Raw genomic sequence first — 72,089 nt, 5'->3', positions numbered from 1 at the left:
ATAATTAGTTTTTTTTTTATAAAAATAAACTTAAATATTGAAAAAACTAAGAAAATTAAGTGGGTTTTTTTCGGAAAAAAAAAGTTCGTTTTTTATATATCATCATGGATCTCTTTGGAAAAATGACGAAAATCGTGAACAACGGTATATTCGGGTTTTTTTTCGATAAAAAACTTGGCGTAAAAAAATTTTAAATGAAAAAAAGGAAGTGAGTTTTGTTATAATCCGATACATGTGCGTCTATTATAAAATTTTACAACCCTTCCTTTTGTCGTTGATCGCTTTAAATTCCGACGCTTTTGATTGGTTCCTTGATTCTTTGATTAATAATGGACTAATGGTTTTCTATTGAACTTTTCTATATATATATATATATATATATATATATATATATATATATATATATATATATATATATATATATATATATATATATATATATATGACCGTTGCTTTTTACTTAATATGGAAAAAAATGACTTAATACAGTCATTGTATCCTTACCTAGACTGCTTTAAGGACTTTAGCATGGGAAACAGATGAAGGAGATCCAGAAAGAAATGAATTTTGATAAGTTGAAACACTGAGAGCTCTATTATCCCATTGACTTGATTGTGTGTCACCATTTCTGAAAGTATACATACAATAACCTTTTCTTCTTCCTTGATGTCAGGAACCTTCATATCTATGTCCATTTCCAAATCTGTACACATCAAAACCATGCATCTTGCCTGCAAAATATTCTCCAGCCTATGTGTCCCCATTTCTATATCATCATATCATCACATAACCTCAATCACATTGTAAATAGTGTCAATGGATAAATTATTAGTGAATTGTATATCTAAGAACATAAATGAATACAAATTTCGTGACATGGAGGGTATGATAATTGACTGATACGACCCTTAAGATATCAATGTATCAATTTGTTAATCAATTAAAAAAAATATTGATGTTAATATTATTAGCAAAACTATCGTTATTGTATCCCAAATGAATTAAATTAGAAGTGAGTTTAAAGAATAGTTAATCAACAGAGAAGGCACATAGATGCTAGTGAGATTCAAGATTGTGAGTTGCTATTAAGATTCAAGAAGTTACGTTGAAAAACTTTACTTGAAATGGTAGTGGCGCAACCCGTGTTTGATACCTCCTTTGAATTATCCATTATAATTGCTTCCATCTTCATAAGTATTAACTCTACACCCATGACATCGTCCCTTCAACCACTCTCTTGCGTACAAATCTCCAATGTAGAATCTATAAATTCCATTGCCATGTATCATTCCTTGCCAACACTGTCCTCTATATCGTCTTCCTTTTGTTGAAGTTTCAACACCATATCCATCGTACTTTTGGTTCAAATACAAAATTTACCCAGATAATTGAGTTTCAGGAGGATAAACGACAGAGAACAATTTTGTTGATTTCGATTCCAAATCGGATCTAATTTCTATCCCATTCCTTCCATGTCATCTGCATTCACCAAATATAATATCGACACTAAAGGCGATTTGATTAATTCGATCCAGGGACATCAACTTCCTTGTTTCTCTTAATTTCTTCAAACTCTGTTGAATGGCGTTGGATGAAACCCTAATCACCCTCATGAGCAACCAGAATCAGGAAGGAGACTGAGTAGCGATGCGGTAGAAAAGGACGCCAATGAAGCCGATAAGAATAGATGAAGCTGAACATAATTGATTTTTGGGTATGTTTACTACTGCATCAGGATATCATAAGGAAAAGGTAATACACATGGCAACGACTGTCTTTTATTTAACAAGGGGAGAAGAGAATGAATGAAAAAGCAACGGGAAGACAATTAGACTGTGAGTGTAAACCTACTTGGGTGTGTGAACCTGCCATGAGTAGCTGTATTACCTTCTTTAGTTGACAAATGAATCCCTCCTTTGTTGACAATAAGAACTCAAATGGCAACTTCGTATGTTCACATAATGAACACAATAAATGGTAGCAGTAGTAATTGTAGGCTTGTTTAAGTATAAATAGAGGCTCTAACCTCAGTTGTAAGACACCACAAACAGAGAGTGTAGTGTGTAATACTTAGAGTGAGTATTAGAGGGTTGTTTCTTTTTCTTGTAATATTGAGCATGTAAGCTCTTCTCTTTTGTTCTAGTTCTGAATAAAAGTGTGTTTCAACCCCAACAAGTGGTATCAGAGCTTGGTTAAGCTCCGGGGGAAGCATTCTTTGTTTTTTGGTCGAAATTTTTTTGTCTCAAAAACAATTTCGGAGTACACCGTTGGAAAGGTCTCGTTCTGAGGATTCCGAAAATATATTTTTTTGAATTTTTTTGACCACCGGAAGGCCTCCAAATCACCGGTCAAAGTTGGTCAAATCTGCCGGAAAAGTCGCTGGAAAAACCAGGGTTCGCCGGAGAAGACGACACTGTAGCAGGTGCTGTAGCAGCACTGTAGCAGTGACCTCAGCAGTGACGTCAGCAGCTGACCAAAGTTCTGGAAATTGCAGTTTAGCCCCTGTTTTTCCGGAAAGTTCAATTTAGCCCCTGTTTTACTTCTGTAAAAGTTCTGTTTGCCCCCTGAACTTCTGAAAAGTTCATATTGGTCCCCGTACTTCAAAAAAAAAAATATTCTTACTCGTGTATGCCCAAGTATATGCCAAGAATGACTACACCAACCTCGTCATCTTCTCAAGCCGGAGTTGAAAGTTTTCAAAGGACCGGGAAAGACGGTAACGTTACGTTACACTATCCAATGCTCATGAAGATGAACTACGCGGTGTGGGCCATAAAAATGCGAGTGAATTTACAAGCACAAGGAGTATGGGATGTAATTAAAAATGCAGAAACGGACGAACGTAAAGATCGGATGGCTCTTGCGGCTATTTATCAAGCAATTCCAGAGGACGTACTTCTGATGTTAGCTGAGAAGGACACAGCTAAAGAAGCATGGGAAACGCTCAAGATGATGCACATGGGAGCCGATCGGGTCAAGGAGGCTAAAGCTCAAACCTTGAGAAGTGACTTCGAGGTGATCCAGATGAAAGACAGTGAATCGGTAGATGATTTTTCCATGAGATTGAATACTATCGTAACCGGTATTCGATCTCTAGGTGAAAAGATTGAAGAAATTACGGCTGTGAAGAAGTTTTTGCGAGCCGTACCGATACGATTTATACAAATCGTAACATCGATCGAGCAATTCGGAGATTTGAAGAATATGACGGTGGAAGAAGTTGTGGGTCGTCTTAAGACCCATGAAGAGAGACTTCGAAGCTATGGAGAAAAAGAAGAAGGACCTTCTCTATTGCTTACACATGCCGAGTGGGCATCTCGTTCGAAGCAAACTGGCGAGAGAAACTCGTCAAACACTTCAAGAGGACGAGGAGGACATGGTAACCGAGGCCGGGGACGAGGCCGAGGTCGTGGACGTGGCCAAGGAGGTGGTCGCGAGTACAATACAAATCGGAATGACCATAATCCTTCTCGAAAGGATAAAAGTAAAATCAAATGCTTTACTTGTGAACAATTTGGTCATTATGCTTCGGAGTGTCCAAACAAGAATCGAGGTGAGGAGGCAAACCTCACTCAAGACAACGAAGAAGAGCCTATTTTAATGATGGCAACCTCACAAGAATATGCACACAAAAAAGTGTCTCTAAGAGAGAAGATTTGTGTTAATCTTCTTGCATGGGGAGAAAGTCGAGTCGAGTCTGAGGTATGGTATCTCGACAACGGTGCTAGCAATCACATGACTGGAGACCGCTCAAAGTTTCGCGAACTAGATGAGCACGTTACAGGCCATGTGAAATTTGGGGATGGTTCTACCGTCGCTATTTTGGGAAAAGGGTCGATTTTATTCGATAGCAAAAATGGCGACCAAAGACTCCTTAATGAGGTATATTTCATTCCAAGTCTAAAAAACAATATTATTAGTTTTGGACAAATGACGGAGGAAGGGAGTCGGGTCATAATGGATGGGTCGGATCTGACATTGTTTGACAGAAACAAAACTCTACTTTTGAGAGTTAAACGATCCCCAAACCGGTTATATAAAACTCCTTTAAGGACCGGTAGACCGACTTGTCTTTTAGCAACAAAAGACGAACCAGCTTGGATATGGCATTCTAGACTCGGTCATGTTAACTTTCTCGCCTTAAAGAAGTTGTCCGAAAAGAATATGGCAATCGGAGTCCCAAAGATTGAGCACCCAAACCAAGTATGTGAAGGGTGCGTTCTTTCCAAACAAACCCGAATTCCTTTCCCGGATCATGCAGTTTTTCGGGCTCAAAAACCTCTACAACTTGTTCATGCGGACTTATGTGGTCCGATCACACCTACGTCTGTTGGAGGGAGTAAATATTTTCTCCTTTTAGTAGACGATTTTAGCCGGTGGATGTGGGTTTACATGCTATCGGAGAAGTCTCAAGCCTTGAGCGCTTTCAAACGGTTCAAGTTGATGGTTGAAAAGAATTCGGGTTATAAAATAAAGACAGTTCGAACGGACCGAGGGGGAGAGTTCACTTCAAAAGAATTCTCATTATTTTGTGAAGAAAATGGTATTCAAAGACATCTTACGACACCATATTCGCCTCAACAGAACGGAGTTGTAGAAAGGCGAAATCGGACTGTTATGGACATGGCAAGAAGTCTGCTCAAAGGTAGACATGTTCTGGGAGAGTTTTGGGGAGAAGCGGTTAGACATGCAGTTTATCTTCTCAACCGCCTGCCAACAAAAGTACTTCCCGACAAGACGCCTTATGAAACGTGGTTTGGCAAAAAGCCCAACCTTGAACATCTAAAAGTTTTTGGTTGTGTTGCTTTTGCTAAACTTGTAGGTGGTCACTTGAAGAAGCTTGATGATCGAAGTAAGAAGATGGTGTATTTAGGTGTGGAAGATGGAACTAAAGGCAACCGTTTGTTTGATCCGCAAGACCGAAAGTTGCGAGTTAGTCGCGATGTTGTTTTTGACGAAAAAGAAGAATGGAATTGGTACAAAAACAAAGAAGAAGAGATGGCGACTCCTAAGACCTTTACCATAATTGAACCACAACCCCAAATACACCTCGAAACACCTCAAAATGACCCCGAAATCAATCCGGAACAACCAAACAACCCAGGAATCGATGCTATCCAAGTTGGACAACCATATGCTGAATTTGACGAGCCTGAACCAGCTCCACATACTCCTGTCTCAGCCCCGTTTTCTTCAACCTCGCCCCATATGGAAAGCCCTTCTAGTGAGATTGGGCCAAAGGGATTGCGTCCGTTAACCGATATTTATTCTGAAACCGAAAATGTGTTCCTTGAACCCGGAGAATTGTTGATGATTGCAGCGGATCAACCCTTGAATTTTAAAGAGGCGGTAACCTCTAAGGCATGGCAGGAGGCTATGCAAACAGAGTTGGATGCAATCGAGAAGAACAAGACATGGCAACTTACCGATTTGCCACCCGAACACAAAGCAATCGGTTTGAAATGGGTGCTTAAAGTGAAGAAAGACAACTTGGGAAAAGTGGTGAAGCATAAAGCTCGACTTGTAGCAAAAGGATTTGTACAAAAGGAAGGAGTCGACTTTGATGAAGTTTTTGCACCGGTAGCACGACTTGACACCGTAAGGCTCATTCTTGCCTTAGCAGCTCAACATGGGTGGGTTGTCTACCATCTCGATGTCAAATCGGCTTTTCTCAATGGAGATCTCAAAGAGGAGGTTTATGTCACCCAACCAGAAGGATATGTTGATAAAGCAAACAGTCACAAGGTGTTCAAGCTTTATAAAGCTCTTTATGGTCTACGACAAGCTCCTCGAGCTTGGAACATTCGTTTGGATAAAAGCTTAAAAAGGCTTGGTTTTACAAAAAGTTCACAAGACCCAGCTGTTTACAAAAGGAACTCAAAAGACAAAATTCTTATTGTTGGTGTCTATGTTGATGACTTGATCATTACCGGGTCGAACACTAATAATGTTGTCGAATTCAAAGAACAAATGAAGAAAGAATTCGAAATGAGTTACTTGGGATTACTTTCTTACTACCTTGGAATCGAAGTAACGCAAAAGAAGTGGGGAATATCTTTGCGACAAACGACTTATGCAAAGAAGATTTTAGAGCAATTTGGGTTGCTAGATTGCAATCCGACAACGTCACCAATGGAACCTAAGTTGAAGGTCAAGAAGGATGAAGATGGTGAAAAAGTTGATCCAACTGAATATAGGCGAGTGGTAGGTTGTTTAAGGTACTTGACTCACACTCAACCAGACCTGTCATTTTCGGTTGGAATTGCAAGTCGTTTCATGGAGGAACCAACCACTTTGCATTTCCAAGTTGTGAAACACATCTTGCGATACGTAAAAGGAACTGTTGATTATGGAATCAACTATGGAAGAGGTCGTGAAATTGAAGATTTGGTTGGTTTTACCGATAGTGATCTTGGAGGTGACCCTGTTGATAGCAAGAGCACAAGTGGAATGATTTTCTATCTTGGAAGGAATGCGATAACTTGGCAATCCCAAAAGCAAAAGACTGTTGCTTTGTCCACGTGTGAAGCCGAGTTCATGGCAGCTACAACAGCAGCATGTCAAGCCATTTGGCTTGCTAATCTCGTGAAGGAGCTCACGGGACATCATATTATGCCTATCACCTTATATGTCGATAACAAGTCAGCAATCGCATTGATAAAAAATCATGTGTTTCATGGTCGAAGCAAACACATTGACATTCGTTATCACTTCATACGAGAATGTGTTGAACGTGGGCAAATTATAGTGGAATATGTCAACTCGAAGGATCAACGGGCGGACATCTTTACAAAGGCTTTAGCATACGTGAAACATGGTGAAATGCGAAACATGATCGGAGTGACGAATCTCGAACCAAGTTAGGTTTAAGGGGGAGAATGTGAGTGTAAACCTACTTGGGTGTGAACCTGCCATGAGTAGCTGTACCACCCTCTTTAGTTGACAAATGAATCCCTCCTTTGTTGACAATAAGAACTCAAATGGCAACTTCGTATGTTCACATAATGAACACAATAAATGGTAGCAGTAGTAATTGTAGGCTTGTTTAAGTATAAATAGAGGCTCTAACCTCAGTTGTAAGACACCACAAACAGAGAGTGTAGTGTGTAATACTTAGAGTGAGTATTAGAGGGTTGTTTCTTTTTCTTGTAATATTGAGCGTGTAAGCTCTTCTCTTTTGTTCTAGTTCTGAATAAAAGTGTGTTTCAACCCCAACATTAGACAACATGTATCTAAGACACCGACCCAAGTATCAACCACCGACTTCCAACTAACCAAAATTGGGAACTCCTTAATTTAGAGGGACTAAAAGTGACAAACCCTTACAATTATATGGCCATTGTCTAAAACAAACAAACATAATTGTTCATAACTTATTCAAACTTTGTTGCATAACCGTTATCGCATCATAAGGTAACTGATTCTTGGTTAACGTCACATAGTTTGGTCCGATAATAAAACATGGCAATATATTTTGTCCAAAAAACGTTTTTTATTGTATAAATTTGTAAATAAATGAAATTAAATTGTCTTCTATATTTTATGTCTATAAATATTCTTATCCAATAAAATTATAACAAGTGTCATCATTCCAACATTTTATTTAATTATCTCATTAAAGGTATATCAGAGATATCAAATAAAATTAAATTGGATAGTGAAATGATAATACTTGTCATAATTTTAATGGATAGAAATATTTGGAAGCATAAAAATGAAGAGACAATTTAATTTCTCTAAATCAAACTTATATACAATTGAATATGAAATGATGAATTAATTAGACAATGTCATATCAGTTTACTAATTCAAAATAAAAAACAAACCAAACTAAATTTAATGTATTTATAAACTAGATTCGCGATTAACATATAAACATTTTCCTGCAAGGACAAATGACAAGTCATTTTTACGATTATTGTCTTAATTATCTGATAAGATAATATGAAACAAAAAAAAATCATATGGGGATATACGTATGTGTATATATATATATATATATATATATATATATATATATATATATATATATATATATATATATATATATATATATATATATATATATAATAAACAGAAAAGATAATAGGAAGGATGATATGAGAGATTTGTTTACTTTGTACAAGGAAGAGAGTGAGTAATCATAGGGATCGGGATATAGCAAGGAATTCCAAAGGGGTGACCCATAAAAATGTATATTGGGCCTTTATAATGGAAGGTATGAATGACTCCAATTTTTGTCCTTTTTCTGTCCTTTACCACCCTATACTTTGTACTAATACTATTCTTCAATAAATTCAGTGCTACCAATGCTGGTCGATATTTTCAATTCAAGCAATTTAATTATTCAATTTTGTTTAACTTTTTAATATCACCATAAACAAGATTGTCTAGACGGTTATAGGTTTTCAATAACAATATCTTATATGCAATTGTTTTTTGCTTTAAAGACGATAAGATTGAATTAGGATCGAAAAAATCTATCATAATGGCTAATTCTTTTTATATTAGTTATAATTTACATCAAACATTAATTATTAATCAAATTCATCAAAATATATTTGAAATTTCAAAGAATCATAGGCCCAAGTTTCCAGTATACATAAATAAAAATAAGCAACACAAAAAGTAATATCAATCTTATAAGAGATTATTCCGCAAATGACCAAAATGTAGGGTGAGTTTGAAGAAAATAACCACAAAAGTGAAGATTTCAGAAAATGACCACAGGTTCCGCAGAGAGGGTTCTGTGGAACCATAAACACCTCTGCGGAATGTGGACACCTCTGTGGATCTTGGTTTTTTTCATTTTTCTTTTGTTTTTTTGTTTTTTTTGTTTTCGTTTATTAATATTATTTTTTTTAATCACATAAGGTATTATGTGATTATTATGTAAAAAAAATAATTGTTTTCGTTTTTCGTTTTTCTTATTTAATTACCCGTTTATAAAAGTTGTGTGTTTAATAAAAATTATACAAATATTCTATGTTTTTTATAAAATTACACACACCAGTATTCTGAATAATAACATACTTTAAATAGGTTACAAAACATACTTTAGAAAACATAAACATACAACCTTCATAATAAACATACTTTGAAATAATCTTCATTAAAGTCTCTGCGAATCCTCTACAGCTCTGCAGAATCTTTGTTTTTTGATTTTTTTAATTTTTTTTTTTCGTTTTTTCATTTTTTTCGCGCTCATTTTCGTTTATTAATATTATATTTTTTTAAATACACTAATACCTTATGTGATTATTATGTAAAAAATTTGACAAAAAAAAAGTTAAAAATAATGAAATGTTTTAGGGTAAATTACACGGATGGTCCCTGTGGTTTAGGGTAATCTGCGTGCTTGGTCCCTAACAATTTTTTTTAACTCGGAATGTCCCTATTTTATATTTTTGTTGCACGTCTGGTCCTATCATATATAAAAAGACTACTTTGCCCTCATCTATTTTTTTAATTAATTTGTTATTTATTTAAACAGTGAAATATATTAAAATGAAAATATTCCATGTTTCGTAAATAACCTAATACAAACTAAATACATATAAATAACGTAATACAAACTGGTGCATATAAATAACCTAATTAAAATTATACAAATATTCCATGTTTTTTATAGGTTACAAAACATACTTTAGAAAACATAAACATACAACCTCCATGACATACCCTAACTTCGTTAAATACAAATGCACCATCTTCTTTGATTTAGACATTACATGTCTCAATTGAAATACATCAGTTTCATCTCCAAGCTCCATGACATACCCTAACTCCGGGTGCTTAAAAGACAAACATATATGACTATTTAGCACACCTGGCTTACTCCTAACTATTTGTAATAACATTTCATGGTTAATGTTAGGAGGTAGATTTAAACCATAGTTTTTCACATTATTTCTAACGTAAACCTCATCTCCATTAACTAACTGCCAAGACCCTCGTACACAAAATAATAAAACTCATTTTACACATCACTCTCCACAAACACAATGAAAAAAAAACTTCTACTGGTAATTGAAACTCACAAACTCACAAAAAACCCACTAAAATACGTCTATAACTTCTATAACTGATCCGTAGAGGTGTACACAGATCCGCAGAGGTGTACACTAATCCGCTGATAACAGTTCTGTGGATTCCTAAACAGTTATGTGGACTGATATTAAACATAAGTTCATTATTTTTGACCTTTTTTTGTCAAAATTTTTACATAAAACATAAGGTATTAGTGTATTAAAAAAAACTAATATTAATAAATGAAAACGAAAAAATAAAAATTAATAAACTCAAGATCCGCAGAGGTGTTTCGGTTCCTCAGAGACAAACGTATTACATAAAACATTTCATTATTTTTAAGTTTTTTTTGTAGATTTTTTTACATAATAATCACATAAGGTATTAGTGTATTTAAAAAAAATTATATTAATAAACGAAAATGAACGCAAAAAAACGAAAAAAAGAAAAAAAATTAAAAAAAAAACAAAAAACAAAGATTTCGCAGAGCTGTAGAGGATCCGCAGAGCCTTCAATGAAGTTTATTTCAAAGTATGTTTATTATGAAGGTTGTATGTTTATGTTTTCTAAAGTATGTTTTGTAACCTACTTAAAGTATGTTTATTATTTAGAATACCGGTGTGTGTAATTTTATAAAAAACATAGAATATTTGTATAATTTTTATTAAACACACAACTTTTATAAACGGGTAATTAAATAAGAAAAAGGAAAAACGAAAACAATTTTTTTACATAATAATCACATAATACCTTATGTGATTAAAAAAATATATTAATAAATGAAAAAAAACGAAAAAACGAAAAAAAATGAAAAAACCAAGATCCGGAGAACCCCCTCTGCGGAACCTGTTGTCATTTTCTGAAATCTTCATTTTTGTGGTCATTTTATTCAAAATCACCCTACATTTTGGTCATTTGCCGAATATATATATATATATATATATATATATATATATATATATATATATATATATATATATATATATATTCTCACATATATGAAAATAAAAATAAAACAAAGTTGATGAGTTAAGAACTAAAATTGTAAATCTTGTTATCTAATCTAACATGATGAATATAAGAGGACCCACCTAAGAAACCTAGTTAGAACAATAAAAGAATGGACTCTAACTGAATATGGAAAACCGAGTACCGACCAACAAAAGCTGACACACACGCACATTACGACAACGTTGATAAGTCGAGTAAAAACCTAATCGGCAGAAAATCCCAACAAAGCTAATCAAATCCCACAAATCTAGCACAAATGACTAAAGACAAAATTATTTAATAAAAACTCACAACATTAGGGTAAGCTCCGCCTATAAAAAAATATTAGCAATGGTACCATATATCTCACTCCATGCAAGCTCTTTAACCTATAAAAAGGAAAATAACACAAAGGCAAGAAACGCATTCTAATTCACTCACATAGTAATATCACGAGCTACTTTTTCTAACTTAGGTATCAAAGAGTATTATCGGGAACACTGATAGTAACGATCTTGGCCTTTCTTGTCTCACCGTTTCAGGAAGCTGTCAGCTCTTCACCAAACGTTCTGTAAAACTCATTTTCCAGAGTGGATCAGTTGAAGACTTAATGTGGTCAAAGATATATTTTTTCGGAAAATCATATGTCACGACGTGGTAAATGGATGACCACGATGTGACATGAGGCATATTGGGCGTGTGAACTGAGCGACACCTAGAGATGGAAAGGAGGATGCCATGACGTGGTGGATGTTGCAGCCCAAGCCCGTTATCTTTATGGTTTCTCCCATATTAAGCACCTTAGTTCTTGGATTAGGTCTTCTCCATCTCCCTATTTTGAAACCCTAGCCTCAATGTATGAATGAGAGCATGTTTGCTTGATTAAAGAGATTGTTTTTGGATTTTGGTGAAGCTTGAGGAAAAAGGAAGTCCATATTGGTGCAAGCAAGCAAAGGGCCAGCCTAGATCCATCAACTTCTTCAAGTTTATGAGGTTTTGAAAGTATAAAGCTTGCACCTTGACCTCATTCTTTTAAGATTCATGGTTTGATCCTTATTGGTTGGGTTTGGTCCCAGTCTTTGGTTTGATCCTTATTGGTTGGGTTTGATCCCATTCCTAGATGCTCTTGGACTTTGAGGAACTCTAAAGCTTGATATGACATTCTTATGGTCTTGGAGTTCTGTTAATTTAGAAAAAGGTCTTGGTTTGAATTTTCTTGAGTCCATGAGCAAGTTTTGGACATAATAAGGATTTTATGGACTTAGGGTTTTAGATATTGTGTTCGAGGAGGAGGGATTTTGGAGAATGCTGAAAGCAGTGGGGATAGGAATAACACCAACTGTTGTGTGGTCATCTTCAAACATGACCTCATCAGAGAGATCATCGTCAGGAGGAGGCTTGGGAGCTTCTTCATTTGTGCACTTCGGAGGAGGATCATCCGAAACATATGTAGAGTTAGGAACATATCATGTAGAAGTAGTCTTCTGAGCTTCGTCGGAAGGATTAAAAGCCTGATCAGTTTCTTCATCTGAAGGAAAAGTGAAAGGAAGACGACTTCGGAGAGGACGTTGATTCATAGAAATAAGCGTATAGTCAACTTGTTCTTTGGTGAGCTCCACATGTCTTGTATGAGCTCTGTCGAAAAAATCAGACCAGTTGTTGTCAAAAATACCCGATCGTCCTTTACCTGAAGAGGGTATCAGACCGGTTGTGGCTTTGAAAGTAGGAGGGACTACTCCAGCTTCGGAAAGCTTAGAATCAGAGAAAAGGGCCCCTGATTGTGCTTGAGTAGAACCGATAGGGATTTCCAAAATGACTCATGAGTGTGTCCCAGGGGGCTTCAAGGACTTTGTTCAATACATGCACCATCTTTTTGAAAAGATAGGGGTAGATTATGTGCAAAATCTCCGTAAGTGTGTGCATGTGATATTGAAACTCCGAAAGTGTACTTGGGGAAGAGTGGATGGGAGGGGTAGGGTGAGACCCAGATTCAGGTCGAACGTTGTCGTTTGAATCCTTTTGAGAGGATTCACCAACGTTGGTTCTCTTTTTGGTTCGGACTTTTGAGGGTGATTGCTTTCTTTTGGCCACCTTCTTCTTACGTCCTCCTGAAGAGGTTGATTTGTTCACATCCGAGGTTGGATCATCCGAGATTGGGGTAGATTTTGTTGGGTTGAACATAACCAAAATCTAAAGATGATGTTCAAGATATGGTGAGTCGGATGGAACTGTGGCTAACATGTGTACTTGCGAAAGTCTGATAGGTCCGAAAGCGGATTGGTTCGGTAACCTATAAGTATTTATAGCTTTAAAAGAGCAATATACCTTATTGATGTTCTAGTTGAGAGGAATGACTTCAAATCTCTCAAAGTACAGTTGTTGTAGCGTAGAGCCCAGAATCTCAGACTGGAAATTTCATTGGACTTCCTCTTGACAGCGAATTTTCGAAAGTCTTGCCATAGCACCTCGATCAAGTCAGCCGCGTTATCTCTTCCGAAGAAGATGTTGTACAGAAAATAGAGCCAGTCTTTGCTCATGATGTCTGTACCACCATGTTTGCCAGACAATCTTCGAAGGATTAAGTGCATCAGTACGGTCCATAGGCCGGGAGCAAAAGACTTCTTGAACTCCTTAGCTTTGAATTCTCCATTGTATCTAACTTGATTCATAAACGATTGAAACTCTTCAGTCGTTGGTTCTTGAACGCGAAAACCTTTGTGGTTTTCTGCAATGGCGATCGCTTTGAGGAAGGAATTCTTGTGGACTGGAACAATCTTATCATCAACAATCTTCACTTTCAGCTCATCACCCTCAATTTTTATGCGTTCAAATGCTTTGTGAAGAATAGGAAGAGGAAGTTTAGGCTTAGGGATTTCGGTTGTTCAAATGCTTTGCGATACGGTGGCGGGAGATGAATTTGATCATGATGTGGATGGATTCATCATAATCCATGGGATCGAGAGAAAACAACTAGGTTGTTTCTATGAGGATGAACTCTGTGGATGAAGATGAGGCAGATCCCTTTGAGGACTTCTTCTTCGATGAAGGTTTGGAAGTTTTAGGAGGAGATTGAGAAGACGCTATTGTTGAAGGTTTAAAAGCTTGAAGAACAGAGTACAGAGAGAAGGCTCTAGGAAGAAGATAGCAAAAGTGAAAAGTAGGAACAGTTAGGATTCAAATATCTGTTATAGGTTGGATATTTCGGTTCAGATCGAAGAATGGAATGATGACACCCGAAAATGAAATGGGTCACATTAAATGCATTGCCTAAAAATTAAATGACTGTTTCGAACGAAAGATGGGACGTTTGGTTGTTCAAAAGAGAAAACTTTCGATTCAGTTCAGTTATCACTCATTGCTTTATTGGAACCTGTGACAAAGCACGTTTATTGAGAATTAAGAGGATAATCATAAAGAAAAATTACCGTTAATATATTAATGAAAAATATTTCGGAATAAAAACTTTAATGATAACCTAAAAATTCTTTTATTGTTGAGGATCTCTGAATCACCAGATTCCGAGATGAGATGTCATAAGATACTTCGGAAAGAAGATGAGCACACCATTAGTATGTAATATAGAATTTAAAATGGCATAGTCTCAAACTGAATATCATAGGTAAAAATGCATGAAGATCTTAGAGGACCAGTTTCAAAAGATTTGAGGTTTCGAGAGCTAAAGTAACAAAGCTCGGAGGAAGATAAGTGATGAACTTATATTACCGTTTCGGATTTCAATTCTGAGGTGAACTTTATAACATATGCTTGTTTTAGACAAATACTCCGAGATGGAAATTTCTCAAGTAATCCGATGTAACTATATCGGTCAAAACTTCAAGTGATGAGGAAAGTTGAAAAACTTAAAACTAGAACTAAAGGTTAGACAAAAAGATACATATAATGATCCTATATTTTCCAAGAGGAAATAATTCCGAGGAGAAGAGGATTTGACTTCGGATTTATTTTACTTTCTAATGTTTACATCAGAGAGCAAAATCCTCTTGGAAGAATTGTGGAACAGACATCATCAATCCCATTTTGTTTAGAAATCCATTGAATTTGGTTTCGTCTAATGCCTTAGTAAATACATCAGCAATTTCATCATCAGTTGGAAAAAAAATGAGCTCTATTTTTCCTTTTAAAATATGATCTTTAATACAATGGTACCGAATATGAATGTGCTTGGTCATGGAATGCTAAATTGGATTCTGAGAAATCGCAATTGCACTTTGAGATTCACATTATATGGGAATCTGTTAAAATCGATAACCATAGTCCAAAAGGTGAGATTGCATCCAAAGAACATGTGAAGTGCAGCTTGCAGCAACAATGTATTCTGCTTTGGCCGTTGAAAGAGCAATACAGTTCTGTTTCTTGGATGACCAACTAACCAATATTCCACCTAAAAATTAACAACCTCCAGATGTGCTTTTTCTATCCAGTTGAATACCTCCATAGTTTGAGTCAGAATAGGCTTGAAGAAGGAACCTTTCATTTTCCGGATACCAAATTTCGAGGTTCTTTGTTCCTTTGAGATATAGGAAAATTTGCTTGACGGCCAGAACATGAGACATCTTTGGATTAACCTGGAATCTAGCACACATACATGTAGAAAACATGATGTCTGGATGAATTATAGTAGGTATAGTAGCAATCCAATGATTATCCTATACTTCGTCTGATCAACAATAACTCCATATGGGTCCGAGAAGATCTTGTGTCCGAAACCCATTAGAACCTTTGCAAAGGCACAGGTGTCCACTGAGTATTTTGTTTCAAATGTTCGGAAATGTATTTCTCTTGATGAATAAATATTCCTCTATTGGCCTGCTTAACTTCTAGTCCGAGGAAGAAACTTAATTCATAATTCATGCTCACTTGGAATCGACTAACCATTAACTTTGCAAAATCGGCAACCATCGTTAAATCCGTTGATCCATAGAACTCACATAAAATGGTTTCCATTCAATCTTCGGAATAATGTAGTATCAGTAATTCCTCTTTGAAAACCAAAACGCTTCAGAAAATCAATAAGAGTCTCATACCAGGTGCGTGGAGCTTGCTTGAGGCCATAAACGGCTTTTTGAAGTTTGCAACAATAGTTCGGATATGAAAGATTTACGAATCCAATGGGGTGTTGATGATACACTTCAGTATCAAGTTCACTTTTAACAAACGCACTTTTGATGTCCATTTGTTAAACTTTAAAGCCTTTGTGAGAAACATAAGCGAGAAAGATTCAAATGGCTTCAAGACGAGAAACAGGAGCAAAGGTCTCATCGTAGTCGAGTCCTTTTATCTGAGTAAATCCTTTGGCCACCAATCTCGCTTTATTTCTGATTATAACTTTGGCGTCATCGAGTTTGTTTCAGAAGACCCATCTTGTACCAAGGTGATCCTGAGGACGAGGGACAAGATTCCACACTTGATTTTTGTCAAATTCTGCTAGCTTTTCTTGCATGGCTGTAATCCAATCAGAATGTTCTAAAGCTTTTATGAATGCTGACAAGTGACACTCATTTTGAGTGTAGGCATCAGAGCGAGTTTGAACTCCAACGTTGAGATTTCCAATGACTTGATTTGGAGGATGATCCTTTATCTAGATATGTAATATCAGAAGTTCTTGTGCAGCTGATGATCCAATATCAACAATGGGGTTATGTTGCCCCACCCCCCCCCCCCCCTGAACAATTTGAATTTGAGGATGATGCTCCCCCCGAACTTCTGAACCAGATATGTCAACATCGTAATCGTTAGGAAAGTCAAAGAAGTTGGCATCGTCTTCGTTGTTGTTCGGAATGGGATCAATTTCAGCGAATTGATCTGATGCATCTTGAAATCCATCAACATTTGATTTGAGGGTTGGATGACTCTTCTCCCTGTCAACCTGAGAAGGTTGAAATACATCGGAATCAAATAGAGGAAAGGTTGGGGTCGGACCAGTGACGTTTTGAGAAATCGAAGCTCTAGTTGATGAGGATAATCTTGATCGAGATTCCGAATCAAGAGCAGTTTCTATTGTTCCGAACAAGCTCTCAAAATCAACTTCATGAATAATTTGCGGATTCAGAGACCCAGGAGATGGAGCATTGGACTCGATGATGTGTGTTGTAACATTAGTAGGATCTGAATTCCAAACAAAATTATCATCAAAAGTGACATCAAAGCTTTCTTCAAGTACACAAGTTATACGATTTAGAAGTCTGTAAGCTTTAGACTTGGCTGAGTATCCCTGAAAGATGGCTTCATCGGCTTTTTGTTGAAACTTGGTGAGTTGATCATGATTATTTTTTTATAAAGAATCTACAACCAATAACATGTAAGAACGAGATAGTCGGCTTGCCACCATTCATTTCTTCATACGGTGTCATGTTGAGACGACACTTGATGATGCTTCGATTTTGAGTGAAGCAAGCAGTCGAGACGACTTCAGCCCAAAGATAGAGAGGAAGGTTTGCAAAGTTCAACATCGATCGAGCGGCTTCAACGAGAGTTCAGTTTCTTCATTCAACCACACCGTTTTGTTGAGGAGTATAGGGAGCCAAGAAATTATGTTTGATGCCTTTGTTGAAGAGGAATTTCTCAATGGTAGCGTTTGTGAATTCGGAGCCATTGCCCCTTCGGATTCTTTGAACATGAAGTTTAACAAGAAATTTAATTCCTTTGATGAAAATTATGAGTTCAGAGGCTGTTTCAGACTTTAGCTTTAGGAAGAAGACCCAAGTGAACCTTGTGTAGTCATCAACAATCATAAGAATAATTTTTTTTGTGATGTTGACTTTCTACAGTAGATGGTCCACATAGATCGATATGAAGAAGTTCTAGTGATTCCGAAATGGACTTTTCAATGATCACAGGATGACCTTTCTTTGACTGCTTCCCACATTCACACACATCACATAGATGATCATTTTCGAATTTGAGGAGTGCCATAACTCAGACCATTTCACCAGAAACTAGATTATTCATGTATTGGAAGTTGAGATAATCGAGACTCGATGCCAAAGCCAACTTATGTCAGGAATGGACTTTGAAAGAAGACAAAGTTGAGGCTTTCCGATGATCATATTGATGTCTAAAGTATGTATATTTTTTATGCGTTCTGATTTGATAAGATATTCTTTCTGGTCTTCTGTCATAACATAGCTATGGTTCTTGTAGAATTCAACTCTTCGATTTGCTTCGGTGAGTTGAACCACATTAATCAGATTATGCTTGAGATAAGCTACATACACTACATTAGAGACAGAGAAATTTCCATTGGTCAAGACACCATAAACTCGAATTTGAGAATTTGAATTTTTGCCATGAGTAACGTAACCGGTGTTTGGAGTGAGCTTAAGATCACGAAGAAAGTATTTCTGCCCAGTCATGTGCATGGAACAAGCACTATATGCCTTCAAAATCAATGAGATTTGGTGTTTTTTGGCTCCGAGTTAGATTTGGGGACTTTGGCATGGGCTTTGATCTTGGTTTGTGATTTCTGAGTAGTTGTCATCTCGGAAGGCTTTTTCGAGATTCTTTCGGAAAGAAGCAGAATGCCAGGGTCATTTCATTTATCCAAAATTCATATTCAACCAATGGTTGTTTGGATACTGCTTTGCTCGGAGAAACAGTTATTCGAGATGTTCTAGGAATAAGTGTGTTCATAGATGTGACAGTTGTGTTTTCAGACTTTTTCACTTTCCATTTAAACTTTTGGTTTGGGTCTTTGAAAGGTTTCTAAACAACAGTGTTCTTAGCAACTTGCCCTTTGTTTGCTACTTTCGAAGGCACATTAGGTTTTGGAAATTGTGTGGGTTTGAAAATCGTGCCATCCGATTTAGTAATAAACACAGAAGAAGAAACTGCCCGAGGAGAGTCAGTTTTTATAGAAAAAGTCTCAATGGTGACCTTGTTTTATACAACTATTGACAGATTTGTTCTAAACATTCGGACTAGCAGGATTAGATGGCCTCTTAAGGATCTTAACAGGCATGAAAGTATTGTGATTCCTAGTAGCTGGATTGACTATTTGAGACACTTTCTTCTTGGATTTCTTAAGGAACCTAGATTCTTGCCTAGATCTAGTTTATTTCTTAAGGGCATTCCTAGCATCGGTCTTTGGATGAATAATATATTTCTTGTTCAGCCAGGGTTTCTTCCGAGAGTCAGATGATGACTTGGAAGTTTGTCCAGTCGATGGATTGTTGAAATGAGGCTTAATTTGCACTAGAGTCGATTTTGATATCACATCAGAGTTAGAGATACAAGAGTCAGATGACTTGTCACACAAAATTTCTTTAGCCACATTACTATTAATGACGCCCACACAAAGTTGGATTTATCATAGTCATGTCCATTTGTCTCAAGAATAATTTCCTCAACAACACAATTGTTTGGTGGACCATACTTCGGAAACTGAACTCTAGTATAGCCGGTGTTAGGGAAAGATTCCGAAGACCGATTCAGGTCCAAGGATATCAAAGGTGGAAGAGGTTTGGAAGTAAGACATGTAATAGTGATAGGTTTGGACTCAGGAATCAGAGATTGATACTTGTCTGAAGTCTCAGGATGGGGCGACAATGGTGAGACAGGGGTATATGGATAAGTATGGCTCGAAATGTCTCCCATAAACGTTAGGTTTTGAAGTTCCTTCAAGGGATGAACAACAGGTTTCGGAAACTTGATTATGAGACCTTGTGCTTTGGACCAAGGGTGACGAAAGTTATGTGTCATCCTTCTGTTTGCTTCAAGAATATAAATAGAGTTATGAAAAGCATCAATTTTGGCATTAAGACATTTATTATCAGTAACTAAGATGTTTCTTTCACTGAAAGTGATTTCACATTTTTCTTTCAAATTAATACATTCATCCTTAGTCATTACGAGTTCTCTCTTTGATGATTCTATCTAAATCTTGCGGTCTTCAAAACGTAGTCTAAGATAAGTCAATTCACTATCTAGCTTCTCACTAACTTCTATGGCGGACTCATATGCTCTATGAATAACTGTCATATCTGATTGAATTTGAGTTAGATAGGGTTCACAAACAGATAAATCAAAATTATTATCAGTGATCATGGATTTTACCTGCTGGATGATGCTTCTACCAGGTGGATCGTTTGTTGCCATGCAACAAAATTTTGGATCAACATCGTCATAGTCTACTTCTGAACCAGAAGACCAGTAGCCTTCATCACACTCAATTGATTTTCTATCCATAAGACACATGTTCCTTGTATATTTTTCTTCATCCTCATCACCAGAAGACCAGTATACATCAACATTTCTTGACACCCTGGTAACAAAAGCCTTTTCACTTTCAACAAGTTCTTGTGCTCTACAAGCATAGTAGGCATAGCCTTTTACCTTCGGTTTTTGTGAAGTTTCAGCCAAACAATCCTTTGCAAATTAGTTTCCGAGAACACATTTGTGACAATCAATCTTGGGTTTGACTGGTGTCGGAACTTCATGAGGTTCCGAGGAGTGATTCGAAATGGTGGGTGGGTATGCTGGTGGATTTTTTGTAGGTTTATGGAAAGGTTGAGGATTGCTTTGATTAGGATTTTGAAATCGGTTTTGAAACAGTTTATGAATGGGATTCAAGGACGTTTGTACTTTATAGAAAGAAGTGTGAATTCTTGTTGGAAATGAAGTTCGAAATCAAGATTTTCTTCAAATGAATGGTTCAACACAGGTTGGATAGGTGGAGTACGAAGTGTTGGTTGAGTAGATGAAACAGGTGGAACAGTTCCAAAAGGATCCGAAAAAGATGGGTTCAGAATTAGTGGGTTGATAGAACTGACTAAGGCGAGAGGACTGCCTAACAGTTCTCTTAACGTTTGATTCATGGCCTTGCAGTTCGTCAAACAACTCATATAGCTTCAGTTTCTTCATTGATCCATTGCTCTGAAGGCATGACTTAGAATTTCCCTATCGTTTTCCGAGGCTGTTGATGAACTTCAGATTGTACTCGAGTGGAGTTCTGACTATTCCATGTGCAGTCATATTGTTCACAATGATCTTGTACCGATTTGATGCAGAGGCTACAGATTCATAGTTGTAATGAAGGTATCAAATTTGTTTACAATAGATGTGAAACGCTTATCCTTCATGTTCTCAGAACCTTCAAACAAGTCTTGAACTGTATCCCAATTATCTTAGGCAGATTAGCACAACTTTATGTGCTCAAAGAGAGAAGGACGAACACCAAAGACCATTTCTGAGAATGCAATCTGATATGCATGAAGCTTTTCGAGGTCTGATGCAATTAGAGGTGATAGACATTGTTCTGCTTGACCCACGAGAGTACATCATCTCTAACCATTTGTCTTACGGGAACATGAGGACCTTCTTTCACAGATCTCCATATCTCTTCACCTTTTTCCTTACTAAGTAAAAATCTCTCCATTCTAACTTTCCAGTGATCATACTCTTGAACAACTAGAAATGGGGCACGCATTGGGCAAACCACGCTATTTGCGATTTGCATTTGATACATTTCTCAAATCAACTATAATATGTTCTTATGGATTCAAAGGACAACCACTTAGGCTCTGATACCAATTGAGAATGCAAGAATATGTGCGCGGATAAGGTTTGAAAACTCAAGCCTTGAATTAACTTAAGATCAATGTTTGCTGCTAACATTAAGAGTCCAGTCAAGTCTAGTAAACCAGTCTTGTCTTGAAGAAAGAAGTTCTATAAAGTATTCAATTATATGAAAATGAGTATGAACAATGTAAAGAGATTTTAAGAACAATGAGAATGATAGAGAGACTGATTTGACTTGAAAGATACTTGGTATTGATGTGAAAGAGAATGTTGCTCTAAATTGTTACATTGCATGAAAATCACATCTCCTTAAATAGACAAGGAGTGATAAAAAGACAAACTAGGAAGACTGCATGGACTATGTAAAGCTGAAAAGTCAAAAAGCTAACACACAGAATTTTCTCGATCTTGTCCCATGATATTTACAATAAAACGAAGACTAAAAGACAAGAAACATTAAATGCAAATATAGACTCAAAATAGCACTGAATACAAGGTGTTTCTCAGACATGTCTTCGTTTCGGAAGTATCTTCATTTCGGAACTTATCACACTTCGGAATGCACTTTACTTCGGATTGGCTTGACTTTGGATTGCTAAAGGTTAACTTTTCATGTATCAACATTTATAACAGTCTACCACCTGGATAATTCATCAATTATGCAAGCTCCAATACTTCTCTAATAATCAATAGAAATAATGTCATCCAATGCACCTGCCAAACTCCGATCTAATCAGGATTCGGCCATTAGATAAGTGATCAGTTATTCCTTTGTTCTACAAGATATTTGTATGAATTCGAGACATGGATGATGTTCAATCTCAAAAATTAAGATTATGTTTCCCGATAAAAATTCGTAACGACTACATCTAACTACTAGATTGAACAAATTAATTTCAGTAAGGACCGGGCCATGTACTTAACAAGTCAGCACCAAATCATCGAGGGAATTATATATATCGCCTTTCCTGTTAAGGCAGAAGGATCAGATAAACTTCTAATACATACTCTTTGTCTACATCATATCGACATGGACATACCCTTTATTGCTACTAGTTACGTCTAGTGTTAGAGTAACCCAATGCATAAGAAAATTATAAAGCGAAATCCTACATGCATGTAGGTTTGAAGAATAAAAGATGTTATCATCTTAGAATTACTTATGACTGTATCCATGATATAATCTCTAAATGTGGGTTGTTCCAATAGTTAAATCTCCATTAAGTAATCATAAGTATTAACATAATCTATTTGTTAAGCTCAATCACTATGGAGAATCCATCAATAATCATGATAATCTAAAATCACTTACTTACTTCAAAGAGTATGACCAACTGTGGAGGTTTAAGTAAATTAATACTCAGGAAGTGGGTTCTAAACATTCAAAACTGAAAGACAATAATAAGTTAATAGAAATGGTATCACTAACACTTTATTAAGCCACCACAAAATTAACACTAAATCGGTTACAATTCATACTTTTAAATATTTCAAAAAAAAATTCTCAAACTAACAAGTAAACATTTACACTATGTCATTAGCAAATCTAATGCCTATGGACCTAATATGCCTATCATGCTTGGTTCTTAATAATGGCATCGTGAATAGATCAATTGAATTCTCCTCCGATGACACTCTATTCATGATAATGTCTTCATCCTCGAATGTGCTTCCTTACATAGTGGTATTTTATGCGTATATTTGAGTTACCATTATCCTTTAGCTCTTTATTTTGTGTGAAAGCGCCCTTGTTATAACAAAAGATTTTATTGGATACTTGATGCTCAGAACAACACCAAGATTATCAATAAAATTCTTCAACCATGTAGCCTCTTTTGGAACTTCACTAGTTGTTATATACTTTGACTTGCATGTAGAGTTTGTCACTGTCTTCTGCTTGGAACTATTCTAACTGACTATTCCTCCATTGATCAAGAATACACATCCTAACTGTGAACACGAATCATCTATATCAGTTTGGAGCTTGCATCACTATAATATGTAACTCTCAACTGTTCTTTGTCTCCATATACCAAAAATATATCCTTTGTTCTTGTTAGGAATTTGAGAATGACTCACCATGCTTAGAGCATATGTGACATCAGGTTGAGTACATATTATGACATACATGATCCATCCTATAGCAGAAGCATATGGAACTCGACTCATTCTATCCAGCTCATCACTAGTATTGGGACGTTGATCTTACTTAATCTTATGCCATGTTTCATGGGTAGAAACCCTTTCTTGGAGTCTGGCATCTTGAACCTCTTCAAGATCTTATCCAAGTATGTACTTTGGCTACATCCTATTAGACGATTTGATCTATCTCTACATAAAGCCTCTCGCAGATCCTTTATAGAGAAACAACTCACAAGCCAATTCTTAACACTTTCCAACATTGGGATATCATTTCCTATAAGAAGTATGTCATCAACATACTACACTAGGAAGACTACAATACTCCGAATAGCTTCAGTATATACGCAGGATTCATCTTCACTTCTAGAAGATCCAAATTTTTTGACCTTTTCGTGAAAGAAAATATTCCAGATACAAGACGCTTGTTTTAGTCCATATATAGTCCTATCAAGCTTATACACTCTATTTGAATATTTTAGATCTATGAAACCCTCAAGTTGAGCCATATATACACCCTCTATGAGTTTTCCATTAATGAAAGCAGTTTTCACATCTATTTTCCGTACCTCATAATCATATAAGGCAATTATGGAAAACAATATCCTCATAGACTCGATCTTAGCTACCGGTGACAAGATTTCCTCATAATCAATCCCTTGAGTTTTAGTATAACCATTCGCAACCAACCTAGCCTAAAATTTGTGCACATTCCTATCCATGTCAGTCTTCTTCTTGAGAATCCATTTACACCCAACAATTTTAATTCCTGGTGTGCGATCAACTAAATTCCAAACTTGGTTCTCACACATGGACTAAATCTCACTCTCCATCCTCTCTTTCCATTTAGCATCCTTAGGGTCTGTCATCGCTTCCTTATAGTTGGACGGCTCATCCATACTAACCAGTGTATGATCACCGATCAGTATATATCTTCTTTTATGGTAATATGGAAACCGTAGAACTGAAGAGGAAGACGAACTCTATTGGACCTACGAAGAGGAGGTGGAGATATATATATGTTTGTTCAACAAGTTGTTATACCTCGGGTTGAGTGCTAGTTCCAACCAAAGGTTCTTCTTTGTTTGACTCTTGAATCTCTTCAAGATCAATTTGACTCCCGCTGCCTTTTTTAGATATAAGATCCCTCTCAAGGAAGAATCATCTTCGAGAAACAAACACATTGTTCTCAGAAGGCTTGTAAAATAAGTATCTAAAATATTCTTGTTGATAACCAATGAAGTAACACTTCTCTGATCTGATTTCAAGTTTATTGTTTGCCTCGTGACGAACATAAGCCTCGGATCCCCAGACTTTCACATGTTATAGAGAAGGGCATGTCCTACCCCTTATTTCAAATAGTATTTTAGCAACCTACTTAGTTGGTACAAGGTTTGAGATGTGGACGTACGTCTAATGGTGGATATGAATGGTCCACAAACATCTGTGTGGATAAGGTCCAACAAATACTTGTCTCTTTCACAGTGACTTGTGAATGACGCCTTTGTCTAATGCCAAGTAAGCAATATTTTCATACATTATCTAACTTTAAGTCAAATGATTCCAAGGTCACATTCGATTGGAGCTTGGCAATGTGTTACTTGTTTATATGCCCCAGAAGACAATGTCACAAACAAGATTTATCCAATTCACTATTGGAAGAACTAACGTTTATTGTTAGGGTATCAAATTCACTTACACAATCAAAATAAAAAAAAGGAATCAAGTCATGCAAAGCATACATGATAAAACAAAAAGAAGAATATATATAGTCTTAACAACGTAAATTACCATCACAAAATCACAACCACCAACATACAACATAACAATTAGGAGCGGGAAGAACCAACACCAACATACGATTTTCTAGCAGAAATTTCCTAGAGGTGAGAAATAAATTTCACATGAAACCCAAGTTCCGAAATATAGTCCGAAGGTGCATATGCCCAAAAAATGAATATGCTCAAAATATTCATTTTTTTTTTCAAAAAACTTATTTTTTTAATAAGTTCTTAATCATACATTAAGGAAACCTTTTGCAAAAAAATAGTACACCTCCAATATACGTAGCTCCATGTGCATATGAACATTTTTGTGTGCATAAATGTTTCTTTTTTTTAAATTTTTCAAAACATAGTAAATATTTCGTTTTCAGCGTTTTAAAAAACAACTTTTGAAAAAATTCATATTTGGTGCGCGCGCACGCGCTCACACACACACACACACACACACACACATATATATATATATATATATATATATATATATATATATATATATATATATATATATATATATATATATATATATATATATATAAACCTACATTATTTTTTAATACATATTTTCTCTTATACAAAGCGATATCCAATATACATGTGAAATTTGGTATCAAATTTCAATATAGATAAGAAGTTATCTGATGACCTACCTCAATTCATTTCTTCATTGATCTTGTCTCTCTCTCTCTCTCTCTCTCTATATATATATATATATATATATGTATATCTGTGTGTGTGTATGTATAAGATATATAAAAACTAATTTTAGTGTAAAAGTAAAAGAACCAATTTTGGCCTTTGATAAAAACAATCTATGGTTGTGATAAAGATATAATTTTTTATATAAAAAATTGTTTTTAATTAATAAATGTGTGGAAATGGGTAATATGGTAAAAGAATATGTGAGTATTGATAAAACCAGGAAAATGCTCTAAGTTAAATGGCTATAAAGTAAGTATGGAAGATATAACTTAACAACTGATATAACGAACAATAATGAAAGACAAGAAGTGTAAGTGTATGAACATGATGATAAATGAAGTACTCTCTTATATATTTCAGTGAAGACTGTCTAGCAAGAGTGTTGAAAGGTATAAGGAGAACCACAACCTAGTTCTCTTTTAATAGAAACGTTCCAAGGGTACAAGGGTAAATACTTTCTGCCAAAAGATACTAACTTGAGTTACTAATCTAGTTAATAACCAGTAATCATCATAAACTAATAGACAATAACTTCTTTCCTAACAGACAAAACAAGAGTCAACTTCTTCTGATCTTCACCACTTCTTCTGAACAAAAAACATTCAAATGATACTTCACTTCGGGTATAATCAAGCTTCGGTCAACAACTTATTGTTGATCTTGTTGGATTAGATGTCTAAGCCCATAACTATTATTGGTATGTACTTGACCTGAGAGTAGCATGGTCCATTTGGGTTGCATATCATCAGGACAATTTGTTAGGATGGACTTTTGAGAGAAGGTTATTTATGGTTTATTAATATATTATAAGTTATAATATATTAATATGAAATCATATGTTTTAATTAGTATCGATCAAGAATTAATTTGGAATTAATTTAGTGATCAAAAGAGACTAATTAAATCTATGGGGACTAATTATGATAATTAGTTATATTTATATGTGTTGGGCTTATGATCCATGTTGGACCAAGTTTATGTATGGATACATAAAGAGTTGGGCCACATGAACCATGGATCATAAAACCCATGGGTATGGATTATGGGTTATACCCATGACCCTTGGAATCCTACATATAAATAGGTTACTCCATAGCCAAAATCACCACTTCTTTTCTTAGAGAAATATGGAGGTGTTTTGGTGCATGGAATTCTCTCTCAAGAGCCACCTTTGTCCTAGGTGTGTTGTGATTCCATTTGAGGCATTTCATACTATTGGTGCTAAGCTCTTAAGGCCAAATACATCAAGACTTCAAGCCACATAAAATGTATGTTTCCCTAACTAGTATATTATATGGTTTATGTCAAATGCATGCTAGTTATAGGTTTAATGCCTTGGAAACCATTTGCATGTATAATAGAGAAAACATAGATCCAAGGTATTTAGGGTTGTATGTGCACCATAGGATGTTGTAGTATACTAAAACCCAACAGTGGTATCAGAGCCATGGGTTGTTTTCTATTATATTTGATGCAAATGTATTTTTTTTTCAAGTTGAAGGAAAAAAAAAAGAAAAAAAAACATGAAGTTTGTCAAATTTTATGATAATTATTTGATTTTATGAAAAACTAATTATTTATAAAATTTGAGTCACTTTACTACAAGAGTTGAATTAGGTCAATTTATTAAAAGATAGAATGATATGATTATTTTATTTGTTTTAAAATTTTAATCTAAATGGTTTTAAGGAGTTACAAATTTTGTCATAAAATTTTGGAACTCAAAAGTTTTTTTTAAAGTTATGATCTTAAGAGTTTTGAAACTTCCATAAGTTATGGATGTGAAATGTCTCATTTATTAACTCTTTAGGTTATGAATTCCAAGAGTCTTCAAAGGATAATTGTCAAAGTTTCAAGATTTGTATTAGTTTATATGATTATCTAATTTCTTGAAAATTGTTGATGTGAATTATCTTTACTTATGAGTTTAATCTAGATCATAGAAAAATTATTTTATTATTGTGTTAATTGGAATATTTGATCTTAATGGTTTTTATGAACTCCATAACTTGTCCTCAAGTTATGGAAAGTGAAGAGTTTTTCTTTTTAAAGTGTCATTAAGTCTCATAAGTTATGAAAAATCCAAGAGTTTTGAAAGCTTTCAAAACTTGTCCTCAAGTTTTGGAATTTGTAAAGTTACCCCCCATGTATACTTTAATTCCAAACTAGACCTTAGAATTTTAAAAGTTTAAAATTCAACCTTTATACTATTATTATAATTTTAATTATATAGATATGTATAAGATAAAGTCGTCTTACCATTAGTAGGCCTCATTCACGAAGCCGGTCTATAAGGGGGGTATAAGGTTACTGCCTATAAAATGGCAGTTTAATGGGTGTCCACTCTCACTCACCGCTTCCTTGACCGGTGGAGGGTCGTTAGCCGAACAGGTAGGACAAGGACTATAATTCTCCCTTCATTATAAGTATAATGATAAATACTAAGTAACTAAACACTTATAAATTCCCAATCTTAGTTACTTAGGAAAATGTGAATAAGGTGCTAATCCATGAAATTACACTTTGCAATTTGTTTAAGCTGTTAGTGGAGCGTGTGTGGTTAACCGGCACACTAACCTGGACTTAACAAGGTAGGCAAAGGGTAACTTAATGTTTATCATAGTATCGTTGGAGCGTGTGTGGTTAACCGGCACATCGATTGAGGGGTAAATATTAAGGGTACCAAGTATATTTGCATGGTTACTTCACACCTTGTTTTGTGATCCTCGGCATCCCAGTCACAAAACCTGAAGGGCACACTCGAGATTGAAACATGCCATTGAAAAGTTCAATCAATCTCAAAAGAATCTAGGAGTTTCAAAACCAATTAAAACCTAATAATACATTTCGTTTATCTTGGTGGAAATTGGTGAATCGTCATTCACCTACCTTCAAATATTTTATAGCTTGGATTACGACATCCCTCTTCCAAGTTATAAAATAGTTTGTTGGGTCCTAGCCTTAATATATCATATTGGGTGTTATATTAAGGACTTAAATCAACTTTACGTGAGTTTCTCCCATTGTTGATGTCTGGTTTAGACAACAATGATCTTCCCAAACCAAGCTTTCCTAATGAATATGACTTCCCGAGTTTGGCTCATGGAAGTCATACTTCTCTTCCTCCACCTCCTCCAATTATTCTCCCTAACCCACAAGTTCAAGGTCACTCAAGCCCTAATGGCAAGCAAGGTCTATGTGTGATCACATCTTAGAGATGAAGTCACATATTGACAAGCCGGGAGAGTTGGGTGTCAAAGTCTTGAGAAAGTTGGATGTTCAATCACTTTCTAAGTCACATAGTGAGTTCCTTTGGGACTACTATGAAACAGACTATGACATGAACCTTAATGATCATATCTATTTGCTTGGTGCTGCTGAATCAGCAATGATTTGGAACGATAGTAAAGCAAATTTGATTAGAAGATCAACTTCCAAAAAAAATTTATGGACAGTGACAATGGTGACACTGGAAATCCAGAAAAAGAATTCTCTTCCCAATGGAAAGGGATTGACCATAGTCAACCCGGTTGACCAAATGGTAAAGAGAAAGGCTAAGTCAGAGATAGTCCCATTACCAAAGGGTCCATATGTTTATTTTGCCAAAGGAAGGGGCGTTGATTGCAAAGCTGCCAAATTTACCTAAGGATGTTAAAGTCAATAAGTTTGACTCTACATCAGGTAGAGCCCATTATCTAACTCTGTTAAGTTCTATTCTGAGATCCTCATTACATGATGTGACTGGGTCACATGTTGATGTTTTAAGAATCAAAGAATAGAGAGAAATCTTAAAGGAAGTATATGCTGATTCTGATCGCGAAGGTGGATTTCGATCGCATCAGAATTTTGAGCAGTTGCTTAAGAAGTTATGATATATTGCTAAGGAATAGATAACAACAATTTTCCATGTGGATTGTAAGGATAAGTTTTTCCGCAAAGTTTTAAAATAAAAGAAAATTGTTTAATTTTATTTATTTGAAGTATCCTTACAATGGCATTTGTGGAAAATTGTTGCTTATATGATTCCACTGACAGCAATATTAGAAAATGGATTTGATTCTTTCATTTGTGGTAGTGTCTAAATTTACCAAATCAGGAAAGTTCCTCATCACCCAAGTTTCAATTGGACCGAAACTTGGAATCATGCAAGTTGAATAGTATGATGAATGAGAACTTTCAAGCATTGGAAAATCAAGACTAATTACTTGTTCACATGGATGTGTGAGTCAAGTGAAGGACTAAAGGGATCGAGTACACATTCTTGTACACTGGTCATGTCCACCACAAAGCTCGTTAAGACTATTTGATTTACTAAAGTTTAGTAAATATGGTTATACTTACAAGTTTAAGTATAATTCTGAAACATTGGAAAAGTCTCAATGTATGGCAGAACGAATGGGAAGAATCAAATTAGGCAGAAAGATAAAAGTTTCTCAAATCTGAAAATATGGGAGAGTACTTTAGTATCATGTTTGTGATCATCTTAATGATTTAGAAAATCATATCACAATTAGTCCTCTAAAGGTCATCTTAGTGCATTCTTATGACTAAGAAGAGGAGTCATGAATTGTTGAAATGGTTAGATCAGGAAGATGAGTCATACTTCGTTCCAAAACAATTCTCAGAGTCATACTCCAAGATTGTAACTTGAGTGACATATCTTAAAGAAAGGTTTAAAACACTTGTCAAATGTAAGAGTAAAAGTGTCCTACTCTTGTACATTTGAAATTGGTAAGTTGTGATGTTTTGGATAAAACAAAGACCAACTAAGGCCAATTGTGTGAAGTGTTTGTCTTGATAAAGAATCTGCACTATCTCTTGAATATTTAGCAAGATAGTCTTATATGTCAAGAGGATAGTGGGAGTCTTAAAGATCCTAAAAAGAATTTCAAGAACTAATCAAGAATAAAACCTGAGGTTCTTCACTAGCACACGACTTGAGGTTTATAACCTATCGTGTTGACATAGTCTGTGCCCATTCCAGTTAAAGTTGGCTTTGCATAGGAGTTCTAAAAGTTCTCAATTGGTTGCATAACAACTTGGAAGCAATGGCTGGCCCTGTACTGCCAGGTGGCAAGAAGTTAAGATTGCATAAGTTCAGTCCATATGAGTTTGGATTTGTCATTATCCTTGTCTTGTGACTATGGTTTTGACGATTCACATGGATAAGAACACATACACCATAAAATCTAAGGGTCATAAGGTTTCTCTCCGATTCATGAAAATGATGGTGAGGAAACACTTCCACCAAGTAGATTTGAAGCAGATGGCAAAAGGTCCAAACAATTGAGACTATGATTACGGCATCCCTTTTCATAGTTCTGAAATTGTTTAGACACACATGCATGCTATCTAAGGAAAGGTGTATGATTTTGATAAAGTTTTGTCAAAGCATCTCGTATCAGAAATCTGAACTTTGGTAAGAAAGTCAATAAAGTATTGATTTCTAGAAGTCCAGCTGATTTCTGAGTACATGTCAAAGCTAGTGGGAGCATAAGTGTTATGCTAATAATCATCATGTTAGTGGGAGCATGATAATTATTGTTAGTGTTGCAAGTTAGCAATGTTAATTATAGAAAACAAAAGTTTCAATTCGTGAGGCTGCAGGGATTGAAAAAGTTGTTTTGCTATAATTAAGGGAGAGGATATACTTCATTTCAGTTCTAAAGGCTTAGATTGAGACCTTAATCATCTTTAGTCAAGAATATATATATGAATTTCATATATTGCGTTCTCAAAATTCGATTATGATTACGGCATCCCTCTTCATAGTCAAATTTTGAAAACATGGCAAATAAAAATATTGTAGCAAAAGACTGGTCTAGAATCATCTCTTTATGTGAGACATCATGAATCGTGTACCATTTGCTTTGGGTACAGGATCGATTGCATGTGCTATAATATTTGTCATTTCTAAATTTTTCCAAATGCCCAGAGGCATTAAGAAGGGAAAAGGTCTAGAATTGGATATGACTAAAATGATTAAGCAATTGTCGAGGACAATCTGAGGTTTACCAAAGATTGGTTGCTCAGGGACAGTTGGAAGTATAGTGCTAATTTTGGAAGGACCATATTGACATATTCTGAAAAGAGGCATCTCTTATTCAGAAGTGATAGTCAAAATGAGAATATGGAGTTGTATCCATAGGTGGAAGTTATCTGTGTAAGATTAGAAAACTTAATGCAAGAAGCATGTCCAAAGCAATGTACTTTGAATATGAGACTTGGTTTCCATGGAGTTGATCTCCATTGGAATACCTTATAATGACTGTTGACAAGTCTTTGTGACTTTGTACATATTCATTACAGGAGGGTCAGTGCATATAAGTTTAAAATCTAAACAGATTTCGATAAATGATAGGAATTTTAAATTCTCACATTTTTCGATAAGGATTTGGGAGTGTGAAATTAGAATCATTGAAATTATGTTCAATTGGTTTATTTCACAAAGTAAGGATCATAGACAAACATAGAGTGCATACTTGGTGTATGGCAAAGCTATTGTTTAAGAAAAACATAGTGTACATGCTTGGAGCATGGGACAACTAGTGTTTTTAATTCAAGTATAAAGTTGATAAAACCGAAACAATGAATAATGAGTAATCAGTATGGTGATAAATAAAAGTGTTTATTTATATTTATAGGGTTTGATACCATATTTGATTCATTTATTCTTGTGTTTCACTTTGCATGTTTTGACTTCCAGAATAACTAAGTCGCTCTTCCTGAATGATTAAGTTATTCAAACCATCCACAGTCGGTCATATGTTGGAAGTAGATATGAATCAAGACTATCATGGGTTGGTTTGTAGAGGTCCAAGTTGGTGGACAAAGTGGTGCTACAACACTCATGAGTGCTCATAAGTTCTGAGTATTGGATTCAACCCGCGCTCATTTGAATCACTTCATGGATTTTATCACGAGTGATCATGAGACGATAATATCTTATATTCTTCAAACCTAGAGATATGAGTTGTTACTATGAGTTGGTTATACATTGATTGCACGAAAACGCATTTGGTAACTCGATGTTATAAAACGTGCCTTTGTGTATGATTCAACAAGTAGTAGAACAAGCCATATGAGTCGAAGTTTATCCATTCCTTTTACCTTCGGGATAAAAGCGATATCTGTGGGCCCCTCGATGATTTAGCGATGACACATGTGAGTGCGTGGCCAAGCCAGGACTGATTTGATTTGTTCAATCAGTCAGTCATCATAAATCGAAAATCAGGAAACAACAAATGGACAGAGAGAATGATTATAATCCATGTCTCAGTCCATATGATATCTAGAATGGAGGAATATATGATCCCTTATCTAATGGACGCGTCATTGATTTGTTCAGAGTTCGACAGCGGCTTTAAGAGCTACGATTGCTAGTCGGGTTATGAAGTCGTACTTGCAATAATAGTTTTAGACTTATCCAAGTGGGAGACTGTTGGATTAGATGTCTAAGCCCATAACTATTATTGGTATGTACTTGACCTGAGTGTAGCATGGTCCATTTGGGTTGCATATCATCAGGACAATTTGTTAGGATGGACTTTTGAGAGAAGGTTATTTATGGTTTATTAATATATTATAAGTTATAATATATTAATATGAAATCATATGTTTTAATTAGTATCGATCAAGAATTAATTTGGAATTAATTTAGTGATCAAAAGAGACTAATTAAATCTATGGGGACTAATTATGATAATTAGTTATATTTATATGTGTTGGGCTTATGATCCATGTTGGACCAAGTTTATGTATGGATACATAAAGAGTTGGGCCACATGAACCATGGATCATAAAACCCATGGGTATGGATTATGGGTTATACCCATGACCCTTGGAATCCTACATATAAATAGGTTACTCCATAGCCAAAATCACCACTTCTTTTCTTAGAGAAATATGGAGGTGTTTTGGTGCATGGAATTCTCTCTCAAGAGCCACCTTTGTCCTAGGTGTGTTGTGATTCCATTTGAGGCATTTCATACTATTGGTGCTAAGCTCTTAAGGCCAAATACATCAAGACTTCAAGCCACATAAAAGGTATGTTTCCCTAACTAGTATATTATATGGTTTATGTCAAATGCATGCTATTTATAGGTTTAATGCCTTGGAAACCATTTGAATGTATAATAGAGAAAACATAGATCCAAGGTATTTATGGTTGTATGTGCACCATAGGATGTTGTAGTATACTAAAACCCAACAGATCTTCTACGGAGGGTCACTTCTGGGTTCAACAATCTCTCCTAAGTGACAGTAGCTGCTTTGACTTCAAAGTATTAGGTGTCCTTTAGGAAATCGATTACCCTTCCAAAATATCTTCGCATAACAAACATCCATTGAATCTACTTCACATGCCCTCTTGATGTCAGTAGAGGCTTCAGGGGCTTCAATGGAAACTTTCATGAGGCTCTTCAGAAATGAATTTGAGCACCAATGTTTCTGAATTAATTGGAAGAATTGTTTTTGTTCTAAGCCTACAAGCCAGTAAATGATTCCTAGTTCAGGAGTGTCTGTGATCCTGAAATCTCAATCATCTATTCCATCAAGACTGGAGTCCATATCTGATGGGTTATGAGCACTACATCATTCCTATAGTGTACATGCAAACCCTAAAGCTTTGGATCTAGTTTGTCTAATGAACATGCAATAATCATCGAAAGTCATAAACCCTAGATCTAGCATGTGATAATCAATATAAACACAAGAATAGGGTTTAGATCTTACCTTTGATTGTTATGTAGCAATAACAATCTATTCCTTCTTGTAATTGTCTTCTAAAAGCTTAGAGTCACAAATGTCACTCCTCTAATGGCTCACAAACACCAAGAGCAAGAGGATGAATAAGGAGAAGAGGAGAGGCACTCAAAAACATCTAGAAACCCTAAGGAATTAGTTGCCACGTTTTTGGTGCCCTAGGGGTGCTTAAATAGTGAGTCTATTAGGGTTATCTAACAAGGAAACCCTAATTTGACTGCTTAGGCCCTAAGCAACCCATGGACTCCTCCTTTAGAGGCCTTGGACGATTTCTAATGGGTTTCCCCATAGATTTCGTCCACCCCTCTAATAAGAAGTCCATTAGCCCAATATTCAACTATCACACAATTGATAGTTCTAGTCCCCTAAGTTTAATTAATCTTTTTTAGCCACAAAATTAATTATTAATTAATTATTGACTAATATTAATTAAACAGTATGATTTCTCCTTTAATATATTATTCTTATAATATATTAATAAATCATAATTAATCCTCTCTCTCCATAATTCATCCTATCAAGTTGCTTTGGTGAAGGCAACCCAAAAGGACCATGCACCATCGGGTCAAGTACATACCAAAATAGTTATGGGCTTAGACACTAATCCAACAGTCTCCCACTTGGATAAGTCTATAACTATTCTGCGTATGACTTCAGATCCTGATCAGCAATCGTAGCTTTCAAAAGCCGCTGTCAACTCTGATCTTATCAGAAACGCGTCCTTTAGACAAGGGATCATATGTTCCTCCATTCTAGATATCGTATAGACGTGAGACATGGATTGAAATCTTTCTCTCAGTCTATGTGTTGTTTCCCGATTTCCGATTTATGACGACCGACTAATTGAACAAATCAAATCAGTATTGGCCCGGCCGAGCACTTTCCTTTGTCATCACTAAATCATCGAGGGGCCCACATATATCGCTTTTATCCTACATTGGGTAAAAGGAACGGATAAACTTCGACTCAATGCTCGCTTGTACTCACTCACCGAATCACAGACAACAATATGTTTTATAACACCAAGTTACTGGTGCGTTTACATATTATCAATGTATAACCGACTCGCAAGATACAACTCACACATTTCGGTTTTAAAAATATAAGATATTATCGTCTCACCAATCACTCGTGATAAAATCCATGAAGTGATCCAAGTGAGCGTGAGTTTAATGTAATGCTCAAGTCATATTCGTAAGCACTCATGAACGTTGTAGCAAACTTTTGCTATGTCTAATACACTTTAGACAATCTACACACCAATTCATGACAATCTTCTTTCATACCTACTCCCAAAGTATGAGCGATTGTGGAACGTTCAAATAATTCGATTATTCGCAAATAACTCAATTATTTAGGAAGTCAAAACATGCAAATTGAAACACAAGAATAATACTAATCTTATATGGCCCCAAACTTTTGAGTATAAATAAAACAATTTTATTTAATCACCATATTGATTACTCATTATTTGTTATTTCGGGTAATCAACTTCTTACTTGAATTATAACGATAATTGTCCCATGCTCTTAGCATGCACACTATGTTTACTTATGATCCTTACTTTGTGAAATAGTATAATTCAATAACATTTTCAATCACACTCATTTTACAATTCCCAATCCTTACCACAAGTGTAAGCATACCAAATTCTTGCCACTTATAGAATATGTTAGATTCTAACACTTTATGCAATGGTCCTTTCGTAATGTCATGAAACAAAAGTCACCAAGACTCGGCCAATGAATTTACAAAATGCTCTATTGGAGATTGTTGCAAGACAATTCCATAGACATGAAGTCTCACATTCAAAGTACATTCCTTTGAACATCCTTCTTGCATAAAAGTTTTTCTAATCTACACATAAACTCTTAACGTTCAACTCCCAATAAGGAAACATTTCCATATTTGCCATATGACAACTCATTATTAATAGAATCATATCTAATAATAATAATGTCAATATGGTCCTTCCATTACTATACTTCTAACTGTTCACAAGCGACCAATCCTTGGCGAACTTTAGATTATCCTTGACAGTTGTTTAACTAATTCAGTCAAATCCGATTCTAGTCCTCTTTCCCTCTTAATGCCCTAGGCATTCGGAAAATTTTAGAACGGTCGAATATTACAATGACATGATACTTTACCAGTCTTTTGCTATAATATTTCTATTTTCCATGTTCTCACGATTCGAACTATGAAAAGGGATGTCGTAATCATAATCGAGTGTGAGAACGCAACAAATATTTCCACATATATAGAATTCTCTTACGTTGAATCCTTTCAACATAACATTCATATATCTTTTTGACTAAATTTGATTAAAATTTCTCGATCTAAACCTTTAGATTTTAAACGAAGTATACTATTATCTCCCTTAATTATAGCAAAACAACTTTTCAACCTATGCAACTTTGCAAAGTGAAACTTTTGTTTTCTATAATTAACATTGCTAACTTGCAATAATAATCATGCTCCCACTAACATGATGATTATATCCATACCAACATAACATTTATGCTCCCACTAGCTTTGACATGTATTCAGGAAACAGTTGGACTTCTAAAAGACAATACTTATTGACTTTCCAAAGTTCATATTTCCAAATACGATGTGCTTTGACAAGCTTTTATCTAAGCATATCAAACCCATACACCGTACTTTAGACAGCTCACATGTGTGTCTAAACAATTCCAGAACTTATAGCAATAAGTCTCGATTGTTCAAACTAATTGCCAAATCTCACAATTCGAACTATGAAAAGGGATGCCGTAATCATAATCGAATTTGAGAATGCAATTTACATAATCGCTATCTCTTTAAAATCTCTCTTAGTGAAAGCGTTTCCTCACAATCATTTTCATGAAGGAGAGAAACCTTATGACACTTAGATTTTATGGTCCATGTGTTCCTATCCATGCAAATTTGTCATAAGCATAATCGTAAGATAATGTTTGTGACAAATTCAAACTCTTATGGACATAACTTGTTCATTCTTAATTTCTTGCCATCAAGGGTCCCACCATTGCTTCCAAGTTATTTAGCAGCTCACCTATGCCAGTCAACGTACCTTCATTGATCAAGGTGTTTGCCCTTATGCATTCAATTGAGAACTCATAGAACTCATATGCATAATCACTCAACTGGATTGGCACAAAAATAAAATTTTTGTCAACACGATAGGTTACAATCCTCAAGTCGTGTGCTAGTGTTTAATAGATTTACTTCTTGATTTGTTCTTGAAACTTTTCAAGATCTTTAGACTCCCACTGTGTGACAACCGTCAATTTTTTGCCAAGTCAAAGTCAACTAAAGTCAACAAGTCAAACCGGTCAACTCATCTAACCCTTGTATATTAGGGTTTCCATTACGTTTCTTATTGTACAACTCGCAATCCTAATACAAAGTATCACTTAGAGTTTTCACGTGTTCGGAAATTCTAAACCCTAATTAGGGCAAGTGATGAAACTATTCGATAAAACATTATTCCTTAACCCTCGGGGGCATATAACAATCATAACGAGACTTAACGAGGTTTACAAACCTTGTGTTACAAAGCCAAACTCTTTCACTCTATCTCTCTCTACCTCAAATCTCTCCCAAATCTCTCTAAGTATGTGAAATCTCTCCCAAATCTCTCTAAGTATGTGAAATCTCTCCCAAATCTCTCCAAGTGTGTAAAATCTCTCCCAAACCTATCTCTGAATGAGAAATCTCTCCAAGTGTGTGAAATCTCTCCCAAATCTCTCTCTGAATGAGAAATCTCTCAAAGTATGTGAAATCTGTCCCAAATATCTCTCTGAATGAGAAATCTTTCCAAGTGTGTGAAATCTCTCCCAAATCTCTCTCTGAATGAGAAATCTCTCCAAGTATGTGAAATCTCTCCCAAATCTCTCTGTGAATGAGAAATCTCTCCAAGTGTGTGAAATCTCTCCCAAATCTCTCCCTGTATGAGAAATCTCTCCAAGTGTGTGAAATCTCTCCCAAATCTCTCTCTGAATGAGAAATCTCTCCAAGTATGTGAAATCTCTCCCAAATCTCTCTCTGAATGAGAAATCTCTCAAAGTGTGTGAAATCTCTCCCAAATCTCTCTCTGTATGAGAAATCTCTCCAAGTGTGTGAAATCTCTCCCAAATTTCTCTCAAAATTTCTCTCAACTTCTTATAATCACTCGGGGCATCCCGACCCTTAATTTAATTGAAAACCGCTCGAAAACGGAAGGTTACGCGAAAAACAGCCTTAAGGAGCCAAACCTTCTTAGGAACCGAACCTTCTTTGGAACCGAACCTCCTGAGAACCGAAACCACCTCCTGAACCGAAACTACTAAGGAACCGAAAGTAACCTTCGGTCCGAGAGGCCACCTTCGGTCCGAGAGGACTACCTTCGGTCCAAGCCTTCACCTTCGGTCCGAGATGCACAGCTTAAGGAGCCGAACCCTACTCTCGGTTCCCCCATCAACCTTCGGTTCTATGCTCCTAAGGAGCCGAACCTTCGCACCTTCGGTCCTGAATTTCGGATGTTAGCAATTTCTACCCGGTTTTCAATATTTTTAGCGTTTTGAGCCCGTTTTTTGTGATTTTAACGCGGGATTTTCACCCAAACTCGTATTTTAACATAATAAACCGTAAATATTCATATTTTAATTATATTTTGGGGAAAATCCTTGTCTAAGAATAAAATCTAGTAGGTAAGATTTATGGGTGGAGTGTTGACTTTGCCTTAGTGTGTGACACAAGCAACCACCCCATACCCACTCAATGACCAGCCCTTGTCCTTCCACCATACCTGGTCATTTCATTGTCCTTTCCCACCATTTTTCCAGCCACACTCTTGGTCAAAGGCTAGAAACTCCCCTCTCTCCTCACATTTCTCTCATTTTCCACCAAAGAACAAACTTCATTCTCTCTCACTTTCTCTCTCTAAATTTCGAGATTCAAGGCAATTCTCCAAGCTTTTCTTCTACTTTTTGTAAGTATTATCATCCTCCATATGATTATTTCACTCCTTTCTACTCAAATCATAGGTTTCTTACACAAACTTCATCATATTTGTGTTAGAACTTCGAATCTTCAAGCGATCTTCTAAGTGTTCTTGAGTTGAACACTTCCTTTCTTCATCATCCATCTACCGAAATCACTCAAGATGAGTTCATACCCCTACATTTTCATGTTTTCTTCAAGTTTTAGGGGGGGGGGATACAAGTTAAAACACCAAAAACTTAACTAAACTCAAACAACAGCTTTCATCAGAAAAGTTGAGTCTTATTCACGGACTGTTTTGACTATCTTAAACTTAATATCTTTCCAAACTGTTTAATATGTAAATATTTCAGGTTCATACCTTTAAAATAACTACTTGCACATCTCCATACGATTTTTTTACGATTTATGGTGATTTTTACAAAACTGCCTATCATTTCAGAAACGAATTCGGACCAGTCTGTGAATATGAACATTTTGACACAAGTTAAAAACTTCTAAAAATCATAATAAAAATTATGAATAAACTAGACACATTTTATGAACTCTCAGAATTTACGGAATCAGTTTTCGACTTCGTATGATTTTTCTATGATTTTTCTAAAACAGTGTAGAAACGTAAAAATCTAGATAACAGCTTATAACTTTCATCACACTTTGTAACTTGTTGAGCAAAGTGTTAATCTTTGAAGATTTCATATTTTACATGTGTTTCTTGTTGTGGTATAATTATATAACAGAAAATACTCACTGAATTGTAAGAATCCTCCATCATTACCATTAGTACAAAATAAGGCATGATAAACATAGTTATATTTTTGCTATACATTCGACTTATATGGAAAATGGTCCTTATACACCACAAACAAACATGCTAAACTATAATAGGTATAGTTAGGTTGCATATACATTACAAACATTTTGATAAACTATAATAGGTATAGTTTATGTTTCATTTACATTTCAAACTCATTACAAAGGATTTTCATTAACGGGGTACAAGTACAAAGTACCGGGTTCACACAAAAAGGGGTACAAATACAAAGTACCGGGTTTACACACAAAAAGGGTACAAATACAAAGTACCGGGTTTTCATACAAAAAGGGGTACAAATACAAAGTACCAGGTTCACACAAAAAGGGGTACAAGTACAAAGTACCGGGTTCCCACCAAAAGGGGTACAAATACAAAGTACCGGGTTTATACAAAAAGGGTTACAAATACAAAGTACCGGGTTTACACGAAAATGGTTTTTATGATATTAAAACTACATATCTTTAGAATTGTTAGTTTTCAGCTATAATTGCTAAGTGTATATGTTAGAGTTATATAAAATTGAATTGAAATCGACTTAGAATTGGTGGGCCCGACTTATCTCCTGTTCCTTGTTTGGTTGTGGACCTAGGGCAGACCCATTATATTCAACGGTTTATTTAACTTAAATTTATATAACTTATATACGCTGGGTGATTATAGAAGGAACCTACAAGTCTTTCTAGGTTACATTATCGCATATTATAGGAGCATTCATTTCACACTTAATAAAGAAAATATTGGATTTTCTGGAAACATACTCTGTCGCTTTTACAAGGAAAACGGTTTCTTCCTCAAACAAAAATCTTATGAACTCACCAACTTAATTGTTGACACTCTTTAAAACTACTTGTATTCTCAGGGAACCAGTGAAACAGGAAAACAACAGCATTTTGAGGATGGGACGTTAAATCGTCAAACAGTTCATTTTGTCATCATAATGTAATTGATTTTGAAACATGTAAACATATACTATGGTGTAACCTTTTCAATTATATTTATGATGGTTGTATTTACTTTGAGCACTATTATACTCGTTGTTGTCATACTTTACATGAAGTCCTCCACCCCCGGACGTTTCCGCCATCCTTGGTTTGGGGGTGTGACACACTGACCTCTTGACATATAAGATTCTCTTATCAATAAACATTTCTTGACAAAACAAATATTTAAGAGTGAGTGTGTGTCTTTATCAAGACAAACCTACACACAATTTGGTACTGGTTGGTCTTTGTCTTATCCAAGACATCACAACTTACCAAAATGTGCTAGTGTAAGAACATTCCTACTTAAGTATATGTCACTCAATTCACAATCTTGGAGTATGACTCTAAGAATTGATTTTGGAACGAAGTATGATTCATCTTATTGACTTAACCCATTCTGACAATTCTCGACTCCTCTTCTTAGCCATACTAGTGCACTAAGATGTCCTTAGAGGATGAATTGTAATATGGTTCTTAAGACGATCATAAACATGATACAAAAGTACTCTCCCTTCTTCTTAGATTGGAGAAACTTTTATCTTTCTTGCCTAATTGATTCTTCTTATTCATTTTGCCATTCATTGAAACTTTTCAATGATTCAGAATCATACTTAATCATTTAAGTATAATTATATTTACTAATCTTTTAGCAAATCATGACGAACATTTTATCGTTCTTTGTGGTGGACTTGACTAGTGCACAACATTGTGTACCAGATCTCATTATCCTTCACTTGACTCACATACTTATGTGAACAAGGAATTAGTCTCAATTTTCCAAATACGAAGGTTCTCATTCGTCACACAATACCAGTTGCATGATTCCAAGTTTCTGTCCAATTGAAACTTGGGCGATGAGAATCTTTCCTCATTTGGTAAATTTCTAACATTACCACAAATAAGATAACTAAGAATCAAATCTATTCACAATATTGCTAACAATAGAACCATTCAAACACCAATTTTCATAAAATCCATGGCAAGGAAACATAAATAAGATAAATCAAAATTTATTTTATTGCGGAAAAATATTGTCCTTACAATGCGATTACAAATGAAAACTATGTAAATATTACTTAGCAATCTATCCTAACTCTTGAGTAGTAGCTTAAAAATCCGATCATCGAATCCATGCGATCGTAATCCATTTCTTCGCGATCAGACTCAGCTCGCTCCTTCCTTTAAGCTTCCTTTACTGTCTTCGATCCTTCAAAACATCAAATGTAATCTTATCACATCATGTATTAAGGATCTCCAAATAGGAACTTAATGGAGTTAGATAGTGGATTTTACCTGAAGCAGAGTCATACATCTTGACTCTCCCATCTCTTAGATCTCTCAGGTAGTCAGGGCAGCTTTGTAACCAATGCCCCTTCTTTTGGCAGTAGAAACACATGGATTCTTATGGAATGGTACACAGGACTATCTCAGACTTAGCCTTTCTCTTGCGTAGAGAAAACTTTTCTGGACTTCCAATGTTACCATTGCCCATAGAGGGTTGGGATATTGATTTACCAGACATATTTGCTGACCTGCGCCAAATCATTTCTGAATTAGCAGCAATAAGCAAATAAGTCAAATCAATAAGGGGCATGTCATGATCCATCATATAGTACTCTCTAACGAACTTACCATATGATTCAGGAAGTTACTCTTGAACCAAGTCAACAGTAACCTTTTATCCAAGACATGAGCACATATAGACTTTCCATTTTCATGTCTTTTGCCAATAGGGCTTGAGTGACCTTGAACTTTTCAAGTCTTAAAACACGTGGGTCAGGGAGAATTATTGGAGGAGGTGGAGGAAATGAAGCATGATATCCATTTCCACAATACAATTGTGGAACATCATCTTCACGTGGAAAACTTTTTCCAATGGATTTAGGAAGACCATAGTTGTCAGACTTTGACATCTATGAAACGGGAGAAAATTCAAGTTAGTTGATTGAGTCCTTAATAAAACACCCAAAATGAGATATTAAGGCTAGGACCCAACACAATATCCTACAAATTGGAAGAGGGATGCCGTAATCCAACTTGCAGAACATTTGAAGGTAGGTAAATGACGATTTACCAATTTCCACCATGAAAAACGAAAAGAAGGTTAAGTTTTAAATGAATTGAAACTCCTAGATCTTTTGAGATTCATTGAACTTTTCAATGTCATCTTTAATCTCGATTATGTCCTTCATTTGTGACTGGGATGCCGAGGATCACAAATAAGGTGTGAATAACCATACGAATGTACGTGGTGCCCTCAATGTTACAGTCACCTAATCGACGTGCCGGTTAACCACACAACCTCCATCGATCTATGACAAACATCGAGTCACCCTTCGCTACCAATGCCAAACCCAACTTAGTGTGCCGGTTTGTCACACCCCCAAACCAGAATGGCGGAAACATTCGGGGGCGGATGACTTCACGTAGTATCATAACAGTTGAATATTGTAAAGAAAGTAAACACAACCACCATAAATATAATAAAAACTTACATTGTTGCGTGTAATACATGTTTCAAAAGAATATTACAAATATGATGATTTAAAATGTTTTGATAATAGACGCCTTAGCGTTCCTTCTCCAAAAGCTGATGGTTACCTGTATTACTGATTCCCTGAGAAATACAAGTAGTTTTGAAAAAAAATGTCAACAATTAAGTTGGTGAGTTCATAAGCGTTTTTGTACTGAAATTTGTATGTCCTTTAGTAAAAATAACTGAAAGTGTTTTCCAGAAAATCCAATATTTTCTACATATAGTTTGAAAAAGATTCCAAAGGCTGGAGTACAATGGTGTCTTTCGTGCTCGAATAGATTAGTGTATTTATACTCAAATAATGTATTTACTGAATGTATCAAAAGTCTTGTAAATCAAACTTATTTTAATACTTCCGTGTGAGTTTTATAACCATGCTATTGACCCACACTGCCTGTAACAAAGTTCTTCAGGCGTTGTAGTGTTATGACGTTTGTCACCCCAGACCTGCCGGTCTAACTGTAGCTAGCAGTTTAGGTGCGGGATTGTCAATCCCGTATAGATCTATACACAAGTATCACACTCTCCCTCCAAGAGATTATGGTTTATAATACAGGACTTGAAATACGTACTTGAGAGTACGTTGAAGCTGAATATCTCACAACTCTTAGTATTTGATAGATTTACGAAAAGAAAAGTCTATATTTCGTGTAGATGAAAGTATTTCATTTTCATAATGTTTACGTAAAGATGTAATGAATAACCCGCAAACTATACCCATTATAGTTTTTCCGAAAGTGTGTTCCATTTGGCGATAAAAACTCGATGTAATACTAACTTTGCATGTAAAGTATAACGTTGATATCAAAGTTATTTTAACATTTATAAAAATGTAGGTGATGTAAGTGAATCCATATAAAACGATAAGTTTTTCTCGTATTGCACTTGTATCCCCCCCCCCTAAAACATGAAAAGACGTGAAAAAGTAGGGGTATGAACTCACCTGGAAAGTGTGATGATTCGAAGAAAATGAGATTTTTCTCGGGCGGCACTTCGACCGGAAAGTGGTGAGATTCTCGGGAATCTCGGGGCTTCAGACCTTCGTCGGGGCTGAGGTATGAAAACCGGGGCTTCGGGATATTTCTTGCATGCAAAACGGAGTAAAAACGCAAGAGAAAGAGAGGAAATGAGCACTTATGCCCGGAACCCTCGCATTCCTTTTATAGGGGCTGAAGACCCTCGGTACGCTGGGCGTACGATGTTACGCAGGGCGTACCCGTGCGTCATCGCTTACCGCATCCTCGTCTGCTGGACTTCGGATGGGATGGGCATAGAGGCGTAGAGGGGCGACGTGGACGATCCGGAGCCTAGCATCCGAGTACACTGGGCGTACGAGGGTACGTTGGGCGTAAATCGTCTCGGTTTGTGCACCTCGAACTTGTAAAATCTGTAACTTTCGTATAAGAACTCCGTTTTTGACGTTCTTTATATCCACGCGAAGGTGAGAAAATTCTCTACAACTTTCATTTAGACTTCGTCGGAAAATTTTGAATTTATTTTGAATTATATATTATTTAATAGGTCGGGACACGATAATTCCGTTAAAAATCCATAACTTCTTTATCCGATGTCCGTTTTCGTCTGTCTTTTTACCATTGTGCTACTATTGTAGAGACCTTGAACTCTCTTTTAGGTGGCGTCGGCTAAAAATCGCTCGATCTTTATTCCGAATTTTTAGCTGTCTACCGCTGTTCCGAAACTTAGAAAAATCATAACTTCCTCATACGAAGTCAGATTTGGGCGTTCTTTTTATGTATGCTCACGATTTAACGAAATCTACGACTTTCGTTTAGATACCTAAGGCTAAAAAGTATTTTATCGAAGTTTCACTTTTTATGTTTAGCAGTGTTTTACCGGGTGTGTCGTGGATTTTCGATTGGTCATAACTCCTTCGTTATAACTCGGATTTGAGTGCTCTTTACGTTTTTGGAAACCTTGGCACGATATCTAACACTTTATGCATCCCATTTAAGATTTTAGAACACTTCATTTTTTTATGCTAATTTCGTTGATTCCAAATAGTTCATTATATTTGACTTTTTGAATGTTACATTGATTTGAAAAATATCGGGTTGTTACATCATCCCCCTGTTAGAGGGAATTTCGTCCCGAAATTTAATCTAAGACAGAGTTTATGGATTAGGAAAAAGATGTGGGTACATTTGTCTCATCTGATCCTCGCGTTCCCAGGTGTATTTAGGTCCTCGCTTGGCGTTCCAACGAACCTTCACAATGGGTATGCGGCTTTGTTTAGTCCTTTTAATTTCCCGATCCATGATCTCTACTGGTTCTTCTATGAATTAGAGATTCTCGTTGATTTCAATTTCGTCCAGAGGGATAACGAGGGTCTCATCGGACAAGCACTTGTTTAGGTTTGATACGTAAAAGGTAGGGTGCACGTTATTGAGTTTCTGCGGTAATCGAAGTTTGTATGCTACTGGGCCGATCCTGGCAAGGATCTCGAATGGTCCGATATACCTTGGGTTTAGTTTCCCACGCTTTCTGAAACGTATTAATCCCTTCCAGGGTGAGACTTTTAGTAGTACCCGGTCTCCAACCTGGAATTCCAAGGGTTTCCGTCTTTTATCCGCATAACTCTTTTGTCTGTCTCTTGAGGTCTTCAGTCGCTCCCGGATTTGAACAATCTTCTCCGTAGTTTCCCTTATGATTTCTGGTCCAGTGAGAGTGCTGTCGGTTTCTTGTCCTCTTGCTAGTTGTGTGTCACCCACTTCAGCCCAGCACAGAGGTGATCTGCACTGACGGCCGTAGAGGGCTTCGAATGGGGCAACTTTGATGCTAGTGTGATAGCTATTGTTGTACGAGAATTCGACCAATGGTAAATGGGTGTCCCACGCCTTACCGAAATCGACTACACAAGCTCTTAACATATCTTCTAAGGTTTGTATGGTTCTCTCACTCTGGCCGTCGGTCTGTGGGTGATAAGCGGTACTCATGTCTAACCTTGTTCCTAGAGATTTTTGTAGCAACTGCCAGAACCTCGAGGTGAATCTACTATCTCGGTCTGAGATAATGGATATTGGTACACCATGCAGTCGTACAATCTCTCTGATGTATGTTCTGGTTAGCTTTTCTAGTTTATCCGTTTCTTTGATTGGTAGGAAGTGCGCAGATTTGGTTAGCCTGTCGACGATCACCCAGATGGTGTCGAGTCCGCTTGCCGTCTTGGGTAACTTGGTTATGAAGTCCATGGTTATCCGCTCCCACTTCCACTCGGGTATTTCCGGTTGTTGCAACAATCCCGAGGGCTTTTGGTATTCCACCTTGACCTTGGCGCAAGTCAAACATTTGCCTACATAGGTAGCTATTTCGGCTTTCATGTTCGGCCACCAATACAACTTCTTGAGGTCTAAGTACATCTTGTCTGAGCCGGGATGTACGGAGTAGCGAGTTTTATGAGCTTCGTTCATGACAACATCCCTGAATCCACCAAATTTTGGTGTCCAGATCCGGTTCATGAGACAACGAACTCCGTCATCCCTAACTTCAAGGTTTTTGTCCATTCCTCTCAATGCTTACCTGTCACGTTCTCTGGCCTCAAGGCTTCTTCCTGTGCTTCTTTGATTTGTGCGGACATGTGTGAGTGGATGGTCATTGTTAAGGATTTCACTCGACGGCCCGAGTATTACTTTCGGCTGAGTGCATCGGCTACTACATTAGCTTTCCCGGGATGATAACGAATTTCGCATTCGTAATCGTTTAATAGTTCTAGCCACCGTCTTTGTCTCATGTTGAGTTCCTTTTGACTGAGGATGTGTTGAAGGCTTTTGTGGTCGGTAAATATTGTACATTTCGTGCCGTAGAGATAGTGCCTCCAGATCTTTAGAGCGAAGACGACCGCTCCTAGTTCGAGATCGTGCGTGGTATAATTGACATCGTGCGTCTTGAGTTGTCTCGAGGCGTATGCGATGACCTTCCCTCGTTGCATCAGGACACATCCAAGTCCCTGGTTTGACGCTTCACAGTAGACCACGAAGTCTTCTGTTCCTTCTGGCAAAGATAATATAGGTGCATTACATAAGGCTCGTTTTAGTGTTTGGAATGCAACGTCTTGTTTTTCTCCCCAGCTGAAGGTTACACCCTTCTGAGTTAGGGTGGTAAGTGGCTTAGCAATCTTTGAGAAGTTTTGTATGAACCTTCGGTAATACCCGGCGAGGCCCAAGAATTGTCGGATTTCCGTTGGAGTCGTTGGAGTTGTCGAGTTATCGATTGCCTTGATTTTGGAAGGGTCCACGTGTATCCCCTCCTCGCTGACCACGTGACCTAGGAAATCTACTTTCCGAATCCAAAACCTGCACTTTGAGAATTTTGCGTAAAGCTTCTCTGTCCTTAATGTTTCTAAGACTTGTCGGAGATGTTGGCTATGTTCCTCCTTGCTCCTTGAATAGATGAGTATATCATCTATGAACACGATCACAAATTTATCCAGGAAAGGACGACAGACTCGGTTCATCAAGTCCATGAACACCGCCGGTGCATTTGTCAATCCAAAGGGCATTACTACAAACTCGTAGTGACCATAGCGAGTTCGGAATGCTGTTTTGGGAATGTCTCCTTCCAAGACTCGCAGCTGGTGATACCCAGATCTTAAATCGATCTTTGAGAAGTAGCTCGCTCCTTGTAGTTGGTCGAACAGATCGTCTATGCGCGGTAAGGGATATCGGTTCTTGATCGTGAGTTTGTTCAGTTCCCGGTAATCGATGCACATGCGGAAAGATCCGTCCTTCTTCTTTACGAACAGGACCGGCGCTCCCCATGGTGAGAAGCTCGGTCTAATGAATCCTTTACTTAGAAGTTCGTTCAGTTGGCTAGATAACTCCTGCATTTCAGCCGGTGCTAGACGGTATGGCGATTTTGCTACTGGGGTAGCTCCGGGAATCAAGTCGATCCTGAACTCGACTTGACGTTCTGGTGGGACTCCTGGAAGATCTTCAGGGAAAATGTCGGGGAAATTGCAGACTTCCGGAATGTCTTTAATGTCTTTCACTTCTCGTTTCTTGTCTATCACGTGGGCTAGAAAGGCACGATATTCTTTGCGAAGGTATTTTCGGGCTTTGACGCAAGAGATGATTTGTAAATTTGTACTGGGTTTGTCTCCATAAATGATAAGAGTTTTGCCGCTTGGCAGATTGAGGCGAACGGCCCTTTCGTGACAAAGTATATCGGCGTGGTGAAGGCTTAACCAGTCCATACCGATGATGACATCAAAACTTCTTATAGTAATTGGCATAAGATCGATTTGGAATTAGTGTTCGTTTAAATTTAACGTACAGCCTATGTATATATCGTTTGTGCTTTCCGTTCTACCGTTTGCCATTTCTACTGTGAATATTTTATTGAGTGCTTGGGGTTTTTGATTAAGTAAATGTTTGAATTTATGACTCACAAAACTTTTCTCTGCACCACAGTCAAAGAGTATGCATGCATAAATGTCGTTGAGGAGAAACGTACCCGTAACCACCGTGGGATCGGCTATTGCCTCGTTCTGCCCTATTGCCAGCACTCTTCCTACACCGCCAGCATTCTTTGCCTTAGGGCAATCCCTCTTGATGTGCCCAGTTTCCCCACACCCATAACATGCATGGCTTACTCCTATACCAGGAACTTGGGTGATTTGTCGCGCCGGTGCCTTACAGAAACGGGCAGTGTGCCCTTTTCTGTCGCAGTTTTTACAGTGCATCTCTCGGCAATTACCGTGGTGATGGTAATTGCATTTGTTGCACTTTGGTAGGTTCCCAGCATATTGTTTTGTCGGCGCAGGGGTAGCGGGAACAGCAGTGGAGGCAGTAGCGGCATGGACCGCCACTATTTGTTTCTTTGAAGGTTCTTGCGAAGTTTGACCTTTCCTCTTGTTCCAAAACTTCTTCTTCTTGTTGTTGTTGGCATTGTTGTCATTGTTGTTGCTTCCTTTGGTTGGTTCCGGGATGACGGTCGTGACACTTTGGCAGACCCCATGATCAACGAGAGATTGTGCCAGTTCTTTGGCGCTGTCGAACATCGTGGGTTTGGAAGCTAGCACACTTCCTCGAAGCTGGGGCGACAGCCCCTAGATATACCTTTCCACCTTTTGGCTTTCCAGAATCATCATTCCTGGGCAAAGTATTGTCAAATCACTGAACCTATTCGTATAGCTTGTGATGTCCGAGCCTACCATTGTAAGGCCCCAAAGCTCCTGCTCGAGCTTCTGAATCTCGCCTCTTGGGCAGTACTCTCGTAGTAGCATCCGTTTCAGGTTCTCCCAACCCATTAAGTTTGCCACCACCAGAGTTAGTGACTTGACGTGGCCATTCCACCACGTTAGGGCTCGCTCGGAGAAAGTACAGGCGGCAAATTTTACTTTGCTTTCCTCGGGGCATGAGCATATCTCGAACACAGCTTCTGTTTTCTCTATCCATTGGGATAGAGCCATCACTCCCCCAGTTCCATTAAAGGGGATGGGTTTGCTGTTGGAGAAGTCCTTATAGGTACATTCCCCGGAACGACCTTGGTTTTGGCCATTAGTAGAGCTATTTATTCCTCATCCTGATCCGTTGTTACTCATTTGTGCCATTGCTGCGGTTACGACAGCTGTTACAGTAGCCTGAAAGGTAGCAGCATCCATTGATGGAGGGGGTGGTGGAGGTGGTGCTGGTGCTCCGTTTGTATTGAAACGTCGGGGATTTCTCCTTGGTGGCATGATTCTGCCACAAGTTAAGAGACGAATTCTTGATAAGCCATTAGAAATGATTATGGAAGGTTTTAGTATTATCAGTTTTAGTTCTGGTTTTCGCATGTAAATGGAAACTTTCAAAAAGGAGTGTATGATCCTTTTAAGAATTTAATGGAATACTCAAGGAAATAATAAATGCGTGTCAATTTCATTGATATCATTCCTGGGCAAAGTATTGTCAAATCACTGAACCTATTCGTATAGCTTGTGATGTCCGAGCCTACCATTGTAAGGCCCCAAAGCTCCTGCTCGAGCTTCTGAATCTCGCCCCTTGGGCAGTACTCTCGTAGTAGCATCCGTTTCAGGTTCTCCCAACCCATTGAGTTTGCCACCACCAGAGTTAGTGACTTGACGTGGCCATTCCACCACGTTAGGGCTCACTCGGAGAAAGTACAGGCGGCAAATTTTACTTTGCTTTCCTCGGGGCATGAGCATATCTCGAACACAGCTTCTGTTTTCTCTATCCATTGGGATAGAGCCATCACTCCCCCAGTTCCATTAAAGGGGATGGGTTTGCTGTTGGAGAAGTCCTTATAGGTACATTCCCCGGAACGACCTTGGTTTTGGCCATTAGTAGAGCTATTTATTCCTCATCCTGATCCGTTGTTACTCATTTGTGCCATTGCTGCGGTTACGACAGCTGTTACAGTAGCCTGAAAGGTAGCAGCATCCATTGATGGAGGGGGTGGTGGAGGTGGTGCTGGTGCTCCGTTTGTATTGAAACGTCGGGGATTTCTCCTTGGTGGCATGATTCTGCCACAAGTTAAGAGACGAATTCTTGATAAGCCATTAGAAATGATTATGGAAGGTTTTAGTATTATCAGTTTTAGTTCTGGTTTTCGCATGTAAATGGAAACTTTCAAAAAGGAGTGTATGATCCTTTTAAGAATTTAATGGAATACTCAAGGAAATAATAAATGCGTGTCAATTTCATTGATATTAGTACATGATACAACGATCAGGAAAATTTGACCTTATATAGGTCTAGGGTACATCAATGAAAATGGGAAAATTTGACCGCATTCCGACCCCCGAACTGCGTTCTCACAATTCGTCGGGTTTACATTCTTAAAGGAAAGAGTAGCACCAACACTTATTTGATAGGTATATACATAGCGCCAGAAGTACGCGCTCTACTCTGAGCGGGTGGCACGCTGGTCCATGGTATGTGGTTGTGGAAGCCTTAGCTCGGGCTACTTGACGTTCAGCCTCGATGACGCGCCTCTCCATTGCGGCTTGGCTCCTACGGAGCTCCCTCACTTCGGTTCTAGTAGCAGTGATGTCCTTCTGCAGGGAAAAGGTGTGCTCTATTGTTCGCTCATGCTCTTCGTCCAGACGACAAAGACGTACCGCGGTGACAGCAGTGGTGGCCCCAATGTCCAAGAGTTGGTTGGCATTTGCTCTTGCTTGCTCGCCTTGGTTGGCAATGCGTCGGACCATGACAGGGAGTGCCCTGTCAGCCGAACCCCCGTTGCGGAGGTTATAAAAGCCTCGTGCCATGCCGTAAGGTGGGCGTTGCCCTTGTTCCCTGCTCCATCGCTTCAGATCCATAGCCCAGCGGGGCGCCGGGCCCTGAAAGTTCCTTGGGGGATTTGCTGCTCCTCGGGGAGGATTGTAGATCTCAGGCTCCGAGTCTGTGCTCCCACCATCTCCTTCCTCTTCTGTATCTTCGTCTGGGTCTTCCTCAGGATCCTCTTCGGATTCTTCTTCGGGTTCTTCCTCGGGAATTTCCTCTTCGGAAACCTCTTCGGGGTCGTCCTCAATCCAACCTCCATTACCCTGGTTAGGGTAGTAGGGATCCCCGGGAATGTGAAAACCTGCCATTTCGTCTGATCGAGAATAGGGGCAAGGGAATTATATATAAAACTCGGGAGTAAGAAGGGTAATTTTTGATAAGGATAAATTTTATTCGACGATTTCTATTTCTAATTAAATACCGAGATTTGCATGATTATAACAGTTCTTTTAGTTTTTACAAAATACTCCTATAGTATTTCAAATTCGTGAGTTTGATTCTAGTATTTAATTCGGTAAGTTTTCGAGTTGTTGCTTACTACGACCATTCCTCGACATACGTTGGTCACATCCAGGATAAATATAGTTGATCAGGCCATATTTATTCTCGATTTGATTACATACCCCGAGGCGTAGTCGTAGTGTCGCAACTTGCCTTAATACTTTTTTTATATAAAATTTTGCTATGATACGAGACCGATGCATGCGTGTACTTATACTTTTATAAAAAAAATGTATATCACTTTAATTTATTAAAAGTATCGTTTATGAAAACGTTTTGTCAGAGGGTTTTTGGTCCCTTTGCATTTATATTTTGTATATCTTATGTGGTTCGATATACTTAGTTCACTATAAACAATGCTCTGATACCAATTTGTCACACCCCCAAACCAGAATGACGGAAACATTCGGGGGCGGATGACTTCACGTAGTATCATAACAGTTGAATATTGTAAAGAAAGTAAACACAACCACCATAAATATAATAAAAACTTACATTGTTGCGTGTAATACATGTTTCAAAAGAATATTACAAATATGATGATTTAAAATGTTTTGATAATAGACGCCTTAGCGTTCCTTCTCCAAAAGCTGATGGTTACCTGTATTACTGATTCCCTGAGAAATACAAGTAGTTTTGAAAAAAAATGTCAACAATTAAGTTGGTGAGTTCATAAGCGTTTTTGTACTGAAATTTGTATGTCCTTTAGTAAAAATAACTGAACGTGTTTTCCAGAAAATCCAATATTTTCTACATATAGTTTGAAAAAGATTCCAAAGGCTGGAGTACAATGGTGTCTTTCGTGCTCGAATAGATTAGTGTATTTATACTCAAATAATGTATTTACTGAATGTATCAAAAGTCTCATAAATCAAACTTATTTTAATACTTCCGTGTGAGTTTTATAACCATGCTATTGACCCAGACTGCCTGTAACAACGTTCTTCATGCGTTGTAGTATTATGACGTTTGTCACCCCAGACCTGCCGGTCTAACTGTAGCTAGCAGTTTAGGTGCGGGATTGTCAATCCCGTATAGATCTATACACAAGTATCACACTCTCCCTCCAAGAGATTATGGTTTATAATACAGGACTTGAAATACGTACTTGAGAGTACGTTGAAGCTGAATATCTCACAACTCTTAGTATTTGATAGATTTACGAAAAGAAAAGTCTATATTTCGTGTAGATGAAAGTATTTCATTTTCATAATGTTTACGTAAAGATGTAATGAATAACCCGCAAACTATACCCATTATAGTTTTTCCGAAAGTGTGTTCCATTTGGCGATAAAAACTCGATGTAATACTAACTTGGCATGTAAAGTATAACGTTGATATCAAAGTTATTTTAACATTTATAAAAATGTAGGTGATGTATATGAATTCGTATAAAACGATAAGTTTTTCTCGTATTGCACTTTTATCCCCCCCCCCCCCTAATACATGAAAAGACGTGAAAAAGTAGGGGTATGAACTCAACTGGAAAGTGTGATGATTCGAAGAAAATGAGATTTTTCTCGGGCGGCACTTCGACCGGAAAGTGGTGAGATTCTCGGGAATCTCGGGGCTTCAAACCTTCGTCGGGGCTGAGGTATGAAAATCGGGGCTTCGGGATATTTCTTGCACGCAAAACGGAGTAAAAACGCAAGAGAAAGAGAGGAAATGAGCACTTATGCCCGGAACCCTCGCATTCCTTTTATAGGGGCTAAAGACCCTTAGTACGCTGGGTGTACGAGGTTACGCGGGGCGTACTCGTGCGTCATCGCTTACCGCATCCTCGTCTGCCGGACTTCGGATGGGACAGGCATAGAGGCGTAGAGGGGCGACGTGGACGATCCGGAGCCTAGCATCCGAGTACGCTGGGCATACGAGGGTACGCTGGGCGTAAATCGTCTCGGTTTGTGCACCTCGAACTTGTAAAATCCGTAACTTTCGCATACGAACTCCGTTTTTGACGTTCTTTATATCCACGCGAAGGTGAGAAAATACTCTACAACTTTCATTTAGACTTCGTCGGCAAATTTTTGAATTTATTTTGAATTATATTTTATTTAATAGGCCGGGACACGATAATTCCGTTAAAAATCCATAACTTCTTTATCTGACGTTCGTTTTCGTCTGTCTTTTTACCGTTGTGCTACTATTGTAGAGACCTTGAACTCTCGTTTAGGTGGCGTCGGCTAAAAATCGCTCGATCTTTATTCCGAATTTTTAGCTGTCTACCGCTGTTCCGAAACTTAGAAAAATCATAACTTCCTCATACGAAGTCAGATTTGGGCGTTCTTTTTATGTATGCTCACGGTTTAACGAAATCTACGACTTTCCTTTAGATACCTAAGGCTAAAAAGTATTTTATCGAAGTTTCACTTTTTACTTTTAACAGTGTTTTACCGGGTGTGTCGTGGATTTTCGATTGGTCATAACTCCTTCGTTATAACTCAGATTTGAGTGTTCTTTACGTTTTTGGAAACCTTGGCACGATATCTAACACTTTATGCATCTCAATTAAGATTTTAGAACACTTCATTTTTTTTTTGACGCTAATTTCGTTGATTCCAAATAGTTCATAATATTTGATTTTTTGAATGTTACATTGATTTGAAAAATATCGGGTTGTTACACGGTTAACCACACATGCTCCACTAATTGTCTCGACAAGGGTACAAAGTGTAATTTCATGGAATTGCATCCATTTCACTTTTTCCTAAAGTAACTAAGATTTGGGAATTTAGTAAAAACATTTAGTTACTTTATTCATTATACTTTTGTTGGGTCTAAAATTGGTTTATACTTTGCTTTTCTAAGCATTTATTGTTTAATCATTTGGGCCGAAAACTAATGTTGGGATTAATTGTAGCTTGGACCGAAAACCCATGAGTTTTCGTTCTAGCGTTGGGTTTTCGGTCCATTGGGTTTTCGGTCCGGCCTTGAGTTTGTGGCCCATGTATATATAGGTGTTAGGTGGGTGAGGTGATAAGGAGTCTCAAGGTGCTTAAGTGTGTGTTCGTAAGGTGTGAGAGAAAGTTAGAGAGAAGAGTGTGTGTGTATGAATCTATGTGTAAGGAGCTTCATTCCAACATTGAATACATCATAGATTCAAGTTATTCTTCTTCTCCTTCTATTCTATTTTGATCTGAAATCATCCAATTGGTTGGGATTCCGCACCATCAATTGGATCTGATTGATACATAAGCAGATTTGGGGACTTACAATTGGTATCAGAGTCAGGTTGTATCAATCATTTTTTTCAGATCTGGAGCTTATTTGATCTTATTTTGAAGAGATTTTTGCGTTTTTGGATAGATCTTGGCAAAATAGGGGGGTTTCTTCTTTGCGTTTTTCCTAAAAACGAGTTTTTGATCGAGTTTTGAAGCAAAAAAGGTGAAAAAAACATTGTTTTTCGTCAAGAACAGCGATTTCCGAAGTGTTTTCGGTCTCTGAAGGGATTTCGGTCTTTGAAGGGCTTTCGGTCGGATTTTCGGTCCGAGATTTCGGCCTGAGTTTTCGGTCGGATCGGAGTATTCGGTACGAGCTTTCGGTCACGTGTTCGGTCCGAGCTTTCGGTCCAAGCCTCGCACGTGTTCGGTTCACGAGGGTTCTCGGTCTCGCCTCGGATTCTCGGCTCAGCTGTCTCGCTTGCGGCTCAGCAGCGGTCGGCTTGGTGGACGACTCAGCTTAAAAAAAGAAAGGAAATGGATTTGGGAGTGCCGGGGATCGAACCCGGGACCTCTAGTTCATAGCATCACGCCTTAACCAACTCGTCTAGGAGGCTCTTTGTGTCACTCTTCCGAAATTTAAAATATAACTCGTCCTTTTCGCATCTAATTTCGCAAATTGACAATTTCAACCCAAAAATCAATATCCTTTTATTTTAAAATCCATTTTCTTCTAAAAATTTTAGTTTTTAATTTTTTTAATTTTTAATTTTTATTTTTATTTTTATCTTTTGACTTTAAAATTTGACCTTTGACTTTCAAGTTTGACCTTTGACTTTAAACTTTGACTTTTTCATTTAACTTTCAAATTTTCAAATTTAGCTTTTAAGTTTGACTTTTTAAATTTGACTTTTAGGGTTGACTTTTGAGGTTTATAGTCAAAAGGGTATTTTTTTTTTAAAAATGAGTTCCTCATCCATTCCGATAAATAAAGTTTCATGTACTCCATCTTGTGATAAAACTATTAAATTTTTACGAGAATCAATAGATCTAATCAAGAGAGAGAATGAGGACCTAAAATATGAAAGATACACCATTAGGAAAGAACAAAAACCATTAAAAGCTCAATTAGAAACCAAAATCAAGGATTTCCGAAAACTCCAAGAAGATTACAGCAACAAGTGTGAAAAGTATGATCACATTAAGAAAAAACTTGCTGCTGTAACTGAAGAACTTGACGCTTTGAAAATTAAGTGTGGAAAAACAAATGTTAGTTTCAAAAATTATACTGCGTCAAGTCAGACAGTCGAGTCCTTATTTGAAACCCAATTAAAATTCAAAGATAATCAAAACAAGGGTCTAGGGTATGATAATGTTCCTCCACCTTTCAATCATAACTACACATCCATCCCTATGACACATGAAGAAATTGACAGGGAGGCACATCTTCAATATGGAAAACGAGCTGGATTTGTGTCAGGAGGAGTTATTAATGTTGAAGATTCTAATGTTTCTACTTCTAACGCTGATTCGTCAGTAAGCAAGGGAAAGCAAGAGGATGAAAAGATTGTGTCTGATAATGAGATCGTTTCTAAGTCTGATGTTTCTGTTTCATGTGCAGGTAAAGTAGCAGAGTATGAGAACAAGGAGAACACCATTGAACAAACCAACATCTCCTTGAACTCTGAATCTGTTGCTTCGAACTCAGCTACGTTTGATCAACCTGCTGTTGAGAAATACAAGCCACCAAATCAAGTGAAACAACCGACTTGTTGCAAGTGTGCATGTGGGAACAATAAGAGACAAGGCAAGGATACGCCACCACGGGCACGAAGAAACAACTCCACAGTTTCAAAATGGACTGGGTTCCAAAGACCAACTGATCCCGCTCGGTGTCGGAACAGCTATGGAGGCATATCATCAGACTTCGGTTTGTTGATAGTGGCTGTTCCAGGCACTTGATAGGAGGCATCTCTCAACTGTACAACATTCAGAACTTTGTTTGAGAGTATGTGTCCTTTGTGGGAAAGAAAGAAAGGAAGGGATCACACATGGGGTTAGTGCTTAATGATGTGAAGAATTTTTGGATATGTTCTGAGATTACGCGTGCTGTTCTCAGACCTTCTGGATGCAAGTTCAATCGGTGACTTACGGATTGAGTTTTCTTCTCTATACTCCTGAGTTTTTCTTAAGCTGATTCGCTTTAAAGACTAATTTTTGTTTTAGGATAGTTTAAATTTGCGCATTTACTTTCGTTTCTCTCCTATGCACAAATTTAGGGGGAGAAATAAAAACAAAGCAAAAATTTTAAAATTTTAAAAAAATCCAAAAACATTAGAAAATCAGAAAATTCAAAAATATGTTGGTTATGGAATGTGCTTGCAGGTGATGTGATGGGAAGTGATATCAACAAGTGATAACGGACAATCTGAGTCTGTGTAAAGTTCCAAAGCTGAATTGTCTAGGCTCTGTGTTCGATGCGCTGGTAGGCACGAAGAATTTAACGGACTTGACTAGGTGCAGATGAACTTAAGGAATCTAGAGACTTGATAAATCTTGACCTAGATAGTTCCGTTTAGCCTGACAATACGACGCTCGGATAGGTTGAGCAGGGAGATATACATGAGAATCCACCAGTCACATTAAGAGAACCCATATCTAGAACTGTGGTTTAACTTTTCCTCGATGTACGGATTCTGTCCTTAATTCTGGTATTGATAGGGCGATTGGGGAATTCCGATAAAGTAGGTATGTAGAAAATTATTTTCTTTCTTTCTTACTGTTAGTCATATGTTGCCTCCTTTACGTGATTGTAAGAGATCCGACCTGGACTGCAACATATGCAAATCTATTTCTCTGCATATTATATCTATGAAATTCTTCCTATCTGTTAGCCATATGTTGTCTCCTTTGTGTGATTAACAATCCGACCTCGTACACAGCATATGCAACCTTCTACTTCTCAATCCCTCTAAAAACTATAATTAATAATAATCTAAATCTATCCTCTCTATGAATAATAGTCTGCTCACCTAAAGTAAGGAGTATCTCGGAAGTTCTTGATTATTGGAGTATATCAGGAAGCGGGAAACACGTTCTAGTACAACTAAAATTGAACAATTATAGGTTGTCTGTAGATCTCGCTGCTCAATTTAGGTGGACAACAATATCTTTGGTCGTCGTCAGCTAAATGATCCTTAGGAAGTTTTATCTAGGAACATAGGATCAACTTGTCTTGTCACTTATAGCATGTCCAAAATTTGTCACAATTTTTCGTGCTTAAGTGGACCACAATACTGGCGATCGACCAGATCTATTCATGAAGGGGAAGGTACTGACAAACGGATTAAGACTGTCTAACAACTTTGATCCCAAATATTTTTGTTTTTGTTAAATTTGTTCATAGTTTCCTCTATGCACAAATTCAGGGGGAGAATTAAAAAAAAACAAAAAAAAAAAACAAAATTTCAAAAATCAAACAAAAATCAGAAAAATTCAAAATTCAAAAATATTTTTTTGTGTGCTAAGTTTTCTTTTAGTTTTGTTTTGTTTTGAAAAGTGATTGCAGGTATAGATAAGACTCATGGAGACTGTGTCGAAAATTTCTAAGCCAAAGCTTCATCCGTGATCATCGAAAAATTCTCATTCGAAGGAGCAAGAAATGAAGATTATTCTTTCAACATTTAATCTGTCAACCCCAGAAGCAAGGTGAAGCTGAAATTGAAGATTATGTCACGGATTGCATTGAAGCCTCCTCAATCAGTCTGCTGCTATCTTAAACCTGCTGAAGTGATCTAGAAAATTAGTTCTCTCGGATATTCTCTCTGAAGATTCTCAAGCTGAAAGCGCTATCTTTCAAGAATCAATACATAATGTTTCCTCACCCAATGTGCGTTCAGAGTCAAATCTTGAAGAAAAGCCCAACTGCTCAAGATGAAGTCATTCATAGAAGATTCATATATTCATCCTGATGCTGTGAAGAATTTGAAGATAATAGCTGAAGCCAAGCTCCCAATGAAGATTGGCAAGAAGTGCCAGCTACTTTTTAGGGGGAGCTTGTTGGGTCAATTAGAAAAGAAAGCTATAAACCAAGGGGGAGATTGTTGGGTCTAAAATTGGTTTATACTTTGCTTTTCTAAGCATTTATTGTTTTATCATTTGGGCCGAAAACTAATATTGGGATTAATTGTAGCTTGGACCGAAAACCCATGAGTTTTCGGTCTAGCATTGGGTTTTCGGTCCATTGGGTTTTCGGTCTGGCCTTGAGTTTGTGGCCCATGTATATATAGGTGTTAGGTGGGTGAGGTGATAAGGAGTCTCAAGGTGCTTAAGTGTGTGTTCGTAAGGTGTGAGAGAAAGTTAGAGAGAAGAGTGTGTGTGTGCATGAATCTATGTGTAAGGAGCTTCATTCCAACATTGAATACATCATAGATTCAAGTTATTCTTCTTCTCCTTCTATTCTATTTTGATCTGAAATCATCCAATTGATTGGGATTCCGCACCATCAATTGGATCTGATTGATACACAAGCAGATTTGGGGACTTACAACTTTTAATGAGGAGAGGGTTTGCCCTATCCTACCCGTTCGGCTAACGACCCTCCACTAGTCAAGAGTGCCGTGGGTAAGAGTGGATACCCATTCAATCGCCATTTTATAGGCAATTTCCTTAAACACCCCTCATAGACCAGCTTCGTGAATGAGGCCTACTAACGGTAAGACTAGCAGTTTAAGTTCTACATATATAATATTAGGCTTTTAATGTTATATATATAGTATAGGGTGTATTTTACACTTTTAAAATACTAGGTGGTTAAATTTTGTAAATTACACTTTTTAATTTAAATTAAATATAAACCATATTATTATGGATTTATTTACTTTCTTTTAATTATACCTTTAATTAACTTAATAAAACCATAAGGGTGTAATTTGAACCTTTTCAAAACTAGGGTTTTAGAATTTAAAATTTTCAAAAAATTAAACTTTCAATCAAAATTTAAATTCCAAAACTTGAGGGCAAGTTTTGAAACATTTCAAAATATTAGGGTTCAACTATTTAAATTTCAAAACAAAAACTTTTAATGTTCAAATTTAAACTATAAAACCTAAAGGGTGAAAATTGAAACTTTTCCAAACTTTATCAAGAACATTCTAGATCAACAATTCAAATAAGGCAATTAACAATTAATTATGGTTATCTAATTTTGACCTAGTCCAATTACTTGCAAGATAATTCACCAAATAACTAAAATAATTAAACAATATCTTATAAGGCAACAAATATTTGATTAATTGGTCATTATCTACTATTTTGGCAAGGATATTCACCCAAAATCAATAAAAATCGTATTTTACTAATTAAAAACGTTTATGGTAAGTATCCCAAGCCAAAACAGCAAGAAAATCGCGAAAAAACGCTGCCAGACCCTTTGACTCGTCGAGTCCAGGCCCGGACTCGTCGAGTACAGCAGACTTGGCGATTCACCAAGTGACTCGGCGAGTCAAGCAGTCAGAACCAAAAAAAATTCGATTTTTAAGCAATTTTCGATCAAATAAGCATCAAATTCATAGACAAACAGCCTATGGCTCTGATACCACTGATGGGTTATGAGCACTACATCATTCCTATAGTGTACATGCAAACCCTAAAGCTTTGGATCTAGTTTGTCTAATGAACATGCAATAATCATTCAAAGTCATAAACCCTAGATCTAGCATGTGATAATCAATATAAACACAAGAATAGGGTTTAGATCTTACCTTTGATTGTTATGTAGCAATAACAATCTATTCCTTCTTTTAATTGTCTTCTAAAAGCTTAGAGTCACAAATGTCACTCCTCTAATGGCTCACAAACACCAAGAGCAAGAGGATGAATAAGGAGAAGAGGAGAGGCACTCAAAAACATCTAGAAACCCTAAGTAATTAGTTGTCCACGTTTTTGGTGCCCTAGGGGTGCTTAAATAGTGAGGCTATTAGGGTTATCTAACAAGGAAACCCTAATTTGACTGCTTAGGCTCTAAGCAACCCATGGACTCCTCCTTTAGAGGCCTTGGACGATTTCTAATGGGTTTCCCCATAGATATATGTTGGGTTATGAGCATTCTAACACTCCTAAGTGTACATGCAACCCTAAATACCTTGGATCTATGTTTCTCTATTATACATACAATTATGAACATCCAAGGTATTATCCTAATCTAGCATACAAAATAATAAATATAACAAGATAGAATACATACCTCTTTGATGTAGAATGTCTTCATGAAGCTTGAGTGCCTAGTGCCCCAAGTGTGACACCTCAAATGGTTCACACAACACCAAATACACTTGGAATAACTTGAGAGAAACTTGAACACTCCTTGAAATCGTCTAGCCCTCACACTCACACATTAGTCCACGATTTCTTGAGCCATGGGATTCTTTTATATGGTGGCTATTAGGTTTACACCATGTAACTCATAACTTTACCCATTCCTTATGCTCCATGGATTTTAACCTCCATGGAGTATCCATGGGTCACCCCATGGACTTAGTCCAACATAAGGAATCTTGGATCACAAGCCCACATATATAAGAATGAATGATTTACACAATCAACCCATATATTTAATTAGTCTCCTTTTGATCACTTAATTAATTCCAAATTAATTATTGATCAATACTAATTAAATAACCTTATTAATATATTAGAACTTATAATATATTAACCAACCTTAAGTGTTATTTCTCTCATTATAGTCTATCCAAATGCATGATGCCATGCAACCCAAATAGACCATGCCGGGTCGGGTCAAGTCTTACCAATTATAGTTATGGACTTAGACATTAATCCAACAGTCTCCCACTTGGACAAGTCTAAAACTATTATTGCGTATGACTTCAGGAACTGATCAGCAATCGTAGCTCTCAAAAGCTTCTGTCGAACTGTGACCTTGTCGATGAACTCTGACCTTTGTCAATGACTTGTCCATTAGATAAGGGATCATATATTCCTCCATTCTAGATATCATATGGACTGAGACATGGATTATCAATCATTCTCTTTGTCCATTTGTTGTTTACCGATTTCTGATTCATGATGACTGACTGATTGAACAAATCAAATCAGTCCTGGCTTGGCCAAGCACTCACATGTATCATCTTTAAATCATCGAGGGGCCCACAGATATCGCTTTTATCCCGAAGGTAAAAGGAATGGATCAACTTCGACTCATATGGCTTGTTCTACTACTTGTTGAATCATACACAAAGGCACGTTTTATAACATCGAGTTACCAATGCGTTTTCGTGCAATCAATGTATAACCAACTCATAGTAACAACTCATATCTCTAGGTTTTAAGAATATAAGATATTATCGTCTCATGATCACTCGTGATAAAATCCATGAAGTGATTCAAATGAGCGTGGGTTGAATCCAATACTCAGAACTTATGAGCACTCATGAGTGTTGTAGCACCACTTTGTCCACCAACTTGGACCTCTACAAACCAACCCATGACAGTCTTGATTCATATCTACTTCCAACATATGACCGACTGTGGATGGTTTGAATAACTTAATCATCCAGGAAGAGCGACTTAGTTATTCTGGAAGTCAAAACATGCAAAGTGAAACACAAGAATAAATGAATCAAATATGGTATCAAACCCTATGAATATAAATAAACACTTTTATTTATCACCATACTGATTACTCATTATTCATTGTTTCGGTTTTATCAACTTTATACTTGAATTAAAAACACTAGTTGTCCCATGCTCCAAGCATGTACACTATGTTTTTCTTAAACAATAGCTTTACCATACACCAAGTATGCACTCTATGTTTGTCGATGATCCTTACTTTGTGAAATAAACCAATTCAACATGATTTCGATGATTCTAATTTCACACTCCCAAATCCTTATCGAAAAATGTGAGAATTTCAAATTCCTATCATTTATCGAAATCTGTTTAGATTTTAAACTTATATGCACTGACCCTCCTGTAATGAATATGTACAAAGTCACAAAGACTTGTCAACAGTCATTATAAGGTATTCCAATGGAGATCAACTCCATGGAAACTAAGTCTCATATTCAAAGTACATTGCTTTGGACATGCTTCTTGCATTAAGTTTTCTAATCTTACATAGATAACTTCCACCTATGGAGACAACTCCATATTCTCATTTTGACTATCACTTCTGAATAAGAGATGCCTCTTTTCAGAATATGTCAATATGGTCCTTCCAAAATTAGCACTATACTTCCAACTGTCCCTGAGCAACCAATCTTTGGTAAACCTCAGATTGTCCTCGACAATTGCTTAATCATTTTAGTCATATTCAATTCTAGACCTTTTCCCTTCTTAATGCCTTTGGGCATTTGGAAAAATTTAGAAATGACAAATATTATAGCACATGCAATCGATCCTGTACCCAAAGCAAATGGTACACGATTCATGATGTCTCACATAAAGACATGATTCTAGACCAGTCTTTTGCTACAATATTTTTATTTGCCATGTTTTCAAATTTTGACTATGAAGAGGGATGCCGTAATCATAATCGAATTTTGAGAACGCAATATATAGAATTTCCTTAAGTTGAACCAATCCAACATGAAATTCATATATATATTCTTGACTAAAGATGATTAAGGTCTCAATCTAAGCCTTTAGAACTGAAATGAAGTATATCCTCTCCCTTAATTATAGCAAAACAACTTTTTCAATTCCTGTAGCCTCACGAATTGAAACTTTTGTTTTCTATAATTAACATTGCTAACTTGCAACACTAACAATAATTATCATGCTCCCACTAACATGATGATTATTAGCATAACACTTATGCTCCCACTAGCTTTGACATGTACTCAGAAATCAACTGGACTTCTAGAAATCAATACTTTATTGACTTTCTTACCAAAGTTCAGATTTCTGATACGAGATGCTTTGATAAAACTTTATCAAAATCATACACCTTTCCTTATATAGCATGCATGTGTGTCTAAACAATTTCAGAACTATGAAAAAGGATGCCGTAATCATAGTCTCAATTGTTTAGACCTTTTGCCATCTGCTTCAAATCTACTTGGTGGAAGTGTTTCCTCACCATCATTTTCATGAATCGGAGAGAAACCTTATGACCCTTAGATTTTATGGTGTATGTGTTCTTATCCATGTGAATCGTCAAAACCATAGTCACAAGACAAGGATAATGACAAATCCAAACTCATATTGATTAAACTTGTGCAATCTTAAATTCTTGCCATTTGGCAGCTCAGGTGCCTGTCATTGCTTCCAAGTAGTTGTGCAACCAATTGAGAACTCTCAGAACTCCTATGCAAAGCCAACTTGAATAGGCACAAAAATTTCAACACGATAGGTTATAAACCTCAAGTCGTGTGCTAGTGAAGGACTTTAGGTTTTATTCTTGATTAAGTCTTGAAACTTTCAAGAGCTTTAAGACTCCCACTGTCCTCTTGACATATAGGACTCCCTTGTCAAATATTCAAGAGATAGTGCGGATTCTTTATCAAGACTAACACTTTACACAATTGGCCTAAGTTGGTCTCTGTTTTATCCAAAACATCACAACTTACCAATTTCAAATGTACAAGAGTAGATAACCTTTTACTCTTACATTTGACTAGTGTTAACAAACCCTCATTAAGATATGTCACTCAAGTTACAATCTTGGAGTATGACTCTAAGAATTGTTTTGGAACGAAGTATGACTCATCTTTTTTGATTTAACCATTTCAACAATTCATGACTCCTCTTCTTAGTCATAAGAATGCACTAAGATGACTTTAGAGGACCAATTGTGATATGGTATCTTAACCATTAAGATGATCATAAACATGATACTAAAGTACTCTCCTATCTTTTCAGATTTGAGAAACTTTTATCTTTCTGCCATACTTTGATTCTTCTTATTCGTTCTGTCTCACATTGAAACTTCTCCAATGCTACATACTTATACTTAAACTTATAAGTATAACCATATTTACTGAACTTAAGTAAATCATGACGAACAGTCTTCTTGATCTTTTGTGGTGGACTTGACCAGTGCACAAGAATGTGTACTCGATCCCTTAGTCCTTTCCTTATTCACATAATGAATTAGTCTTAATTTTCCAAGCTGAAAGTTCTCATTCATCATACTATACAACTTGCATGATTCCAAGTTTCGGTCAAATTGAACCTTGGGTGATGAGAATCTTTCCTTATTTGGTAATATTAGACACTACCACAACCGAAAGAATCAAATCCATTTTTCCAATATTGCTATCAATGGAATCTTATAAGCAACAACTTTTCACAAATGCCATTGTAAGGATACTTAAAATAAATAAAATCAAAACCTTTTTCTTTTATTTTAAAACTTTGCGGAAAAACTTATCCTTACAATCCATATGAAAACCTTGTTGTTATCTATTCCTAAGCAATATAAATATCATAACTCTTAAGTAATAGCCCAAAATTCTGATCACCGAACCATGCGATTGAAATCCATCTTCGCGATCAGAATCAACATGTACTTAATAGAGTTAGACAATGGACTTTACCTGAAGTAGAGCCAAACTTATTGACTTTAACATCCTTAGGTAAATTTGGCAGCTTCGTAACCAATGCCCCTTCCTTTGGCAATAGTTACCTATGGACCCTTGATAATGGGACTATCTCAGACTTCGCCTCTCTCTTTACCATTGGGTCAACCGAGTTGACTATGGCCGATCCCTTTCCATTGGGAAGAGAGAGCTTTACTGGATATCCAATGTCATCATTGTCAATGTCCATAGCGTTTTAGGAAGTTGATCTTAGCAAATAGATAAGATCATTAAGGGTCTTGTCTTAGTCTGTTTCATAGGATTCCCAAAAGAACTCACTATGTGACTTAGAAAGTAGTTGATCCACCAACTTTCTCAAGACTTTGACACCCAACTCTCCCGGCTTGTCAATATGTGACTACATCTCCAAGATGTGATCACACCTAGACCTTGCCTTGCCAATAGGGCTTGAGTGACCTTAAACTTTTTAGGAACTTGTGGGTTAGGGAGAATAATTGGAGGAGGTGAAAGAAGTATGATATCCATGGGACATCATCTTCATTTAGGAAAGCTTGTTTCAAGAGATTTGGGAAGATCATAAATGTCTAGACCATACATCTTTTTGGGAGATATTCAAGATAGTTGATTTAAAGTCCTTAATATGAAACCCAATATGAAATAGTAAGGCTAGGACCCAACAAACTATTTTATAACTTAGAAGAGGGATGCCGTAATCCAAGCTATAAAATATTTGAAGGTAGGTGAATGACGATTCACCAATTTCCACCATGAAAAACGAAATAATTTATTAGGTTTTAATTGGATTTGAAAGTCCTAGATCTTTGAGATTCATTGAACTGTTCAAAGGCATGTTTCAATCTCGAGTGTGCCCTTCAGGTTTTGTGACTGGGATGCCGAGGATCACAAAATAAGGTGTGAATAACCATGCAAATATACTTGGTACCCTTAATATTTACCCCTTAATCAGTGTGCCGGTTAACCACACACGCTCCACCGATACTATGATAAATATTAAGTTACCCTTTGCCTACCTTGTTAAGTCCAGGTTAGTGTGCCGGTTAACCACACACGCTCCACTAACGACTTAAGCAAAGTGCAAAGTGTAATTTCATGGGTTAGCACCAAATTCACATTTTCCTAAGTAACTAAGATTGGGTATTAATAAGAGTTTAGTTACATAGTATTTATCATTAATACTTTTAATGAAAGGAGAATTATAGTCCTTGTCCTACCCGTTCGGCTAACGACCCTCCACCAGTCAAGGAAGCGGTGGGTGAGAGTGGACACCCATTAAACTGCCATTTTATAGGCAGTAACCTTATACCCCCCTTATAGACCGACTTCGTGAATGAGGCCTACTAACGGTAAGACTGACTTTACTCTTATACATATATATAAATATTATTAACTTATAATATTATAAAGTATAAGGGTTGAATTTTAACTTTTAAAATTCTAAGGGCTAACTTGGAATTAAAGTATTCATAAGTGAAAACTTTTCAAATTCCAAAACTTGAGGGCAAGTTTTGAAACTATTCAAAACTAATTAATTCCATAACTTATGAGTTTAAAGTAGTTTTAATTAAAAAAAAAACTCTTCAAGTTCCATAACTTGAGGACAAGTTATGGAGGACTTTAAACTAATTAATAAAAAAAAATAACTTTTTTATTGTAACTTATGGAACTAATTAAGGTTACACTTTTTTTTTAATTTAATGAAGAGACTCTTGAACCTCCATAACTTGAGGACAAGTTATGGAGTTATAAAACCATTTAATTAGAACTAGACTCTTCATTTTGTAACCTTTGCCAACTTTTATGAGTTTTATGATTCTTAAATGTGACTTTTCATATAACTTGAGGACAAGTTACAAAAACACACTTTGGAATCAACTCTTAGATTAAAATGGATTGAAAACAACTATTTCACACAACTTTTCTATTAATCTAAGAACCTCATAAGAACAAGATAATTCAAATCATCAATCTTCAAGAAATTAGCATGAACATACAAACTAATACAAATCTTGAAATTATGACAATTATCTTAGAAATTGGATTAGCATGAACATTACCACATCAAAAACAAGTTTATAAGTCCAAAAACATCTTAGGGTAATGTTCCTAGTCCAATTCCGGCCAAAACAATCGAATATATGCATCCAACTCGATTTTTCAGCTACTTTTGCAAGTATAACAAGAAAACAAGTCTAGGCTCTGATACCACTGTTGGGTTATGAGCATTCTAACACTCCTAAGTGTACATGCAACCCTAAATACCTTGGATCTATGTTTTCTCTATTATACATACAATTATGAACATCCAAGGTATTATCCTAATCTAGCATACAAAATAATAAATATAACAAGATAGAATACATACCTCTTTGATGTAGAATGTCTTCATGAAGCTTGAGTGCCTAGTGCCCCAAGTGTGACACCTCAAATGGTTCACACAACACCAAATACACTTGTAATAACTTGAGAGAAACTTGAACACTCCTTGAAATCGTCTAGCCCTCACACTCACACATTAGTCCATGATTTCTTGAGCCATGGGATTCTTTTATATGGTGGCTATTAGGGTTACACCATGTAACTCATAACTTTACCCATTCCTTATGCTCCATGGATTTTAACCTCCATGGAGTATCCATGGGTCACCCCATGGACTTAGTCCAACATAAGGAATCTTGGATCACAAGCCCACATATATAAGAATGAATGATTTACACAATCAACCCATATATTTAATTAGTCTCCTTTTGATCACTTAATTAATTCCAAATTAATTATTGATCAATACTAATTAAATAACCTTATTAATATATTAGAACTTATAATATATTAACCAACCTTAAGTGTTATTTCTCTCATTATAGTCTATCCAAATGCATGATGCCATGCAACCCAAATGGACCATGCCGGGTCGGGTCAAGTCTTACCAATTATAGTTATGGACTTAGACATTAATCCAACAATTTCGTCCACCACTCTAATAAGAAGTCCATTAGCCCAATATTCAACTATCACACAATTGATAGTTCTATTCCCCTAAGTTTAATTAATCTCTTTTAGCCACAAAATTAATTATTGACTATTATTAATTAAACAATATGATTTCTCCTTTAATATATTATTCTCATAATATATTAATAAATCATAATTAATCCTCTCTCTCTCCATAATTCATCCTATCAAGTTGCTTTGGTGAAGGCAACCCAAAAGGACCATGCACCATCGGGTCAAGTACATACCAAAATAGTTATGGGCTTAGACACTAATTCAACAATATCTACAAAGTGAGCCAAATGTATCAGAGAGTTTATCTCATAATCAATTTCAACTATCCCAAGATTTGTTCTTTGGAGATAGTTCTGATGGGAATGAGCGTTGCTTTGGATGTTTCCATTGATGGGATTCATCGGTTTAGTTCTTTGGCAATACACAAGAGGTCAGTAGGATTGACAATGGAAAATTTAGCTTCGATGAGGTAGTATTTCTTGTTCATTTGTTCTTTGCAGGTCATAGGAGTAATACGAAGCACCTTTGAATGATCTATACTTCAAGCCTTTGACATTAAGTATGACTCTTCTGGACCATCCTATGCTATAGATTCGTTCATGATGATTTAAGTAGAAGGTTTACAATCTCTTCCTCTCTTCATACATAGGATCACGTATTGGCTTGAAAGTTTCAATAAGAGGGAAGATGGAAAAGTATTGCCCATTTGGTGAGATAGGAAGATCCCACTCAAACTTAGAATTAGATAGATCATCATAGGTCTCGAAGGAACAATGTCCTTGTCTTTAATCATTCAAATTATGGACTTCCATTGACGAAATATTTGATCAAATTCAAGTTCTTTAGTACTTTTCGTAGGAGATGGAGGAACAATTTTTTTATCAAACTCTTCTTGTAAAATAACTACTGCCAGACGACCACGGTGTTCTTGTTCCAACTGTTGTTGCCTTCTTGTTGCTTCATCAACTTCTTTATCTTCTAGAATGGGCTTTGACTAAGGGTTATCTTATTCCTTAGTTATCTTCATCTTTCTAATGTCTTTGGTGGGAGTAGGAGATTTTAGATGAGACTTTGGTGGTGACTTCGGAGGACTAGGAACATTTGTAGGAGACTTTGGAGAAGATGGAGCTCTATTTTCATCGTCATTGGAGAGAGTCTGAATAACTGCTCCTTCTGGGATCTTTCTTCATTATCATCCTTTGGAAGGGAAGTGTGAGTTGCTTCTTCTCCCCCTTTCATGAAATAAGGCCCAACTTCATTCACGGATTCAATATTTAGTTCATCAAGCTTGGTGAGAACCTTAAGAAAGGACTGAGTTACATTCTTGGAGAGAGCATGCACACCAATATTAATCTCACAGTTTCAAGAAAGATGCCAACTTTCTTGACATATTCATTAAACTTCAGTAATTCCTTGTGAGGATATCCAGTCAGTTTTTGAACATCATTGGAGAGCTTGGAATAGACACTCATCGTTATCAGACTGTTGGTCTGATAGTGACGTAGATTTTGACGCATTTGTTCAAATTCCTTCGCCATGTTGCTTGCCTAATTTGGTGAAGAAATGTTCAAAAGTTCCTTTGACCGAAGCTTTATGGTCAAAGATCTCCTTGGACAGATAGTTGACGACGGATGAGATTGAAGCTTGAAAATCTTCAAGACGCTTGAGGCAAGACTACTCATGAGTGGAAGTTTCATAAAGAGCCTTTTGAAGGGATTTTTCAAGAACTTTAAAGGAGATTTATGAGGGTTATGCAGGAGTTGGAGCAGAAGGCGGATTGCATAGTTTTTCAAGAATGAGATCGACTTTTTCTTCCATGAGCTTTAGATTAGATGATGAGTTTGATGAGGAAGTTGTTGGTCAATGGGAGGCTTGTAAGATGTAGAAGTGTTTTGAGCAGTACGAGGATTGATAAAAATGTTGTGCATGACTCTTATGGATTCAAAAACGCACTCATTAGAATCATTTCCAAATGCATTATCTCTTGAGTTCAGATTGGTTCAGGTAAGAGTCTTGCAAGAATTCATCACAGTAGTGGAAGTCTTTAGAGGTGAGGGAGGACCTTTTGCAACGTATTTCTTGAGAAGCTCTTCGGTTTGAACTTTAATTCTGGAAATCTCTTCCTCTGTACTTTTCTTTTCTTCTATGGCTTTTCTTTCGGCAGCCTCAAGTTCTTTTCTTTCTTTCTCTCTTTTCTCCGTTAAATTTCGAAGTGGTTTTTTCTGAAGTGCGACAATTTGTTCTACAACTTCTTTTTATTTCTCCTCTTTTTCTTTCATCTCCCTTTTGCTTTGGATTTTGGCTGTAATGGCTCTTGATCTATCTGAAGATCCTTAGAAATT

The sequence above is a fragment of the Lactuca virosa genome, chromosome 3, assembly GCF_052849685.1.
Source record: "Lactuca virosa cultivar CGN04683 chromosome 3, Lactuca_virosa_CGN04683_v6, whole genome shotgun sequence".
In the NCBI taxonomy this organism is placed as follows: domain Eukaryota; kingdom Viridiplantae; phylum Streptophyta; class Magnoliopsida; order Asterales; family Asteraceae; genus Lactuca; species Lactuca virosa.
The sequence above is the reverse complement of the archived record's forward strand: the minus strand, read 5'-3'. Positions refer to the sequence as shown.